This window comes from Esox lucius, chromosome 2 (genome assembly GCF_011004845.1).
Source record: "Esox lucius isolate fEsoLuc1 chromosome 2, fEsoLuc1.pri, whole genome shotgun sequence".
Taxonomy (NCBI): Eukaryota; Metazoa; Chordata; class Actinopteri; order Esociformes; family Esocidae; genus Esox; species Esox lucius.
Window position 1 is genome coordinate 39,732,555 of NC_047570.1, and position 72,089 is coordinate 39,804,643.

General features: G+C 40.5%; 2 protein-coding genes across 6 annotated transcripts in view; both read right to left on the bottom strand.

Moving 5' to 3' along the window:
• Positions 1-4,975: 4,975 nt before the first annotated feature.
• Positions 4,976-56,837, bottom strand: pparg (peroxisome proliferator-activated receptor gamma). Of its 4 annotated transcripts, none has more exons than XM_034297489.1 (9): positions 55,936-56,837; positions 25,691-26,371; positions 25,441-25,607; positions 22,903-23,041; positions 14,860-15,059; positions 11,360-11,480; positions 7,636-8,034; positions 5,407-5,522; positions 4,976-5,118 (listed from the first exon to the last, which is right to left on the bottom strand). In XM_034297489.1, exons 1-9 carry the CDS (start codon positions 56,030-56,032, stop codon positions 4,987-4,989), a joined length of 2,052 nt encoding a protein of 683 aa, XP_034153380.1. In that variant the 5' UTR covers positions 56,033-56,837; the 3' UTR covers positions 4,976-4,986. The 4 variants fall into 4 exon arrangements, with proteins under 4 accessions (XP_034153380.1, XP_034153381.1, XP_034153385.1 ...); XM_034297490.1 differs by lacking the exon at positions 55,936-56,837 and adding an exon at positions 55,741-55,860; XM_034297494.1 differs by lacking the exon at positions 55,936-56,837 and adding an exon at positions 39,268-39,545.
• A 9,585-nt stretch (positions 56,838-66,422) lies between these two features.
• Positions 66,423-72,089, bottom strand: part of LOC105013033 (synapsin-2) — a 164,929-nt gene continuing 159,262 nt past the window's right edge. For both annotated transcript variants that reach the window (XM_020056412.3, XM_010874275.4), the window contains exons 12-13: positions 68,714-69,755; positions 66,423-68,284 (exon numbers count right to left, since the gene is read on the bottom strand). In XM_020056412.3, the coding sequence (XP_019911971.2) occupies positions 68,128-68,284; positions 68,714-69,755 (1,199 nt within the window). In that variant the 3' untranslated portion in view covers positions 66,423-68,127. The remainder of the gene's footprint in view (positions 68,285-68,713; positions 69,756-72,089) is intronic.

The following is a 72,089-nucleotide window of genomic DNA, read 5'->3' on the forward strand; positions in this document are numbered from 1 at the left end:
GCTCCATTTAAAATCATAATTTAAATCTAAATCTAAATTTATAAATCAACAGAAATCACCCAAATGGCCCTGATCAAAAGTTTACATACCCTTGAATGCCACAAAAAAGTCTGGTCAACACCTTGACACAGGGGAGATCTCATGCAAGATGACCCAAGACTTTGCATGACCTGGAGGCATTCTGCCAAGACGAATGGGCAGCTATACCACGGCAAGAATTTGGGCCCTCTTAGACAACTATTATAAAAAACTGCACGCTGTCATTGATGCTAAAGAGAGCAATACATAGTATTCTGTTATGACCTATAGTTGAATTTGAATCCCATAAGAAATAAAAATGTGTTTTGCCTGCTCACTCATGTTTTCTTTACAAATGGTACATATATTACCAATTCTCCAAGGGTGTGCCAACATCTGAGCACAAATGTAGCTCTAGCACTGTCTAGCAGTGTATGTGTTTTGTAACTGCTGTTCTTTCATCTAGTTTTCTCTGTACATACTCATATACTGATTATATACTACATCCAGAGATTTGAGGACAGAAGCTGAGGCATATAGTATATGCATGTATAGTAAATGACTATAATCTAGTTAGCAACATAAAAGTTGCTTACACAATACATTTTCAGTTCCTAAGTGACAGACATGATTTATTCCTATAAAATAAAAAGGTTAATCTAAAGCTAGGTTACGGTTAGGGTAGGGTCATATATAATTGGCTGAAATGTCACATAGCATTGGCATAATTATCAAAATAATTTAATCCCAGTATCACAGTATATAGTATCACATACTACACCAATCAGCCATAACATTATGACCACCTGCCTAATATTGTGTAGGTCTCCCTTTTGCCGCCAAAACAGTCCTGACCAATCGAGGCATGGACTCCACTAGACCTCTGAAGGTGTGCTGTGGTATCTGGCACCAAGACGTTAGCAGCAGAACCTTTAAGTCCTGTAAGTTGCGAGGTGGGGCCTCCATGGATCGGACCTGTTTGTCCAGCACATCCCACAGATACTCGATTGGATTGAAATCTGATGAATTTGGAGGCCAAGTCAATACCTTGAACTTCCTCAAACCATTCCTGAACCATTTCTTCTTGGTGGCATGGTGCATTATCCTGCTGAAAGAGGCCAATGCCATCAGGGAATACCATGCCATGAAAGGGTGCACATGGTCTGCAACAATGCCTAAGTAGGTGGTACGTGTCAAAGTAACATCCACATGAATGGCAGGACCCAAGGTTTCCCAGCAGAACATTGCCCAAAACATCACACTGCTTCTGCCAGGTTGCCTCCTTCCCATAGTGCATCCTGGTGCCATGTGTTCTCCAGATACAGTGGGGAGAAGCATTTGATACACTGCCAATTTTGCAGATTTTCCCACTTACAAAGCATATAGAAGTCTGCAATTTTTATCATAGGTACTCTTCAACTGTGAGTGACGGAATCTAAAACAAAAATCCAGAAAATCACATTGTATTATTTTTAAGTAATTCAGTTGCATTTTATTGCATCCTGTCCCCTTTTGACCACTTTTGATAGCTGCTGACCACTGCAGACCAGGAACACCCCACAAAGGCTGCAGTTTTGGAGATGCTCTGACCCAGTCGTCTAGCCATCACAATTTGTCCCTTGTCAAAGTCGCTCAGATCCTTACGCTTGCCCATTTTTCCTGCTTTTAATACATCAACTTTGAGGACAGAATGTTGACTTGCTGCCTAATATATCCCAGGTGCCATGATAGCTTCACCTGTCAGTGGTCATAATGTTATGGCTGATGGGTGTATCAGTGTTATTCACTTCACCTGTCAGTGGTCATAATGTTATGGCTGATGGGTGTATCAGTGTTATTCACTTCACCTGTCAGTGGTCATAATGTTATGGCTGATCGGTGTATCAGTGTTATTCACTTCACCTGTCAGTGGTCATAATGTTATGGCTGATGGGTGTATCAGTGTTATTCACTTCACCTGTCAGTGGTCATAATGTTATGGCTGATCGGTGTATCAGTGTTATTCACTTCACCTGTCAGTGGTCATAATGTTATGGCTGATGGGTGTATCAGTGTTATTCACTTCACCTGTCAGTGGTCATAATGTTTTGGCTGATCAATGTATATACTGTACATTTTGGCTACATTCTGCTAAGTATGTGTTTATCTTCATGAGACTAACCTAAATAAATAGTAAATAAAAAGTATTTAATTAATCACTTTAAATATGGGTACTAAATTTAGAAATTATTGTGGAAAACCTGAATGGTTGGTGTTCAGTTGGATATCCTTGTGAAAGTTATCAGATGTTTATCTTGTGAGTAGTTCAGCAGAGTTCAGTAATGTTGCAACACAACAGGGTGTGTTCTGGAAAGACAGCTGATTACATCATGGGCGTGAAATAGCTTTGTGTCTAGGCTGCACAAACATAGGCCTAAAATCTGTTAGGAAGTTCTAATGCTGATTTTTTAATGTCCAAAAAGCTGCCAACTACAAATAAAAATACAGATATTATGTGTTATATATATACACAAAAGTGTTTAAAAAAAAAATTAGCAGGTGGCTTTCCATGTGTTATTTATTCTATTTTAAATGCTGTTCGAAAGGAACTTAAAAATGTCCTTTGTATGTGACATAAGAGTTACCCAGGTATAACCGTCAAATCCCACCTTTTAATTTTTACTTGTATAAAATTATTTGTAAAAAATATTCACCAAATACAAAATATTTATTTACATATATTGATAGGGTTCAAGAGTGTAATTTTTTCAAACGTCAAAACTAGTCCATTTAAACTCTCACAACAATAATAAGTAGTAGCAAATACATGAAAATAAAATCTGAAAAAAACTCTTATTTGAGATAAGCACAGCATTTTAAAATAAGCTGTTATACTCTGAAATTTGATGTTCATCTAGCTACATATGTACAAAAATATTAATTTCTCACATTGATCATAAAAATAGAAAAATACAGCTGACAAATTACTCAAAATATCAGGAAACACACTATATTATCCAACCCCAAAACCTCCCCAAAAAGTTGGGACGCTGCGTAAAATGCAAATAAAAACAGAATGCAATGATGTGCAAATCATTAAACCCTGTATTTAATTGAAAAAAGTACAAAGACAAAATATGAAATGATGAGACAGAGAAATATTATTGTTTTTGGAAAAATACATGGCCATTTTGTTTATCAGTGTTGCATCACCTCTTTTTAACAATGTTCTGTAAGCTTTTGAGAAATTTGGAGACCAACTGCAGTAGTTTTGCTCTCTTCTGACAGACACATCCTCTCTGGAATGATCTTTTAATACCTAATCATTTTACTGACCTGTTGCCAATTGACCTGATTACTTGTGTGATATTCCACCAGGTTTAGTTTTTTAGTATTACACAACTTTTCTAGTCTTTTGTTGCCTCTGTCCCAACTTTTTTGAACATGTTACTGAATCAAATTCAAAGTAGGCATATCTTTTTCAAGAAACAATAAAATGTCTCAGTTTCAACATTTGATATGATGTCTGTACTATTTCTATTGAAAATAGGGTTTAAATGATTTGCACATCATTGCATTCTGTTTTTCTTAACATTTTACACAGTGTCCCACAACTTCTTTGGAAACAGGGTTGAATATGCTGCACTCTCATACTATAGAAACCCAGGTGAGTAAAGAGTTAACCTCCTGTATGACTGGGAGATTGGGATCAAAACAAAACCTCTTTTGCAAAGAGAATGTGCGCATGCGTAGAAAAATGTAAGTGTGCAAAATATATCTAGGTGCACTATGAAACATACAGCACTATGCAACACAGATCACTATGAAACATACAGCACTATGAAACATACAGCACTATGCAACATAAAGCACTATGAAACATACAGCACTATGAAACATACAGCACTATGAAACATACAGCACTATGCAACATAAAGCACTATGAAACATACAGCACTATGCAACATAAAGCACTATGAAACATACAGCACTATGCAACACAGATCACTATGAAACATACAGCACTATGAAACATACAGCACTATGCAACATAAAGCACTATGAAACATACAGCACTATGAAACATACAGCACTATGCAACATAAAGCACAATGCAACATACAGCACTATGCAACATAAAGCACTATGAAACATACAGCACTATGCAACATAAAGCACTATGAAACATACAGCACTATGCAACATAAAGCACTATGAAACATACAGCACTATGCAACATACAGCACTATGCATCATAAAGCACTATGAAACACAGAGCACTATGAAACATAAAGCACTATGAAACATACAGCACTATGAAACATACAGCACTATGAAACATACAGCACTATGAAATATACAGCACTATGCAACATAAAGCACTATGCAACATAAAGCACTATGCAACATAAAGCACTATGAAACATACAGGTTCTCTGATCTGGAAACTGGTTCTCTGATCTAGAAACTGATTCTCTGATCTGGAATCTGGTATGTATGACAGTGGTTGTATATGAACACTGTAATAAACACAATCAATCACATATGACATACATATAATGATACTGTGTGTGATGATGCAGAGAAAATAAATGGCTCATTGTCTCGCATCAGATGGCGTAAGGCTCAGAATATTCACAGTGGAGTTCATTCCCCTTTCCTTTCCAACAGCACCCAGTGGAACAATAACCACAAGGTAAACATCTTAACAATATCCTAATACTACTACTATGACTACTAATACTACTTTTAAAACAACTACTACTTTTAGTACTACTGCAACTATTATTATCACTACTAATACCATTACTGCCACTACCACTACTATTACAAGGCTCCACGGTGGCACCAATAATACAGCAGTCTCTGTAATGTGGGTGGGCTCAGACTGGAGATAGATTTAGCTATCCCTAACCCTAGAGTTTTCATAAAAGGTCTCCTATACAGGGAAAGTTGTTCTCTGTGTAGGGAATACATTCAGGGGGCCAACTAATACAGGTCCTTCATGATTTCCTGCATCAGGGGATGAAGACACAGATCCACCTCAGTCTTCTTCAGCAGCTGGATCAAGTGAACATGGTCTGTTACAATCTGTCTCAGATCCGTCATCTTCTGGAGAAGCTGCACAAAACAAAGTGCAATGTTTCCTTTGTAAGGAGAATTTACATACAGCCAATGAATCCTTAGGAAAACATGATGAAGATTTGAAGACAACACATCAAGACAACAAGACAACACATCACAAAGATTCATAGGACCAAACACAGGAAGTTGACTTGAGAGAACAGGGGAATACCCAGGCAACTATAATCAGAAATCATGCCAGAACTGGAACTTAAGTTACAGAAGTGATCAGAGTTTTTGGAACTAGAATAAGAAAGCCAGTAAATTATTACTTCAGAGCAATACCTTGGCGAAGAGCTGCAAGGATTCTGGGTGGTTGAGTTTTAGCTGTAGCTCAAGAGAGTGAAGTACTGTTTCCTGTAGCTCCTCAATAGGCTTCACATTCAGCAGGCCTGGACGATCTACACACACACACACACACACACACACACACACACACACACACACACACACGCACACACACCCACAGACAGGCACACAAACAGACAGGCACACAAACAGACAGACAGGATATGGCTATGAGGCAGTGTTTGAAACATGGGTGAAACTGGAGGACAGAAATGAAAGGAAAGAAAGTCACAACTTCTAAATTCATATTCTACCTACCAATGACTGTTCATCATCATGTAGAAAATATATATAGGTCATGTAGTATTGAGTGTTGAGTATGAAGCAGAGGCAGCTAATGCAGGTACAGTATGTCTTAATATGGACCAGACAAATAGGTTCCTGATTTAAACCCAATAGTCAGCATGAATAACATATAGAATCATAGGAACATGACCCCGGTTTAAACCCGAGAATCAGCATGAATAACATATAGAATCATAGGAACATGACCCCAGTTTAAACCCGAGAATCAGCATGAATAACATATAGAATCATAGGAACATGACCCCAGTTTAAACCCGAGAATCAGCATGAATAACATATTTCAAAGGAACATGACCCCAATTTAAACCCGAGAATCAGCAAGAATAACATATTTCATAGGAACATGGCACAAATAATCTGATCTGCAATTAACATACAACACATATCTATATTTTAGAGTGATATTTACACACTTTAGCTTTATCTAGACTTGTTTCTGTGAAAAGTCTAATTGAAATAATAGAGGAAGAAACAAAAGACAGAAAAGGGGAATGGAGAAGTTAGAAAGAGAAATAGAGAGAAATGCAGTACAGAAAGCCATAAAGAAACAGAGAGAGAAATAGAGAGAAATGCAGTACAGAAAGCCATAAAGAAACAGAGAGAGAAATAGAGAGAAATGCAGTACATAAAGCCATAAAGAAACAGAGAGAGAAATAGAGACAAAGTAAAAAAGAGAGAAAGAAAAAGAGAGTGAGAGGAAGAGGTAAGGAGAGAGAAACACTGAGAGGGAAACAGAGAGAACGGAGAGAGAGAAAGAGTTCAAGGTTGAAGTGTTGTCAAACAGCAAAGCCACAGCTCACCACACAATCTAAAAGAGAATCCCCTGGGTTTAGCTTGTTGTAGTTGTAAAGTGTGTTGGTGACCGAGACAAAAAAAGGGGTGATGATTCTGATTCAGGATGATGTTACATCTAACAGTATAACCCTGACTCCATGACCTGCAACCATCATCTGCCTGTCTATCTGCCTGTCTGTCTGCCTATCTGCCTGTCTGTCTGCCTGTCTATCTGTAGCATTCAACTCCAGCAGCAAGGATGATTATAAGAAATCCCGGTATGATCTCAGGAAGACAATAAAAATAGCAAAAAGTCAATACAGACTCAATGTAGAATCTCTCTACCAGGGCTCCAATACCAGGAACATGTCCAGTTGTCTGAGAACCATCACTGACTATAAAGGCAATACAGGCAGTGTGGGGGAAGTGTTGGCTGAACTTTTTCTATGCACGCTTTGAGAACATCATCCCTGGCATGGACACTCAAATGGACCAGGACGGCTGCCCTTTCCAAATGACCAGGGCAGACGTCTGTAAAGCCCTAAAAAGATTAACACTTATTTGTCCCTGTGCCAAAAAAGCAAAAAGTCCTCTGCATGAATGACTACCGCCCTGTAGCACTCAAGCCAATCATCATGAAGTGCTTTGAGCAGCTAGTTAAAACACACATCACAGACTCCATGCCTGCAACACTTGACCAGCTACAGTTTGCCTACAGACAAAACAGATCCACAGAGGACACTCTGGCCCTACACTATGAACTCTCTCATCCTGGTTGGAGTTATTATTTATAATTTTTCCCCTTCAAAGATTTCAGTTTGTTTATCAATTGAATTGTTCATGTTATAGGTCACATTAAAGGAGGAAAACGTTCTGACATGATTTATCTTTGTCTCATTCTTTTACATCACAAGAACCTGGCATTTTAACAGGGGTGTGTAGACTTTTTATATCCATTGTATTTAGCAGTGGAAAAATGGTGCTACTGTGTCATTACCGCAATAACTAAGCCCCACCCACCTCCACAGAGAATGATAATTAAGCCCCACCCATCTCCACAGAGAATGATAATTAAGCCCCACCCACCTCCACTGAGAATGATGACAGCGAGGAACAGTGCCATGTCACTGTCGTCCAACTCCAGACTGTTGAACTTGACAGAGAATTCAAATTTGGGTTCCATCATGTCACAGAATGGTTTCCTGAGGCTCTTCAGGAATTCTCTCGTCATGAAGACTTGTCCATAGGAGATCAGAGTCCCATCTTTGTTCATGAGTGGGGCCCACATGATGATGAGCACCTCAATGACACCATATTTCAGCAGGGTCACCTGATCGTTTAGATCCAATCCCACAAAGCCAGGGATGCTCTTAGCAAACTCTGTGACCTCCCGGACAGCCTCAGCAGAGCGCGACTGGCAACTGTAGAAGAACCTGAGCTGAACCTCGTCAGTGGGCAGACCAACTCCTCCTGCCAGACCTCCACCTGAAGCAATTCAAGTGCAAATTAGATTTTTATATTAGATAGAAAGGAACAAACTAACCAAAAAGGAACATTTTGGAAAAAATCTGCGAGGGAAAACATTCACAGGAAAAATAAAAAACACATAAACAATAACAAAGAGTATAACAACAAATTAAATAAATAAAAAATACTAACCCTAACAAAACTAACAAACATTATGATAATAATAATATAAATATCTTTATTATCCTCCAAGATCCTTGGGAACCTTTACAGCTGCACAATCAAGAGCACTCTGACTAACTACGGCATAGTGTGGTTTAGCAGTTGCTCTGTAGCTGACCGGAAGGCCCTGCAACGGGTGGGGAAAACCGCCCAGCTTCCAGCCATCGTAGACCTCCAGGGCAAGCAGTGTCTGCGCAGGGTGCGTGGGATCATCAGGGACCCTTCAAATCCATCCCAAAAACCTTTTGCCCTCCTAACATCAGGCAGGCGGTATAGGTCTCTCTTTTCTTTGCACCAGCAGGCTCAGGAACAGTTTATTTCCATCTGTAACCCTGCTGAACCCAACACTAAACATACCCCCCCGCCTCTAAGGTACCTTGTTGCACTACTCCCCTTGTACTACTCTGACACTGCATTGCAAAGTCTGATAATAAAAATTTTCAGTTGATCCAGATACGTGTCTACCTCAGGAACCTCACTGCTGCCATCTCTGCATCCCGGTTGCACAAGCCACCTTGCACCTTTAATTTTCCCCCGATTGCACATCTAGAATGCCATTTAGAAATTGCTATTTGTTCCCGCACAAATGAGAACCCAGATAGAACCCAAATCTTGACCGAAAGAACAAGATCACGAGTACAAGCGGCTGAAATGGGTTTTCTCAGAAGGGTGGCTGGCTTCTCCCTTAGGGATAGGATAGTGTGAGAAGCTCAGCCATCCGTGAGGAACTCGGAGTAGAGCCGCTGCTCCTTTGCGTCGAAAGGAGCCAGTTGAGGTGGTTCGGGCATCTGGTAAGGATGCCCCCAGGACGTCTCCCTAGGGAGGTGTTCCAGGCACGTCCAGCTGGGAGGAGACCTCGGGGTAGGCCCAGGACTAGGTGGAGAGATTATATTTTGACACTGGCCTGGGAACGCCTCGGGATCCCCCAGTCAGAGCTGGCAAATGTGGCTCGGGAAAGGGAATTATAATGATAATAACAGCCTAACAACATCATAATACCATCTCTATGTCTAAACAACAATATAATACCATCCTCAGGTCTAATTAATATTATCATACAATCCTCTGGTCGAAATAACAGTATAATTACATCCTCTGGTCTAAATAACATTATAATTACATCCTCTGGTCGAAAAAACATTATAATTACATCCTCTGGTCGAAAAAACATTATAATTACATCCTCTGGTCAAAATAACATTATAATTACATCCTCTGGTCTAAATAACATTATAATTACAACCTCTGGTCTAAATTACATTATAATTACATCCTCTGGTCTAAATAACATTATAATTTCATCCTCTGGTCTAAATAACATTATAATTACATCCTTTGGTCTAAATGACATCATACCATCCCCACACCTAATTAATTTTATAATACCATCCTCAGGTCAAATTAATATTAAAATACACTCCCCAGGACCTAACAACATTATAATATCATCCCCAGTTTCAAACAACTTCATAATACCATTCCTTGGTCAAAACTGGGCTGTACTCTGCTGGCAATACTCATCCCTCTTTCAGGGTGGTTGTGGTTGGTGGGGGTCCCTTTGGTTGATGCTTGGCAATGTGGGTGGATTGAATTCCTGCCTGTTGGGCCCGGTCCGGGGCCTCCCCAGGATAGAGCCACAGTGTCACCGGACCCCCCCATCTCAGCCCCAAGGTCTTATGCTGCTATATTATTGTGCTGGGGGAGTAGGGTCAGTTCTCCTTCTCCACTATAAATCCCTGCAGATCTAAGGAATGCATTTTCTACATTTTCCCTGTCTCCTGCCATTTTAACCTAGGAGGACATGAGGTCTTGGCCCACACCTGAGGAGTACCAGGCTTGAAAGACTCGTTGCTTTCCCTGTCCAGTCCTCCTGGTCGTGTTGCAGATCAAGACGATACCTGACGATTTCAGCTGCCACTGTGCTGACACCTCCCCCTCCCCTGTGTTGTCCCTGTCCTTGTCCATCTGGTCATGCTTCAACCTGGACTAGGTTTTAATAGACTCTGGACTCAGCCCACATGCATTTATAAATTATTATAATTTGTACTCTTAATATGTTCACCTGGTACAGCCAGAAGAGGACTGGTCACCCCTCTGAGCCTGGGTCCTCACTAGGTTTCTTCATAAATTTCAGCCTTCATAGAGAGTTTTTCCTAGCCACTGAAATTCAAAACTACTGTTGTTTGCTCCTTGGGATTTCAGGCCGGGTGTTTTGTAAAAGCACTTTGTGACATCCGCCGATGTAAAAAGGGCTTTATAAATAAATGTGATTGATTGATTGATATAATACACTTCCCAGTTTTAAACAACTTCTTAATACCATCCTCAGGTCTAAACAACATTACTGTTACAGAGTGGGCTTCCGCTCCACCTCCTCTTCGCCACTGTAGGACACTTTCACCAGAATATTAACTCATCATCCCATCATGCCGCTCACCTGGGACTGATTGCACAAACACCTGAAACTCACCCACACTCATCTATATAAACCCTGTTCCCTCTCAAGTCCATAGCGAAGTACTGTTACCGACCTTGGACTGTTTATACCGACCTCTGATTGTTCTGCTGCCTGTCTCGACCCGGATTGTTCATTGGACTGTGATTCCTGCCGCCTGTCTCCACCCTTGCCTGTGATCTACTCCTGCTCTGTGATTTTCTCCGTTGTTCTGTCTGCCCCTGATTTACCCTGCCTGTTGACTATTCTAAATAAAAGCTGCAAATGGATTCTGCTGCGTCCTCCACATCACCACAATTATAATACCATCCCCAGGTTTAATTAATATTATAACACACTCCCCAGTTTTAAACAACTTCCTAAGACCATCCTCAGGTCTGAACAACATTATAATACACTCCCCAGTTTTAAACAACTTCCTAAGACCATCCTCAGGTCTGAACAACATTATAATACACTCCCCAGTTTTAAACAACTTCCTAAGACCATCCTCAGGTCTGAACAACATTATAATACACTCCCCAGTTTTAAACAACTTCCTAAGACCATCCTCAGGTCTGAACAACATTATAATACACTCCCCAGTTTTAAACAACTTCCTAAGACCATCCTCAGGTCTGAACAACATTATAATACACTCCCCAGTTTTAAACAACTTCTTAATACCTAGTCCACAGAGAGCCCCATCCTCATATCTGGGTTCCTGGAGAACATGGATGGGCATGTGCCGTGAGTTGATGAACTGCTCTCCCTCCTGCAGAGACTTCATGTCGTGGATCACAAATGGCTGAAAAGAGATATTAAGACATTAGACATTAAACACATTTGTTATTGTGTGAATTATTAGAGTTTGAAAACAATGCAAGTACCTGTTACAACATTAGATAAATTAAAGACAGCTAAACAACCAGTTATAACAAGATATAGAGCCAAGACAAAGAAATAACCTGTTATAACAACACAGTAAAGATATTGAAACACCCTGTTATAATTTGACATACAGTAAGTCAATAAAAGATCATTTTATAACATGACAGAGCGATGACAATGGCTTACAACTTTTTATAAATATTTTTTATACTAAGAACGACCAACAAAAGTATTTCTCCAAGACGTCATTAATTAGGATAAATAATTTAAATAAAATAATCTAGAAAATGTCTGTTTTCACCAGTGAAAATCGGTTACGATACAAGAAACAATGTAAATAAAGATGAAAATGTATTGAATAGCCCTTTAATTACCCATGTGTCACAGACAGCCATATTGTTTTGTATCATTTCTGACTTGAAAGGTTATTTAACTTGGAAAAATCTAAGCATAACTAAAAGTGTCTTTTTGTTAGATTTCAGTGAGGCTTACTATGTGGAAATACATTGGCAGGAACAGGCTCTGGCCTAACACCAGACATTATATATTGTTCATATCTATAGCCATATGGTGCTACATTTTATTTTTCTTTGACGGTTATGAATAAATTATTCTTTACACAGATGTTTGTTATCATGTTTGGTTGATTAGAAGGACTAGTCAGTCATAACATGCAGGACACTAGGATGTTTAGCAGCCTTGGTCTAAGCCTATCTGCTTCAGCAGACAACACAGTGTTATGCCTTAGTTCCTTCTAGACAGCGGTCTGTGTTTCTGCAGAATAAAACATGAATACTAAAATGTGGAGTTTCATGCCCTAGTTCAGATTAGTAGGCTGTTGTACCTCAATGTTATATCTCTGTGCTGCTAATCCTTGTTAGTAGGGAACAAAGAGGAGTACGAACAGTAAGGACAACCTGCTGGAACTAAAACAGATAGCAGACATCAAACTGAAGGTTTACTCAGTTTAAATAACTGGAAGATGCATTTGACCAACTTAAACAAACTACTATTGACATGTATTAACCTCTCATTATATTCTGTGCTATTCCATTAAGCAGGTTGTAATGGTATTCTACAGGACCCATCTCTTATTATTGTACTTTACTGATTTTACATTCACATTTCACTGTTCTCCAGTGTGGAGAATTATTTCTCATAACTAGCCTTTCTACTAATATCACCAACTAGGCCAGGCCAGTTTCTCAGTGTGTTTAATGTTGTCTATGGTCCAGACTGGTATTGGGCTGCTGAGGCTGTGTGAGGATACTGCAGACATTATATTTTTCAGAAATTTCTATCTGCCTCATTAAGAAGATTTTAAAATCAGAAGAATTCTAAGGACTCTTTTTTAACAAACCTAACAACGTTAGGTCTCAAACAACGGTAGGTCTTAACAGTGGTTAGTACTACTGTAAGTCTTAGGGTTAGTACTAATAAAGGGCTTAGGGTTAGTATTACTACAGGTCTTAGGGTTAGTACTACTACAGGTCTTAGGGTTAGTAATACTATAGGTCTTAGGGTTAGTAATACTATAGGTCTTAGGGTTAGTACTACTATAGGTCTTAGGGTTAGTACTACTATAGATCTTAGGGTTAGTAATTCTACAGGTCTTTAGGGTTAGTACTACTAAAGGGCTTAGGGTTAGTATTACTACAGGTCTTAGGGTTAGTACTACTACAGGTCTTAGGGTAAGTAATACTATAGATCTTAGGGTTAGTAATACTATAGATCTTAGGGTTAGTAATACTACAGGTCTTTAGGGTTAGTACTAATAAAGGGCTTAGGGTTAGTACTACTATAGTTCTTAGGGTTGGTACTACTGCAGGTCTTAGGGTTAGAAATATTATAGATCTTAGGGTTAGTACTACTATAGGTCTTAGGGTTAGTACTACTAAAGGGCTTAGGGTTAGTATTACTACAGGTCTTAGGGTTAGTAATACTATAAGTCTTGAGTTTAGTACTGTAATAAATTGCTCATCCTTTTGAGAAACACCAAGAAATACATTTTCACATGATGCTGCTCTCCAGTGACCACTTAATACATATTTATTTTAACAGTAGAACCACCAAAAGTCTAGGTCCATTGGTGTTAGAGTTTGTAATTAAACTAAAACTGCCATTATGAAACCTAACCTGCTCCTTTCAATGACTTTTCCTAAACAGGCGTAAATTACATTGTTCCGTTGTCAGAATTCTAAACGCACAAATGAAAAACTATTTAGAGACTATTTACCTGTTATTTTTACCCAGTTTTCCTACTTAATCCGCCAAAATCACACGCCACTTAGGGTTGGTACCCAGGCAGTTGCTAATGGTACCCAGGCGCTAATTCATTCAACAAATTAATTAGGCTATTATTGAAACATAATACAAACGATGTAGGCTATTCAACAATTCACAATCAACTTGATAGCCCCACTAGAAGCCCCAGGAAAGTCCTGCAAAGACGCCCTGTTTTTGTAGCCTATTCATTTGGAGAATTGGCCCTTGTCTTTTTCTAAAAACTCCTCTTGGAGTCATCTATAGACAATTCATGTCACCAATAGATTGGCTGTGTAATTTTCATTCTGTAAATGTGTAGGGCCTAATAAACAAATGAAAATACCATAGCCTGTGTTCTTAGCATAAATTGTATTGTTTTCTTAATACTTTTTTCCATATGATAAGAGCTTCAATACACATTCTTGTATTTTTCAAATTCATTAACCATTTAAATCCATTTAAAATAGTTTGATGACGACCCAGTAGGTGAACTGATGCTGTGACTGGATAGTGATGCTGTGGAGGAGAATGTGTATGCTAATAGGGACGATTCGTATGCTAATTACTTCAAACGGCGTTCGGCTGTGGCGCATACTGGGAGTCTGAAAAGGCCAGGCAGTTTTAGTGATAATCAGGTGTTGTTCTTTATCTACTACTGTAATAACAATATAACAATATTGCATTTCTTGAGTTTTTCAAAGAATGTCAAAGCATCAGACCAACTTAGTGCCGATATTAGATGTTGAAACATAGGTTATATGGAAAATCGATGGATCAAAAGCACTGTCAAAGGGATTGGATTGCAAACCCAGCATCCAGTCACCTTAAGAATCAGTCATGGTGTTTGTGTTAGGGAATAGGTATCTTGCTGCTGGGACACATGACAATGGGTACATAGTAGCTAACAGCTAATGCTAGGTGTGGTCCACAGTCTTCCCAGTGAGGATGTGGCCATGGCTTTGGTTTGGATTAGGTTTCTTTTAACATGCTAGTATGAAGGTGATAATATTAGGAGATATCAAGATATGTACCGCATTGTCCCCATTCTTCCCAGAAAGGATTGCCCTGGCCTTGGCTTTTGTAAGTGGGAAGTACTTGAGATATGACTCCAGCAGCAACTTGGCCAGGTTCCTCAGGTCTGCAGCATCTGGGTGCATGGTATCCATGTCAGTAGAGAACTCAGCCAGGAGCTTCTCCTTCTCAGCTTGCGGCATCCGGCCAAAACGAATGGCTGAATGGGAAACAACAATAACTCATTACAACATAGCACCAACTCAATTTCATAACTCTCTCCATAGACTACAGGGTAACTCACTCCAGACTCTAGGGTAACTCCCTTTAGACAACCAGGTAACTCCCTTCTGACTACACCGCAACTCCCTGCCCAGTCTATGGGGTAACTCCCTACATACTACTGGGTTACACCCTCCAGACTACACCATAACTCCCTACTTAGACTCAGTGTAACTCCCCTCCAGACAACAGCGTCACTCCCTCCAGACTACTGGATAACTCCCTCCAGACTACTGGATAACTCCCTCCAGACTACAGCATAACTCCCTCCAGACTGTGGTGTAACTCCCTCCAAACTACAGCTTAACTCCCTCCAGACTACTGGGTGATTCCTTTCAGACTACAGCTTAACTCCCTCAAGACTAAACCGTAACTCCTTGCTTAGACTACAGTATTACTCCCTCCAGACTACAGCATTACTCCCTCCAGACTGCAAGATAACTCCTTCCGGACAATAGTATAATTCCCTCCAGACTGCAAGGTAACTCCCCCAAGACTATAGGATAACTCCCTCCAGACTAAAGAGTAACTGACCCCAGACTACAGGGTAACTGCCTCCAGACTACAACATAACTCCCTCCTGACTACAAGCAAGCAAGTTCATTTATATAGCACAATTAATTCAATTCATAGAAGCAAGGCAATGCACTTTACAAATAAAAATACAAAAATATAAATGCAAAAGAATAAAAACAGTCAGATTGTTACAATTCTCTAAGCACCCTCCAGGAGGACTCTCCACGCCAGTATCTCAATCCTTGCACTCCAGCGCTTGGATGAACCAGTCAGTCCCTTTGTGAGATAATCTCTGAATTGATGTCTAAATTACAGCAGCAGCACAAGAACTTGCATTACCCGTCATCACCAGATTGTTACATTTACACAGACGTTATTCCTCTGATAGCACCAGAACTCACATTACAGAAAACTAATTTGTAAATCTGGTAAACGATTGGTAAGACATTGAAAAAGAAAATAGAAATAGAATAAAAACAAAATAAACATACCTGGTAGATTCCGTAGTAGATTCCACCAGAAAGCTATAAAAGCTATAAGACTAACATTGTGGTGACGTTTAAGCACTCAGTCATAGGCACAAGAGAAGAAAAGTGTTTTTAACCTGGATTTAAAAATTGATAAGTTTGGGGCACGTCTAAGATCTTCTGGTAGTTTATTTTAGTTTTGTACAGCATAAGTGCTAAACGCAGCATCTCCAAGTTTAGTTTGGACTCTGGATCTAAGAGCCCTGCTTGGTTTATAATCTTCAAACATATCAGAAATGCATTCAGGGCCTAAACCATTCAGTGATTTATAGACTATAAGCACCACTTTAAAATGTATGCTGTAACTGACTTGAAGCCAGTGCAAAGATTTAAGAACCGGAGTGATGTGCTCTGTTCTCTTGGTCCTGGTTAACATTCTAGCAGCAGCATTCTGAATGAGCTGCAGTTGTTCTACAGTCTTTTTGGTTTGTAGAGTTAAGAGACCATTACAGTAGTCAACCCTACTATAGATGAAAGCATGGAAGAGCTTCTCTTGGTCTTTTGGGACACCAAGCCCTTGATTTAGGCTGTATTTTAAGATGATAGAAGGCTGTTTTGATATGATATGTTTTGATATGACTGGTGATCTGAGTCTATCAGAACACCAAGATTACGCACTTGGAAACACAATAATCTCTGTTTTATCTTGGTTTAATTGTAGACAATTTTGGTTCAGTGACAAAGTGAGTCTATTGAGCTGTAGTCATACAGAGAGCAATATACAGCTCTATAAAAAATGTAAAGACCACTGAAAAATGATCAGTTACTCTGGTTTTACTATTCATAGGTATGTGTTTGAGTAAAATGAACAACATTACTCTAAAATTACAGATAAAAATATTGTCATTTAGTGTGTTTGTAGAAAATAACAACTGGTCAAAATAACCAAAAAAATATGCATTGTTTTCGGACCTCAAATAAGGCAAAGAAAACAAATTCATATTAATTTTTCATCAACAACTTGGGAAGAGTTCAGAAATCCCTGAATAACCCTGATTGTTTATTAAAGCTTTCATGCTCTCCAACAGTCTGTCACATTGCTGTTGGGTGACTTTATGCCACTCCTGGCACAATAATTCAAGTAGCTCGGCTTTGTTTGATGGCTTGTGACCATCCATCTTCCTTTTGATCAAATTCCAGAGGTTTTCAATGGGGTTCAGGTCTGGAGATTGGGCTGGCCATGACAGGATCTTGATCAGGTGGTCCTCCAGCCACACCTTGATTGAACTGGCTGTGAGGCATGGAGCATTGTCCTGCTGGAAAAAACTATTCTCAGAGTTAGGGAACATTGTCAGAGCAGTAGGAAGCAAGTGGGTGTGAGACACTGTGGCTTGTAGGCCTCTGCAGGTTTCCATCTAACCATTAGACGACCAGGAGTTTGACTTGTCAGAGAAGATGACCTTACTCCATTCCTCTACGGTCCAATCCTTATGGTCTTTTGCAAACTTCAGCCTGGCTCTTCTTTGCTTCTCATTGATCAAGGGCTTTTTTCTAGCTTTGCACGACTTCAGCCCTGCCCCTAGGAGCCTGTTTCGACCATCCTCGCCGTGCACTTCACCCCAGCTTCTGTTTTCCATTCTTTTTGTAGTTCACTTGATGTTGTCCTATGGTTGTTGAATGACATTCAAATGAGTCGACAGTCATCTTGGTCAGTGGACAGTCGTTTTCGCCCTCGGCCAGTCTGTAGCTTTGTTGTCCCCAATGTCTGTTGCTTGACTTTGTTCTTATGAACCACCGTCTTTGATATTTTCAGGATGGAAGAAACCTGACGCTCACTGTATCCCTTTTGCCAGTAAAGCCAGAATTGAAACCTTCTATTCCTCACAATTTTTTTTTTTGAGGTACTACTTTTTTTGGTATTACTGTTTTTGCCTTCCAGCTGGTCCTATTACAAGAGGATAGTGATGACCACAGCAGTGGTTTTTATATTTTTTATTTCTTAATTTTTTCCAGAGCTGTATATTTCAGTATCATCTGCATAGCTATGGTAGTTAGTGTTGTTGTTCTGAAGAATTTGTCCCAGAGGTAGTATACAGAATTCCACATGTCATAGCCAGATTCATCAGATTCATGATTGCCAATGGTGACAAAGTAATTCCGGCCATGTAAATAAGACCTGAACCAAGTAAAGACTGTCTCATTGGACACATTAAAAGTGGAAAAAGTTCTGACAATATTTTCTTTGTCTCATTCTTTTACATCACAAAAACCTGACATGGGGTGTGTAGACTTTTATATACACTGTATATGATTCTTTTTGTGTTATTTCATAGTTTTGATGTCTTCACTATTATTCTACAGTGTGGACAATTTTCAAAATAAAGAAATACGTTTGAATGAGAGGTTGTGTCCAAACCATTGACGGTATTCTATATGTGTATATCTATACTTACATAATCAGTAGGGCTGTTGTATGATAGTGACATGAAGAGTAATAAATAATCAGGTCTTTCAGCTATCACACCTTTTGTAAATGTCACTCCTACGTCTGGGCATCCAGCCAGACACCATGACACAGCAGACTGCAGCCAGCCAGCCCCACTAGTGTTTGTGTGTTTGTGCGTATGTGTGTTTGTGCGTATGTGTGTTTGTGTGTGCACTTATGTGTTTAAACTGCGTATGCCTCTGTGAATCATTGATAAAAACACTTAAAACTCCCCTGGCAAATTGGTAGACACCTACATTTGTAGATGTTTGCAGACTACATTACAACTACATAAAGTTGCATGCCGATGTTTGTTTGATTGGATGGTCAAGTAGTTGGAATTATAAAACATAAAAAACAATACTTGTACACAGCTGACTTGTTTTACAACACAATAATTTAATTGCATGATTACATGGATATCCACTGAGAAGGGTCTTATTTTATTTGTGGTAGTATTTTTTTATGATTGAACAAACACATTTTATATGATATTTCTGTCAATATCCATCTTTTGTGGTTATTTTTTAATACACTGATCAGCCAAACATTATGACCACTGACAGATAAAGTGAATAACAATGATAACCTCAGTAACTGGTAAATCATTGATAAGTGCCACGCCAAGATAGACTGTTGATCTGTCATCATGTAAATCAATCAGAGTCATTGAATAGGATCTCTGATAGCAGGACAGCAGCTGAATTTAGGATTGTACTGTATGTGCTTACTTCATTCAGGAGAGAGGCAGTCTTAAAAATAGCATGGATCAAAAAGGTAGGCTGAGCGAGGGAGAGAGAGACCACAAACCATAAGGATAAGGATTAGTAAAACTGAGGATGAATAACACAGATTTTGAGTTTGCCATGTTGGGCGTATTTTTTGAAATACCAGAATATTCTAGCTTGCCTTGCCGCCCACGTCAGGATTTTTCATGTGGTGATCGGGGGGCCAGTTAGGAAACTGCAGTAAAATTAGAATGTAACGGAGCAACATCTAAGTTATTTTAAACGTTCTTTTGTGACATTTAGATTTTCAGATGCAGTGCTTCAGATTTTTTGTTTAGTAAATTATTTTATAATATCAATTTTTTTGTTTTGAATTTTACTCAGCCATGTTGTTTTTTAAAGCACAATGGCTAAAGGAGGTGAAGAAATTGATTTACCGGCAAAGCCTTTTTTGAGAAGGACCTTTCTAGAAAAGCTGGAAATTGTGAGGAAGTGTTGACCAACCTCACAGCTAGCAGCCCTGGCCCAGTCAGGGAAAGCATTTGTGCAGCACTTTCAATCAAGCAACAATGAAAAATACACCTGGCATACAGTGTTGAAGGAACATTGTTGTTGTGAGTTTGTTCTTGTTTCTGTGGTAATGACACTGATTTGAGCTATGAAGCAACATTTTGTCATACTGCGTAATAGTGATACATCCTTGATGTTTCTGTCACCATGCATTCATGGTTCTCTTTGACCTCTCTATTGGTACCTATTAACACTAGAACCGCCATATGTCTACACCAATTGGCGTTTTGTGTTTGTAATTAAAATAAAACTGCCATTTGTAAAAAGTTACACCTCATCCTTCCATGAATTTTCCTAAATAGGCGTATATTACATTGTTCAGTTGTCAGAATTCTAAACTGATGAGCAGAAAACTATTTAAAGACTGTTTACCAGTTTTTTTACCCTGTTTTCCGACTTCCACCAACAGCCCACGTCATTTAGTATTGGTACCCAAATGGTACCCAGGCGCTAATCACCCCTCACTGAATGCATGACGTCAATGGATGAATGTGCGAAACTCCCAGATGAATGAAAACTGATTTAGGCTATTATTGAAATATAATACAAATGATATAGGCTACTTATAACACAGGTTACTGTTTTTCAATAGGAGATTATTGTGTCGGCTAATTCTTTAAATGTAAATCGAAAATGTAAATCTACATTATTTTAGGAAGGAAAGAGAAACTAAATCATGCACACATCCTATCGTCTCTTTTAAAATTTTGTCTGCTTATTTTACTGAAGATTAATATTGTACAAATGTATTAGGCTAAATCCTGTCCCAGTTCACACCCCACCTGACTGTCCCAGTCCTGTCCCAGTCCCCATCCCACCTGACTGTCCCAGTCCTGTCCCAGTCCCCATCCCACCTGACTGTCCCAGTCCTGTCCCAGTCCACACCCCACCTGACTGTCCCAGTCCACACCCCACCTGACTGTCCCAGTCCACACCCCACCTGACTGTCCCAGTCCTGTCCCAGTCCCCATCCCACCTGACTGTCCCAGTCCTGTCCCAGTCCCCATCCCACCTGACTGTCCCAGTCCTGTCCCAGTCCACACCCCACCTGACTGTCCCAGTCCACACCCCACCTGACTGTCCCAGTCCACACCCCACCTGACTGTCCCAGTCCTGTCCCAGTCCCCATCCCACCTGACTGTCCCAGTCCTGTCCCAGTCCTGTCCTAGTCCACACCCCATCTGATGAGGAGTGGTAACAGTGTGGTTAAAGAGGGGGAACGGTGTGGTTGAAGTGGGGTAACAGTGTGCCTGAGGAGAGGTAACAGAGTGGTTCATGAGGGGTAATAGTGTGGTTGAGGAGGAGTAACAGTGTGGTTGAGGAGGAGTAACAGTGTGCCTGATGAGAGGTAACAGAGTGGTTCATGAGGGGTAATAGTGTGGATGAGGAGGAGTAACAGTGTGGTTGAGGAGGAGTAACAGAGTGGTTCATGAGGGGTAATAGTGTGGATGAGGAGGAGTAACAGTGTGGTTGAGGAGGAGTAACAGTGTGGTTCATGAGGGGTAATAGTGTGGATGAGGAGGAGTAACAGTGTGGTTGAGGAGGAGTAACAGTGTGGTTCATGAGGGGTAATAGTGTGGTTGAGGAGGAGTAACAGTGTGGTTGAGGAGGAATAACAGTGTGGTTCATGAGGGGTAATAGTGTGGATGAGGAGGAGTAACAGTGTGGTTGAGGAGGAGTAACAGTGTGGTTCATGAGGGGTAACAGTGTGGTTGAGGAGGAGTAACAGTGTGGTTCATGAGGGGTAATAGTGTGGTTGAGGAGGAGTAACAGTGTGGTTCATGAGGGGTAATAGTCTGGTTGAGGAGGAGTAACAGTGTGGTTCATGATGGGTAATAGTGTGGTTGAGTAGGAGTAACAGTGTGGTTGAGGAGGAGTAACAGTGTGGTTCATGAGGGGTAACAGTGTGGTTGAGGAGGAGTAACAGTGTGGTTCACAAGGGGTAACAGTGTGGTTGAGGAGGAGTAACAGTGTGGCTCATGATGGGTAATAGTGTGGTTGAGTAGGAGTAACAGTGTGGTTGAGGAGGAGTAACAGTGTGGTTCATGAGGGGTAACAGTGTGGTTGAGGAGGAGTAACAGTGTGGTTCACAAGGGGTAACAGTGTGGTTGAGTAGGAGTAACAGTGTTGGAATGATTTATGAAAAAGTCTTAATATATACAATTAATAAATAAATAATAATCCAAATAGGTCAAAAATGCATTTGGTTCCCCGGTTCCCTTAGGAGCCATATGTTTTAAGTCATGTAATGTGCTGTATGGGTGCTTGTGCTGAAAAGTGAGCAAAACCACTTCCAACCTTGAGTTTCATTGCTAACTAAGGTATGATAGTGATTCTAACTATAGATTATGCACATATGAACATCATATTACTCATCCAGCTTACAGTGGCAGGTTCCAAAAATAGGTTGTAATTGGCAAATGTCCCATCATTTAGCCTGTACTATACGGACAAGTACAATTGTGGTTGAGGATGAGTACCACAGTAAAACTTAGGATGATTAACCCTGAGGATAAGGATTAATAAAACTGAGGATGAATAACAAAGAGGATAAGCATTAGTAAAACTGAGGACAAGTATTAGTAAAACTGAGAATGAATAACACTGAGGATAAGCATTAGTAAAACTGAGGACAAGGATTAGTAAAACTGAGGATGAATATTACAGAGGATAAGAGATCGTAAAACTGAGGACAAGGATTAGTAAAACTGAGGATGAATAACACAGAGGATAAGCATTGTGAGACATGAGAAGGATAATGTAGTGGCCAGTGTTTAGTAGCATTTCTTACCATTGTGAAACATGAGAAGGATAATGTAGTGGCCAGTGTTTAGTAGCATTTCTTACCGTTGTGAAACATGAGAAGGATAATGTAGTGGCCAGTGTTTAGTAGCATTTCTTACCGTTGTGAGACATGAGAAGGATAATGTAGTGGCCAGTGTTTAGTAGCATTTCTTACCGTTGTGAGACATGAGAAGGATAATGTAGTGGCCAGTGTTTAGTAGCATTTCTTACCGTTGTGAGACATGCCCACCATCAGACATTTCTGGAAGCGACAGTATTGACACTTGTTACGGCTCTTCTTGTGGATGCGACATTGCAGGTCACAGTGATCATAAACCAGCTTCAATCGGATAGTACGCCGGAAGAAACCCTGCAGACACAAGACATCAGTGAATAGAAGGAGAAATATTAGAAGAATCACTACATGTAAATGCCAAAAATGTAATAACTTTTAACCACTTTTCTGGTGTTTTTTCTCCTGATCTATTCATGCTTTATTGAAAGTCAGACTGTAGGGAGACCTACCGCTTGCCCTCACAGGCTGATTACTATAGACTAACATCTACCACCTGCCCTCACAGGCTGACTATTATAGACTGAAAGACCTATCACCTGCCCTCACAGGCTGACTATTATAGACTCTTAGATCTACCACATGCCCTCACAGGCTGACTATTATAGACTAAGACCTACCACCAGAATCACAAGCTGACTACTATAGACTAAGACTTACCACCACAATCACAGGCTGACTATTATAGACTCTTAGATCTACCACATGCCCTCACAGGCTGACTATTATAGACTCTTAGATCTACCACATGCCCTCACAGGCTGACTACTATAGACCTAGACCTACCACTTCCCTCATAGGCTGACTACTATAAACTCAGACCTACCACTGCACTCACAGGCTGACCACTGTAGACTAAGATCTACTACCTGCACTCACAGGCTGACTACTGGAGACACCAAGGGTTTGACCTTGGCCAGAGTGCTTCTTTTTAAATGTGTCTTGTCACAAGACTAGTAATGACATCTATAAACTATCAGCCAATTTCTATAAATAGACAAGTAATGACTTTAGCACTGACCGGTATAACCTATCCTATCAGCCAATTTCTATAGACAGCAAATATATGCATTCGATCAGAGCTCTAAATCCATTGATCAACTTTACCTCCATATACCAGGCTGTAATTATTATTAGAATATCAGTAATACATTATTAGTAGTAATAATAACTACAAAAGTTATAGCACTACTACTAATGTTAATAATAATGGAGTGTATTTATATAAACTTTTAAAGATCCCAACATAGTAAGAGGAAGCTGAGGAGAGAATGAGGCTCCACCTGAATAAATAATGTTTTGTGTTTTAAAACAATAAACATTTTAACCCCGTTGGCTGACCCCAACAGCCCTTGGCTTCAGTCCTGTTTCTCGCACTAATTCACCACAAGACAACAAAACAATGACTACTGACACACTGCTAACATTCTGCCTCTGTATGCACACACACACACACACACACACACACACACACACACGCGTAGCTAACCACATTCACTTACTGGCACAGTATATTGAGAAAATGAAAGGAAATATGCCTCACACCTCTGGTGATTATTTTTATTTTGCGAGTCTGTCTGTATGTCTGCATGTATGTCTGTCTGTATGTCTGTCTTTCTATCTATTTTTCATTCTCTACCATCACTGCAGGCTCATTTGCAGACACATTCTCTACTATCTTGTGTGTGTCTGTGTGTGTGTGTGTGTGTGAGGGGGATGGACAAACTCTGGGCTTGTGGTTAAGGTGACAGACACATGTGATCTGTGATAAATGTTTAACTTGCTGGCAACATTTGACCTCCCTGGTCTTGTCTACATCTTGACACTTTAACCTGTACTGTGAGGATCTACTGACTTTAACCTGTGCTGTGAGGATATATTGATCTACTGACTTTAACCTGTACTGTGAGGATCTAGTGATCTACTGACTTTAACCTGTACTGTGAGGATCTAGTGATCTAATGACTTTAACCTGTACTGTGAGGATCTACTGATCTACTGACTTTAACCTGTACTGTGAGCAGGCTTGGTATTTTGTAATAATAGGGGCAAGGCCATTTGGCTTCGGTGACTCAAAACTGTTTAGGGCACAAAGGCCACATGCCAGAGCACAAAGCCATTGAGTGAAATAAGAGGATTTGTAGCTTACAAATAAACAACTTGACTTGCTGATAAGAAAAAAAAACATGCATGGCATAAAAACATACATTATTCACTTTTTTAATAACATATTTTGATTAATAACTTATTATAACTGATATTTTTTTTCCACATAAAATGTTTAATTGTCATGTTTTAATCCTTTCCTACCTCAACATTTTTATAGATTCTGGAATCTGTTTCATTTCAGAAGTTTTAGTTGGGAGTGTTCACAAGACAACAACCAGGCAACAGTATAGACAGTTAAGTAACGTTAAGGCTAGCTAGCCAGAGGCATAACTTTACCTCAATTACCCAAAAGTGAAGGTTCTACTGTAATATAACTAACCTGTATAGTGTGGTTAAAGTGACTATAAACACTGTCTGGTGTGGTTGTTGTGACTTTAACCTTGTCTAGTTTGGTTCTAATGGCTTTTACCCTCTGTGGTGTGGTTTTTGTGACTTTTACTCAGTTTTCAGTGTGATTCTAATGACTTCAATGTCCTCAATATACTGTAGTGAGGAATATGATTAAATGTCAACACACACATACACACCTTACAACCCTCACAGGCATGGACTCCATAGTGAAAACCAGAAGCTTTATCTCCACAGACACGACACTCAATGTTGAGTATGGAGGCTGTGGTGTCATCCTGAAGCTTACTGTACAGAAGATTGTCTGGATGCTGAGGAGGAGATTCTGGTTCCAGCTTTATACAACCTGAAGGACAGACAACACATAGATGACATATGTTTGTCATATTTTCAAATGTTATCAAATATATGAGCACACACTGGGCATACCTTGTCCAGGCTGAGGCTGCCGGGTAGGGTTGTATATAAACTCCATGTGCGTGAGGTGGTGGTCCATTGGAGGGCTAGAGCAGGCCTGGTAACCCCGGCCCGGGCTGGAGCTTAGGTGGCTGGGACTGAGCTCATAACGCAGGGGCTGGGTGGGGCTAGGGCTGGGTTGGTGGTGCTGGGCAAGGGAGGAGCTGGGTTGGTGGTGATGGGGAAGGGAGGAGCTGGGTTGGTGGTGATGGGGAAGGGAGGTGCTGGGTTGGTGGTGATGGGCAAGGGAGGAACTGGGTTGGTGGTGCTGGGTAAGGGAAGAGCTGGGTTGGTGGTGCTGGGTAAGGGAAGAGCTGGGTTGGTGGTGCTGGGGAAGGGAGGTGCTGGGTTGGTGGTGATGGGGAAGGGAGGAGCTGGGTTGGTGGTGCTGGGGAAGGGAGGAGCTGGGTTGGTGGTGCTGAGGAAGGGAAGAGCTGGGTTGGTGGTCCTGGGGAAGGGAGGAGCTGGGTTGGTGATGTTGTGGCTTGATGTGGACATGCTCGTAGTCCAGAGTGGTGTAGTCGAGGGTGGTGTAGTCCAGGGTGGTGTATGGTTTCATGTCCAGAGAGTGAGAATTGTCATCCAACCCCTCCAAATATTCATGAGTCAGACTGAAGCCCATCGGCCATGCCAGGATCTGAGTATCCACCATGTCTGTTTAGGAGAGAGATGAGGAGAGAGACGAGGAGAGACAAGGAGAGAAATTAGGAGAGACAAGGAGAGAGAGACGAGTAGAGAGATGAGGAGAGACAAGGACAGAGACGAGGAGAGAGACGAGTAGAGAGATGAGGAGAGACGAGGAAAGAGACAAGGAGAGAGACGAGTAGAGGGATGAGGAGAGACAAGGAGAGAAATAAGGAGAGACAAGGAGAGAGACGAGTAGAGAGATGAGGAGAGACAAGGATAGAAATTAGGCGATACAAGGAGAGAGACGAGGAGAGAGATGAGTAGAGAGATAAGGAGAGACAAGGAGAGAAATTAGGAGAGACAAGGAGAAAGATGAGGAGAGAGACACGAGTAGAGAGATGAGGAGAGAAAAGGAAAGAAATTAGGAGAGACAAGGAGAGAGACGAGTAGAGAGATGAGGAGAGACCAGGAGATGAATTAGGAGAGACAAGGACAGAAATTAGGAGAGACAAGGAGAGAGACGAGGAGAGAGAAAGAGAAACAGCGAAATTTGAGAAAAAGAAGTAGAAGGGAGATTCAGGATTAGTATCCAAATGTATTTGTTGTATGTGTGTGTGTGTGTGTGTGTGAATGTGTGTGTGTGTGTATGTGTGTGTGCGCGTGTGTGAATGGGTGTGTGCGTGTGTGAGTGAATGTGTGTGTATGTGTGTGTGAGTGAATGTGTGTGTGAATCCAGAGCTCGAGAAAACTGTGTTATCTAGGAAACAGAATGATTGTGACACTGGTACAATACTTCCTATGTTTCCCTTAGGATGGAGACCTTGAGGCCAATGATTCACGCAGCTGTAAATAGAACTGTAATGCACCATCGGCATTCTGGCCATCAACACTAGTTGACATACTTCTATTAGGGTAGATCACTGTTTTGAGATTAGGGCCTCACCATCTAGTTTAGTATATTATACTGTGTTGATAGTAGAGACATTGTTACTAGTTAAGTATACATAACTGTGTTCACTGGCAAAATGATCGGGGGTGCAGGAGGTGGTGGGTGGGGGCCCCGTGGTGGGTGGGGGCCTCGTGATGGGTGGGGGCCCCGTGGTGGGTGGGGGCCTTGTGATGGGTGGGGGCCCTGTGGTGAGTGGGAGGCCATGGTGGGGGCCCCATGGTTGGTGGGGACCTTGTGGGGGGTGGGGGCCCCGTGTTGAGTGGCCAGATTTCAGAAAATTATTTTTAATTTCTGTTACCTACGACAGGATCGGATTCACATGCATATATACACTCACCAAAAGGATTATTAGGAACACCTGTTAAATTTCTCATTAATGCAATTATCTAATCAACCAATCACATGGCAGTTGCTTCAATGCATTTAGAGCTGTGGTTCTGGTCAAGACAATCTCCTGAACTCCAAACTGAATGTCAGAATGGGAAAGAAAGGTGATTTAAGCAATTTTGAGCGTGGCATGGTTGTTGGTGCCAGACGGGCCGGTCTGAGTATTTCACAATCTGCTCAGTTACTGGGATTTTCACGCACAAAGAATGGTGTGAAAAGGGAAAAACATCCAGTATGCGGCAGTCCTGTGGGCGAAAATGCCTTGTTGATGCTAGAGGTCAGAGGGGAATGGGCCGACTGATTCAAGCTGATAGAAGAGCAACTTTGACTGAAATAACCACTCGTTACAACCAAGGTATGCAGCAAAGCATTTGTGAAGCCACAACACGCACAACCTTGAGGCAGATGGGCTACAACAGCAGAAGACCCCACCGGGTACCACTCATCTCCACTACAAATAGGAAAAAGAGGCTACAATTTGCACAAGCTCACCAAAATTGGACAGTTGAAGACTGGAAGAATGTTGCCTGGCCTGTGTCTCGATTTCTGTTGAGATTCAGATGGTAGAGTCAGAATTTGGTGTAAACAGAATGAGAACATGGATCCATCATGCCTTGTTACCACAGTGCAGGCTGGTGGTGGTGGTGTAATGGTGTGGGGGATGTTTTCTTGGCATACTTTAGGCCCCTTAGTGCCAATTGGGCATCGTCTAAATGCCACGGCCTACCTGAGCATTGTTTCTGACCATGTCCATCCCTTTATGACCACCATGTACCCATCCTCTGTTGGCTACTTCCAGCAGGATAATGCACCATGTCACAAAGCTTGAATCATTTGAAATTGGTTTCTTGAACATGACAATGAGTTCACTGTACTGAAATGGCCCCCACAGTCACCAGATCTCAACCCAATAGAGCATCTTTGGGGTGTGGTGGAATGGGAGCTTCATGCCCTGGATGTGCATCCCACAAATCTACATCAACTGCAAGATGCTATCCTATCAATATGGGCCAACATTTCTAAAGAATGCTTTCAGCACCTTGTTGAATCAATGCCACGTAGAATTAAGGCAGTTCTGAAGGCGAAAGTGGGTCAAACACAGTATTAGTATGGTGTTCCTAATAATCCTTTAGGTGAGTGTATATATCACTCTGTAAGGGGGGGTTATGGGGGGGGCTCTGTGAGGACATTTTGCACTTGGGTCCGCCATCACCACGCAACGCCAGTGACTATGTTGATAATTGGGACCCACCTAACTGATAATATCTTTTCAGATTGCTAAGTGACATCTTATGCTGCATTTCCACTGGTGCTTTATCCCGGTACCAGGGCTACCAGGGCGTTTGAACTCCTGTGACTGGCTCCTTCTCCTACAGTCGTGACACTGCAACTGTAAGCCAGTGTATTAATTACTTAGTAAGTATTTTGTCAAAACAATGTACCTTTAATGGAATGATTTGGGTGAATTTTGAGGTAGTTTTGTGTTGTTATAGGTTCTGTAGGCTACGTCTCAGCTCTCCGTTTTTCTATTGAGTCAAGGGTCAGACTGGCATGTTTAACTGGTTAAGGAAATTTGACATTAGCCCAACGTGCTGCTAGACTGGCATGTTTATGAACTCTGGTCTAAAATCTTCACCATGCAATTCTTAAAAATAGTCAATTTCACTAGCCAGCTGGATAAATGTTAAGCCAGTAAAAAGAAACTACTAGCCATGAAGTAAAGTTAGCAACCTAGCTTATTTCCATCCTTGATCACTATATATTAATAGGACAGCATTATAAATCAGCAACTGCCAAACTAAAATGGGTTGAAAGAACTGTCAATGAGTACCAGAATAAATCCATGGACAAAACATCCTCCTTTAAATTACTTATTGTTTCCCTCTAACTGAATGGATGGAATGTGGACAACAGAAGGTAACAGGAAGTTACCGTAGTCCCCTCCAGCTTACGGTGGCTGGCACATTGTTTCAAACAGGGTGAAGAGGAGAGAAGCTCAATTATCTATAGAAATGTTCTGTTCTAGAGGTAGTGGGCAGGTGACTATTAATAGATTAACAGGTTTCCGTCCAGCAATACACTGGCCATCTATTCTATTCTATTTTGTGAAGTAAACAGGGTTTTGATGCGGATGGACTTTTGCTCTGATTGGCAAAGCATTTACATAGTGGAATCAGAGGTTGTGTGAGAGTGGGGCAGAGATACAGAGACAGAGTGAGAGAGAGAGACAAAGGCGAGACAGAATGTATATTTTACTAAACTCACAAGCTGTGTGGGACCCATCAAAGGAGCCTTCGGCATTTGAAAACAAAACATGTTTTCTTTTTAGTCTTAAATATCCCTGGCAATTTAATCAACATCCCTTTACCATCCTTATGCATTTCAATCACTACAAACCTTAGGCTTATATCATTCAGAGCAACATTTTATTAACCTCATTTTACACATTGTTATGTTTTTTAGGTGTGTTCATAAACAAGTGTAGTATAAAGTAAAAATAAATGTTTTCATCACATAATTGTCCTAAAATAAAGAATGACATTTGTTGACAATAATATGACAATGTAAACACAACTGAATTATTTTGGTTAGTGGATATCATAGAACCTCTTTAAAAAAAAACAGGGATGGTAATGTCTTCAATGCAAGTGCCCCCTAGAAAAATAAGATACTGCATTGACTGTCTCTGACTCAAAAGAGAATGAGAATGGCTACCCTATAGGCCTGTGAGAGAACATTGGAACTCTGAAGGGCAAGAAAGCCTACTGATGGAAAACTGGAGGCCTAGTGAAAGAGTACTGGAGACCTTGTGATAGAACACTGGAGGCCTACTGATGGAACACTGGAGGCCTAGTAAGGGAACACTGGAGGACTACCGATGGAACACTGGATGCCTAGTGATTGAACACTGGAAGCCTAGTAAGGGAACACTGGAGGCCTACCGATGGAACACTGGATGCCTAGTGTAGGAACACTGTAGGCCTACTGATGGAACACTGGAGGCCTACTGATGAAACACTGGAGGCACAGTGATGGAACACTGGAGGCCTAGTAAGGGAACACTGGAGGCCTACCGATGGAACACTGGATGCCTAGTGTAGGAACACTGTAGGCCTACTGATGGAACACTGGAGGCCTACTGATGAAACACTGGAGGCACAGTGATGGAACACTGGAGGCATAGTGATAGAAAATTGGAACACTGATGGCCTAGAGAAGGAACAGGCCTAGTGATGGTACACTGGAACACTGGAAGCATAGTGACAGAACACTGTAGGCCTAGTGATGGAACACTGAAAGCCTAGTGATGGAACACATAAGGCCTAATGATGGAACACTGGAGACCTAGTAATGGAACATTGAAGGCCTGGTGACAGAACACTGGAGGCCTAGTGATGGAACACTGAAAGCCTAGTGATGGAACACTGGAGGCCTAGTGATGGAACACTGGAGGATTAATGATGGAACACTGAAGGCCTAGTGACGGAACACTGGAGGATTAATGATGGAACACTGAAGGCCTAGTGATGGAAAACTGGAGGACTAATGATGGAACAATGGAGGACTAATGATGGAACACTGGAACATTGAAGGCCTAGTGATGGAACAAAGAGTGTGGAAGTATTCTGTACAGTACAGTAGCTACAGTATCGAACAGCAGGTGTTGAGGGTTAACAGAATGTTTAGTCTGTGGGGTTGACGATCGGACAGTGGTGTTGAGGGGTGCTGTACAGTACCGTAGCAACAGGATCGGACAGTGGTGTTGAGGGCTTCTGTACAGTACCGTAGCTACAGGATCGGACAGTGGTGTTGAGGGGTGCTGTACAGTACTGTAGCTACAGGATCGGACAGTGGTGTTGAGGGGTGCTGTACAGTACAGTAGATACAGGATCGGACAGTGGGTGTTGAGGGCTGCTGTACTGTACCGTAGCTACAGGATCGGACAGTGGTGTTGAGGGGTGCTGTACAGTACCGTAGCTACAGGATCGGACAGTGGTGTTGAGGGGTGCTGTACAGTACAGTAGATACAGGATCGGACAGTGGGTGTTAAGGGCTGCTGTACTGTACCGTAGCTACAGGATCTGACAGTGGGTGTTGAGGGCTGCTGTACAGTACAGTAGATACAGGATCGGACAGTGGGTGTTGAGGGCTGCTGTACAGTACAGTAGATACAGGATCGGACAGTGGGTGTTGAGGGCTGCTGTACAGTACGGTAGATACAGGATCGGACAGTGGGTGTTGAGGGCTGCTGTACAGTACAGTAGCTACAGGATCGGACAGTGGGTGTTGAGGGCTGCTGTACAGTACAGTAGATACAGGATCGGACAGTGGGTGTTAAGGGCTGCTGTACAGTACAGTAGCTACAGGATCGGATAGTGGATAGTTTTCACCATTGTATGGTGGATCAGGATACAAACATTCATACCAATATATAATTTGGAAACAAATTTAGAGTTGGAAGCATTGGAGCCATGTATTCCCCATCTGCTATCTGTCTGAAAGTAGGAGTGAGTGTCGACAGACTAAGTCTACTGCCAAAGGCTTTCTTCGGGGAAGGTGTTGTAACAGCAATGTGATGTTTGAAATTCATATTTCTCCACAAGAGAACAAACCCCACCCAGCCAGAACACTGACACGGTCAAAACCACAGACTAAATCTTCTAATGACCATCAACAACACAAATAAAACCCTTCTGTTAAGCCTCACCACCACAGACCAAACATTTTAGTTAACCCTCAACACCACAAACTAAAACTTCTATAATGTCTCAAAATCACATTAAATCTGTTAAACCTCAACACCACAAACTAAATATTCTATAATGCCTCAACATCACTTAATAAATCTGTTAATCCTCAACACCACAGACTAAATATACTAACCCTCAACACCACAGACTAAATATACAAACCCTCAAAACCACAGACTAAATATACTAACCCTCAACACCACAGACTAAATATACTAACCCTCAACACCACAGACTAAATATACTAACCCTCAACACCACATACCTAATATACTAACCCTCAAAACCACAGACTACACCTCAACACCACAGAGTAAATCTATTAACGCTCAACACCACAGACTAAATATACTAACCCCCAACAGCACAGACCTAATATACTAACCCTCAAAACCACAGACTAAACCTCAACACCACAGAGTAAATCTATTAACGCTCAACACCACAGAGTAAATCTATTTAGGTTCAACACCACAGATTAAATCTATTAACTCTCAACACCAGACTAAATCAATAAACCCTCAACACCAGAGTAAATATATTACCCCTCAATAACACAGACTAAATCTATTAACCCTCAACACCACAGATTAAACTGTGGTTTTGAAACTCTTCAAAGATCAAAGTTGTGGAATTGTAGAAGTTGGCTGAAACTTGCGGTCACCAAGTCTCCTCAACTTCTGTTAGACGTCTCCTCCATCCCAACAATATCACCAGACGAAAGACTCTACTCTCATCAAGAAGAGACATACAGTGGATATAAAAAGTCTACACACCCCTGTTAAAATGCCAGGTTCTTGTGATGTAAAAGAATGAGACAAAGATAAATCATGTCGGAACTTTTTCCACTTAATGTGACCTATAATTCAATTGAAAAACAAACTGAAATTTTTGAGGGGGAAAAATGAACAATAAAAACCTTACAATAACCTGGCTGCATAAGTGTGCACACCCTCTTATAACTGGGGATGTGGCTGTGTTCAGAATTAACCAATCACATTCAAACCCATGTTAAATAGAAGTCATTACACACCTGCCATCAAAGTGACTGATTCATCAATAATAAAGTTCAGCTTTTCCTGACATTTTCTTAGTTGCATCTCAGAACAAAACCCATGGTCCACAGAGAGCTTCCAAAGCATCAGAGAGCTCTCATTGTTGAAAGATATCAGTCAGAAGAAGGGTACAAAATAATTTCCAAAGCATTAGATACAGTGGGGCAAAAAAGTATTTAGCCAGCCACCAATTGTGCAAGGCCTGTAATTTTCATCATAGGTACACTTCAACTATGAGAGACAAAATGAGGGGGAAAAAATCCAGAAAATCACATTGTAGGATTTTTTATGAATTCATTGGTTAATTCCTCAGTAAAATAAGTATTTGGTCACCTACAAACAAGCAGGATTTCTGGCTCTCACAGACCTGTAACTTCTTCTTTATCAGGCTCCTCTGTCCTCCACTTGTTTCCTGTATTAATGGCACCTGTTTGAACTTGTTATCAGTATAAAAGACACCTGTCCACAACCTCAAACAGTCACACTCCAAACTCCACTATGGCCAAGACCAAAGAGCTATCAAAGGACACCAGAAACAAAATTGTAGACCTGCACCAGGCTGGGAAGACTGAATCTGCAATAGGTAAGCAGCTTGGGGTGAAGAAATCAACTGTGGGAGCAATTATAAGAAAATGGAAGACATACAAGACCACTGATAATCTCCCTCAATCCGGGTCTCCACGCAAAATCTCCCCCCGTGGGGTCAAAATTATCACAAGAACGGTGAGCAAAAATCCCAGAACCACACGGGGGGACCTAGTGAATGACCTGCAGAGAGCTGGGACCAAAGTAACAAAGGCTACCATCAGTAACACACTACGCTGCCAGGGACTCAAATCCTGCAGTGCCAGACGTGTCCCCCTGCTTAAGCCAGTACATGTCCAGGCCCGTCTGAGGTTTGCTAGAGAGCATTTGGATGATCCGGAAGAGGATTGGGAGAATGTCATATGGTCAGATGAAACCAAAATATAACTTTTTGGTAAAAACTCAACTTGTTGTGTTTGGAGGAGAAAGAATGCTGAGTTGCATCCAAAGAACACCATACCTACTGTGAAGCATTGGGGTGGAAACATCATGCTTTGGGGCTGTTTTTCTGCAAAGGGACCAGGACGACTGATCTGTGAAAAGGAAAGAATGAATGGGGCCATGTATCATGAGATATTGAGTGAAAACCTCCTTCCATCAGCAAGGGCATTGAAGATGAAACATGGCTGGGTCTTTCAGCATGACAATGATCCCAAACACACCTCCCATCTTTTTAAGTGGGAGAACTTGCACAATTGGTGGCTGACTAAATACCTTTTTACCTCACTGTATACCATGGAACACAGTGAATACAGTCATCATCAAGTGGAGAAAATATGGCGCAACAGACACATTACCAAGAACTGGACGTCCCTCAAAGATTAATGAAAAGACAAGAATAAAACTGGTCGAGGAGGCTTCAAAGATGCCTACAGCAAGGTTAAAGTAATTGCAGGGGTTTCTGGCAAGTACTGGCTGTGTGCTAAATGTGACCTATTCTTCATATGAATGGGCTATGGGGTAGGGTGGCAAGACGGAAGTCTTTTCTTACAAATAAAAACATCCAAGCCCAGGTGAAGTTTCCAAAAACAAACATCAAGTCCCCCAAAAGTATGTGGGAAAATGTGTTATGGTCTGATGAAACCAAGGTTGAACTTTCCAAAAGGTATGTTTGGCGCAAAAACAACACTGCATATCACCTAAAGAACACCATACCCACAGTGACGCATGGTGGTGGCAGCATCATGCTTTGGGGCTGGTTTTTTTCAGCTGAAACCGAGGCCTTAGTCAGGGGGGAGGGAATTATGAACAGTTCCAAATACCAGGCAATTTTGGCACAAAACCTTCAGGTGTCCGTTAGAAAGCTGAAGATGAAGAGGAAGTTCACCTTTCAGCATGACAATGACCCAAAACACACATCCAAATCCACAAAAGCATGACTTCACCAGAAGAAGATTAACATTTTGGAATGTCCCAGCCCGAGCCCAGAGCTGAATCCAATTGAACAACTGTGGGGTGATCTGAAGAGGGCTTTGCACAGGAGATGTCCTCGCAATCTGACAGATTTGGAGAGGTTTTGCAAAGTAGAGTGGGCAAATATTGCCATGTCAAGATGTGCCATGCTAATAGACTCCTACCCAGTGCTGTAATAAAATCAAAAGGTGCTTCAACAAAGTCTTAGTTTAAGGATGTGCACACTTATGCAACCAGGTTATTGTGAGTTTTTTTCCCCCTCAAAGATTTCAGTTTGTTGTTCAATTGAATTGTTCACGTTATAGGTCACATTAAAGGTGGAAAAATTTCTGACATGATTTATCTTTGTCTCATTCTTTTGCATCAAAAGAACCTGGCATTTTAACAGGGGTGTGTAGACATTTTACATCCACTTTGTGGTCTTACTGTCAAATGGGATGATGGTGAAGTGGATGTTCTTGGAATACCCATACCAAAAAAGTTACAGATCTCGCCTCTAGAAAATCTGATAGGAAAATTGAAGAGCAGTTCAATTATTAAATATTAGGGCTTTAAATCAATCTCTGAAAGCCTTTATGGTTTTCAGGCTAATAAGAGAGGCCCACCCAATCTTTAAAAGGGGCCTCTTCATCCTGGTGCCTATTAAACATGTTATTTTAAATGGATAGATGATGGAACATATCTACCTCTTTATATTAATCCATACAGAGTAGGTTATAATTCTCCAGATGACCCAGATCAGATATAGCAGCAATAACATGGCTAAATGTTAATATATTAATAAAAGATAAACACATTTTGATAGTAATATAAGAAATCATGTTTGTTTTAGACATAACTAGTACAGATGGTTAAATGCTTTCTTACTACTAGTTGACGAACATGGAGTCATGTTTGGTTCAAAAGTACAATTAGATCATGGCAGCCCTGCCATAATAATGGAAGCAGAAATTAAAACAGGTCTACCACCTATTAAAAACATGCATGGCTAAAAATGACCAGTACAAACTGCATCTTTTCCATTTAAAGAAAAAGGTTTGACTGTTACACCTTCTGGAATTCAGGATACTTGGAAACGTTTTAGAGAGACATGATTTATGTTTCCCTACAAAGCACAAAAATGCACAGAATATGGCCTGTAAATGTGTGCATTTTCCCACAAACCACGTGTCCCTGAATGACTTTGTCTTTTAAGCTAAAAAGCACAAATACACAGGAAATCCTCAAACCCATTATTTTTGGAGCGTTTTTGTGTGAGTTCTATGTAAGACCATGTTGATAATTGCTATTTGATGACACCTTATTTAGACCTGACACACCAGGTGGGTGCATGATGAGGTAGAGCAGAAAACCTACAGGCTCCAGACCTTGAATATTTGGCCATGAATAACTGATCCACAACATTTGTAGAGTACATAATTCCCTAAAACAGGAAGTAGCACAGGTACTGATCCAAGCAGCTGCTATCTCATGTCATGACTGCAACTCACAACATATTATTATTGGTTTGTGATTTTGAAGGTGCTATCCCCTCTGAATTAAGAATTTTTCAGAGGCAGAGGAAACATTGCTACTTGTTATCTCATATAAACCATCAAATCAGGACAGATTTATGGTTCCATTAATGTACAAGTAAATCTAGATAACAGTGCTATAGGAGTAAATGTTATCCTCAACACCACAGCCTGAATATTCTATTAACCCTCAAAACCTCAACCTAACCACACACTAATCCTTTCAGAGTTAGCCAACAACACCACAGCCTGAACTTTCTGGCATTAACTCATCATCATAATATCATAGTATTCTACAGTTACCATTGAACATTCTATATTGTGAAATAAAAACAGTTTGAAGGTGATTCCTGCTCGGCCTACTATTTTCTTTCAGCTCTGTCTGCTCGGACCAGATTTGGTGTCAATAACAGAGAAAGTAGCGCAATGCTAGAGGTAGTCCATTCAGTTTATCACACTTGTGGTAGCCATGGCAACACCAGAAGAACCAGCCTGACAACATTCAACAACAACTCCATGCTTATCTCCACAGATTCACAACTTAAACAGAAGCCTTGCTCCCAAATTCCCTGTTCTTCACTGATATACAGTGGGGAGAACAAGTATTTGATACACTGCCGATTTTGCAGGTTTTTCCACTTACAAAGCATGTAGAAGTCTGACATTTTTATCATAGATACTCTTCAACTGTGAGTGACGGAATCTAAAACAAAAATCCAGAAAGTCACATTGTATGATCTTTAAGTAATTAATTTGCATTTAATTGCATGACATAAGTATTTGATACATCAGAAAAGCAGAACTTAATATTTGGTAAAGAAACCTTTGTTTGCAATTATAGAGATCATATGTTTCCTGTAGTTCTTGACCAGGATTTTGGCCCACTCCTCCATACAGACCTTCTCCAGATCCTTCATGTTTCGGGGCTGTCGCTGGGCAATACAGACTTTCAGCTCCCTCCAAAGATTTTCTATTGGGTTCAGGTCTGGAGACTGGCTAGGCCACTCCAGGACCTTGAGATGCTTCTTACAGAGCCACTCCTTAGTTGCCCTGGCTGTGTGTTTCGGGTCGTTGTCATGCTGGAAGACCCAGCCAACACCCATCTTCAATTCTCTTACTGAGGGAAGGAGGTTGTTGGCCAAGATCTCGCGATACATGGCTCCATCCATCCTCCCCTCAATACGGTGCAGTCGTCCTGTCCCCTTTGCAGAAAAGCATCCCCTACGAATGATGTTTCCACCTCCATGCTTCACGGTTGGGATGGTGTTCTTGGGGTTGTACTCATCCTTCTTCTTCCTCCATACACGGCGAGTGGAGTTTAGAACAAAAAGCTCTATTTTTGTCTCATCAGACCACATGACCTTCTCCCATTCCTCCTCTGTATCATCCAGATGGTCATTGGCAAACTTCAGTTCTGGGCTGATCCCTCACCTTCCTTACGATCATTGATGCCCCATGAGGTGAGATCTTGCATGGAGCCCCAGACCGAGGGAGATTGAGCGTCATCTTGAACTTCTTCCATTTTCTAATAATTGCGCCAACAGTTGTTGCCTGCTCACCAAGCTGCTTGCCTATTATCCTGTAGCCCATCCCAGCCTTGTGCAGGTCTACAATTTTATCCCTGATGTCCTTACACAGCTCTTACACAGAGGTTGGAGTCTGTTTGATTGGGTGTGTGGACAGGTGTCTTTTATACAGGTAACTAGCTCAAACAGTTGCAGTTAATACAGGTAATGAGTGGAGAACCGGAGGGCTTTTTAAAGAAAAACTAACAGGTCTGTGAGAGACGGAATTCTTACTGGTTGGTAGGTGATCAAATACTTATGTCATGCAATAAAATGCAAATTAATTATTTAAAAATCATACTATGTGATTTTCTGGATTTTTTTATTCTGTCACTCACAGTTGAAGAACCTATGATAAAAATGACAGACCTCTAGATGCTTTTTAAGTAGGAAAACCTGCAAAATCGGCAGTGTATCAAATACTTGTTCTCCCCACTGTATGTGACAGATGGCTGGCTAAAACAATCCGTCAAAAACATCAACATTTTGACATTCAGAATGTTACAACATTAAATCATGTTTTTTCCTTCACAAGGAGACCTCTCAGACCAGAGATTTATTTGTTGATGTTTATTATCAAAAAGATTTTAAAAGGGTTAGGTAGATTCCAGAGTAACAGAGCAGACAACCTATTCACATCTGTATGTCAGGAACAATATCAAGAGGGCCTCTCTATGGAGTCTTTCTGAGTGCAACCTACTCACCCTGTGGTTGGTACACAGCTCAGTCATCATCCCAGCCAGACAGGGGCAGACAAGGGTCAGACGCTGCCAGACTGGGGTCAGACGGTGGCAGACAGGTAAGCGGGGGCAGACAGGGGCAGACACCAAAGTATCAAACAAAAGGAGCTGCTGATCACAACCTCAGCTGGTAGGCATCATTATGACTCAAACCAGAATAAGAATCACTTTGGATCATCAATGTTTTACTTACTGGAAAGGAGAACACTGTTTTAGAAGTGATGAGTGTTTAAATGTCAAGAATGACACTACAAGGGGTCAGGCACATATAGGCGCTTAGTTTGCGCTCAGATGCTAGAGCAATTAGCAGTTCAGATCAGAGATTGTCACGTTCACACTTGGTACTTCTCAGCAGGGAACACTGAGTACACAGTAGGGATGAACTGGTTTGGATGACCAGTGTGTGGTTTAGCATGGCTCAAATAACCCTGGTCAGGATTGCTCAAATAAACATAAAACCTTTAGGTTAAGAGGTTGACTCATTTCATTAGGAGAAACTGTTGAAATTAATGATTCAAAAGAACTAGTGGAGCCAATTTGACAGCAGAACAAGGAACAGACAGACAGACACATCAGGGTCATGTGGTGGTGTTGTCTGATGTTGGTAGTGTGTGTGTGTGTGTGTGTGTGTGTGTGTGTGTGTGTGTGTGTGTGTGTGTGTGTGTGTGTGTGTTTGCGCATGTGTGTAACAGCAGCCTTATGACTTCCTGTTGCTTCACTCTGACGCTACTTCTCTAGTCCCACTTCTCTCAGCTGAAATGGAACATGCTGAGCTCACGGCTTCTAATAATATACAAGGCTTGGCTTGGAATTAGACTGTTTCACTATCTGTACAAACATAGAGTTGAGATTATCTGGTGGAATACTAACTAATTCTACATTTATATTTCAAGGGTGTTTTTGTATCACATTGAGAAGACCATGGAAATCACTGCTCTTCTAAGATACAGACTTTCACTGATTCCGGGACAGTTCTGCTTTTCCTTATGCATGCAGAGGTCAGCAGTCTGATTCATGAATTTGTCTGTCTCATGTGTCTTTCTGTTGTAATCTGTTGTGTCTTTCTGTTGTAATTTTGTACAATCACAAATAAACATGTCTAGTACATATGGCCTGAATAAATAAAATGCACTAATTTATTAAAATATGACAGTGCATTTTCATTACTAATGTTCGGTAATCACATTAGACCTCCCCTTCCCAAAGGTTTGGACTGATGACTATTGTTTAATCACACTGGTCTTGTCCTTGCTAAAGGCTGAGGTCAAACTAATAACTTAGCTTCCTCAAGCAACTCTCTTTAAGCATGCAGGCATGTGTGTCCAACATTACCTAACAGGAAACACCTGTACCTATTCAGGACACAGTTTTTAGTTTAAGCCAACACAATGAGCCTCGACTTTATTAGAATAATGTACAACTAGGCTTGGGTATCGAGTATTGATTGGAACCGGGACTAGCTTTGCAATTTTCCCGGTATCGCTGAAAAGTTTAAATTTCGATTCCTAGTTTCGATTCACAGTCCGCCCACCGGAAGAAGAAACCGCTGAACACGAAAGTGTGGTTTCGCTTTTCTCAACAGAACTTCGTAACCTCTGACTGTTTCATCTTAACGTCGTTGGTTCCAACGTGAATAACAATCTCTCCTCACTCTCTATACTTGCCAGTTTTAGACTTCGCTAGCCCCAGCCCCAGATTTGTGGCTACGTCGGTGGCTCTGCCCCCCGGTAAACAGTGTACGATCGCCGGCTGATTCTTTAGTCTAATACTGCGGGTAATGGAATCGCCGATGACTAAAGTTTTTAGTTTTTCTAGGCCACCGGTAGAACATGCCTGCCGATCATTCCCCTCCGAACAATAATTCTCCTCCGTGTTGTAGCTACAATAATTACAACGATAAGGCATTTTAATGATACTTAGCGTCGGGTGTTCAGGGGTGAGCAGTTCTGTTAATTATGTCCATAAAGAGTCCCGGTGGAGTAAAGTTGGGTAAGAGGTCAACAGATAAAAACTATGGTGTTGGTAAACTCTTAAAGTATCATTCAAATCTCGCTTTCTCCTATTTATGCGTTCAAGCTTCTTCTACACCCAGCGAACGTGTTTTCTCCACAGCAGGAGATACTATCTGTCCAGAACGCTCACGCATCCTGCCTGAGAAGGCAGATATGATCATTTTCCTAAACAAGAACTGTTTCTGATTTTATACTGTACCTGCTGCTAATCTGGACAGGGTTTTACAAGTTGTTTCTTATTGTTTATTTGCTATTCTGCACCAGGTTAGTGCACACTCATGTGTATAGGTGTTTTCATGAGGTTTTCAAAAATAAAGCTCACTTGAGGAAAGTGTACCCCTGTGAAAATATATTCATAATATATAATATTTATATTCAAGTTCATAGATTTTATATTTATATTGTAGTTGAAAACAGCCCTGTGAGAAATTCATAGTAAAGTTCATAAAAAGTAAAAAGTTCATAGAATTAAAATGTATGGAGACGGTCAGACTATTTCCTTCAGAAAGACCGTTGGTTAGCTAGCTCATTTAAAATATCTTAAACTTTTTTGACCCTGCCTCTTAAAAGAATCGGAATCGAAACAAGGAATCATAATCGTTCAAATTCAAACGATACCCAACCCTATGTACAACATGTAGAAGGTTCCATAACCCTAGAATGTACAACTCCGGAAAAAATTAAGAGACCACTACACCTTTTTCTTTCCTTTCCACAAAAGTTGAAAAGGAAAATTTGAAGTGAGGAAAGGAAAGAAAAGGGTGCAGCGGTCTCAATTTTTTCCAGAGCTGTATAATGGATGTAGCGTTTGTACATAAACAGAATTATCTCAGGAGATAACTAGGTGGATTGTATGTTTTCTTTGCACAGACAGTTTGATGTTTTTCCCCAGTTGGGATGTGAGTCTTGTTAATGAGGTGTTTCTCAAGAGAGGTCTTGTCTGTTGGATGGCAAAAGGACTCAAATAAGACCATCTGGGGACAGACAGGAACATAATTAACAAACTAGAACAAATACAACATCCTCTTAGCCCCAAAGCTCTTAGCCCCTCAGCCCCCTATCCTCTTAGCCCCCTGATGGTCTTAGCCTCTCAGCCCCCTATCCTCTTAGCCCACTGATGGTCTTAGCCTCTCAGCCCCCTATCCTCTTAGCCCCCTGATGGTCTTAGCCCCTCAGCCCCCTATCCTCTTAGCCCCCTGATGGTCTTAGCCCCTCAGCCCCCTATCCTCTTAGCCCCCTGATGGTCTTGGCCCCTCAGCCCCCTATCCTCTTAGCCTCCTGATGGTCTTAGCCCCTCAGCCCCCATCTTGGAGCCTCCCAGCATGCCCTCAGCCCTAGATAACCATTGTACAGCTCCCTGGGAATAAAAGTTTGCACAATATCTAAGGATTTGAACTTTTCCCCAATTTCTTGTAATGGTTGATTGCTCCCATGGGCTTTATGCAGAGCAGGAAGAAGCTACAGCCTACACACACAGTCAAGGTCTCCTCTACGTGAGGAGGGATCTACTCTACAGGGGGAGGGGTCTACTCAACAGTGAGGGTCTACCCTATGTGGGGAGGGGTCTACTCTACAATGAGGGTCTACTCTATGTGGGGAGGGGTCTACTCTACAGAGGGAGGGGTCTTTCTTGATGCTAAATGGATAGAACGTTGTACACTAATACTACCTAATACTATATAACACTACACCCAAGCGCAACACCTGAAACAATGTGTTGGATGCAAAACAGACCCTTTTCCTACCTCAGAAATACACCTGTATTCAGAAAAGATTAAATTGACAGATGTGCCATTTGCTATGTTTGCCCTCGAAAAGGCAAACCCTTCTCCATCACGGTTTTCATTTTCTTGGGTAAAATAGTCATTAGCAATCAAATTTTCAGGTCTGCCACCGGTGTTCTCTGGCGAATGCCAATCGAGCTGCATGGGCTGTGAGCACAGGTCCCACTAGAGGATGTCGGGCCCTCATTCCATCCTCATGGAGTCTGTTTCTGACAGTTTGGTAGCACACCAACAGCCTGCTGGAGGTCATTTTGTAGGGCTCCGGCAGTGCTCCTCCTTTTTCTCCTTGAACAAAGGACCAGAAACCGATCCTGCTGCTGGATTGATGCACTTCAACGGCCCTGTCCTGCGCTCCTTGTGTAATGGCCCATCTCCTGGTATCTCCTCCATGCTCTTAAGACTGTACTGGGAGACACAGCAAACCTTCTTGTGACGGCACGTATGGATGTGCTATGCTGCAGGAGCTGCCTGTGCAACCTGAATGGGCTGCAGGTACCGCCTCATGCTACCAGTAGTGACAAGGACACTAGCAAAATGCAAAACTAGAGAAGAATCAATCAGGAAGGACAAGGAGAGAGCAATTGTCTGTGGCCACCACCTGCAAAACCATTCCTTTTTGGGGGGTTGTCTTGCTGTTGCGTCTCCAGCGCACCGGTTATCACTTTCATTTGCACCAAAACAGGTGATACTGATTCACAATCGCTTAATTTTAATTGACTTGGTGTTATACTGTGATGATTACGTGTTCTCTTAATTTTTTGAGCAGTCTATTTTACAAAGTTCATTCCCATCAGTCTAACCTCATTTCATTGCTATTCTCTCCAGCTTATTATTTCATTGTGTTCCAAATCCTGTATGCATCCCATCATAGCCAGGATAGACTATTCCAGTTGGGCAAGCCATAGCTTATGGACTACATTGTAGATTTGAGACAAATGTTCGGCTGTTGCTGTGTAATTCGATTAGATTCAACTTGTCACTGAACGGTATGAGTACAGTTCAACAAAATGCAGTTAGCATCCAACCAGAAGTGCAAATAAAAGAGGGCCGGAAATGTACTAGGATTAAGTAAAGTGTATGTTACAAGTGGAATGTATAAATGTGCAATCAAAGCAAATACAGTGCAAAATGGCAATTCTAAATGAGCAATGAAGACAAATGGGGGGGGGGCAGAATATTTACAAATGTACAGTTATTAAGTATATGTATGTGCAAGTGTGAATGAATAGTTGTGTGATGAGACAAATGCAAGTACAAACGGCAATTCTGACTGTGCATTCGAGCAGGTGGGATGTGTAAGGTAGTCTGTTGGATGTGTAAGGTAGTCTGTTGGATGTGTAAGGTAGTCTGTTGGATGTGTAAGGTAGTCTGTTGGATGTGTAAGGTAGTCTGTACTACTGAAATGCAGGGACAGCAGCAATCAGGTTCCCGAGGTAGACGTGTGCATGTAATATCCAAATAAAAGAAAAGCAAGTACAATGGTAATTCTAAATGTGCAGTGCAGGCAAACTGAAGGTGCAAGGTGGCATGTGCAACTGAAATGCAGAGACAGCAGAATGAGGCCTAGGGTTCAATATCATTTCAATATCAGGAGCCTTTCACTTTCTAAACTGGAACATTTCCAGATTTGAGCCACTCAGGCTAACCCTCACATCACAGAAACTTGGATGAATGGGAACACAACTGACAGGATTTGAATTCAAAATAAGTCGAAAATACTTGTGGTGTTGAAAACCATCTCCATTACAAAGCAATTTGTATAACTGTCAATAATACTTATAGGAGTACAGATATGAGTCTGGTGTCCACCTTCTGCAAACCTGTGAGTTAGAGGATTCAATTAAGCCAGGACCTGCCAGTGCTGCTCTGTCCTGATCGTTTTACATTTATCAGACTTTCTTATCCAAGGAAATATAAAGTAAGTGCATACATTTTAAAAGAGCTAGGTGAAACAACCACAACTTAGTAGTTAGTGCTTTCTAATCAATGAATAAGTTAACTGTAAAAATCTATCCTGGAAAGATAAACATAAAAAGTTAACAATCAATCCAGGAAAAATAAACATAAAACATAAAAATTTAACAGACATGGTAGCATTGGAACAGTTTTAGGTACTCTTTGCCAGCTGTTGGTTGGAGGGGACTCCCCCCAAGTAATGGATCTCATACTGAGAGGCTCGGAGACAGTTTTTATCTGCAAGACATCAAACTATACAAAACTATGACTTGCATTCAAGCTAGGGGGGACAACCACAAAATGTACCAAATTATGTTTGGTCAAAGAAGTGCAGTGGCCTGCAATGTTACTGGACCCCGTACGACATCATGAACTCTTTCAAGAAACCAGAGACTTTTTCTCTGCCAGGACACTTAAACTGAGTCGAGAGGTGAGGATCTGTAGCAATTCTCCATGGATGAATGGTCTCAGATCCTTTGGTATGTGTTCTCCCAGCTCATTTATTAAACATTATGGGCTCAATGCTGTTATCTTCTTTATTTCAAAAGGTTTTTTATTTAACTGTTAGGTAAGTCACTTGTGAACAACCTGGTAAAACGCATTTAAATACCAGACAAGACAATACACAAAGAAACATACATAACATGTTAATACGACAGAAATTTGTATAAAAAGAAATACAATGCAGATAGAGAAAGGAGAGTCAAAAGGTGTCAGATATCTGCTTTTAAATTATATTTATTTATAATTGTTTTAGGTGTAAAGTGAAACAAAGCTAATTTCAATCATTTTCTGCAGCAAACTAAAATGTGAATCAACCAAAGGAAGAATAGGCTTTAGGAGTAACCAGTGATATATCTTCCTGAGTGCATGTTACTATTATTGTAGCATAAGTTAAAAAGTATGCTAAGGCAGTGAGGGCATTTACCTACAAGGTACCAGTGAGTTGGCATTGAGTGTGAAGGGGCCAGTTAACCAGGGTGTAAAGATCACAGTGATGAGTGTAGAAGGGCCCAGTTAACCAGGGTGTAAAGGTCACAGTGATGAGTGTAGAAGGGGCCAGTTAACCAGGGTGTAAAGGTCACAGTGATGAGTGTAGAAGGGGCCAGTTAACCAGGGTGTAAAGGTCACAGTGATGAGTGTAGAAGGGGCCAGTTAACCAGGGTGTAAAGGTCACAGTGATGAGTGTAGAAGGGGGCAGAGGAATTTAAATCGAACTTATGTGTTTAAAACCAAACCTAAAGATTATGTTGCCATAGTTAAGGATTTTTGCTGAATATTCATTTTGACAAGTACATACGTAGCAGCATGTGTTCAGGTGGGAAATGTGGCTATTGAATAAGAATGAGAAATTAAGCCAAATGCCAAAATATTTGTAGATGTGGGACAAGGATATTTGGGCAGACAATCAAAGCAGATTGTGGAAGGCTTTGATTATTAAGAAGGCTTTTAGTATTACGGAGTAAAAGGAGGTCAGAGAAGGCATGTTGGATGTTGTATATTAATGATTTTGGAAGGGTGGACAGCACAGTGTTCAGTCAGGGGCCAGTTGTGTACAAGATACTGGTGTCAGCATAGGGATGGATGATGGAGATACTGGTGTCAGCATAGGGATGGATGATGGAGATACTGGTGTCAACATAGGGATGAATGATGGAGATACTGGCAGCATAGGGATGGATGATGGAGATACTGGCAGCATAGGGATGGATGATGGAGATACTGGCAGCATAGGGATGGATGATGGAGATACTGGCAGCATAGGGATGAATGATGGAGATACTGGCAGCATAGGGATGGATGATGGAGATAGTGGTGTCAGCATAGGTATGGAGGATGGAGATAGTGGTGTCAGCATAGGGATGGTGGATGGAGATACTGGCAGCATAAGGATGAATGATGGAGATACTGGCAGCATAGGGATTGATGATGGAGATAGTGGTGTCAGCATAGGGATGGAGGATGGAGATACTGGCAGCAAGGCCGAAATCCTTAAACAGACAATAGATCTGGCCCAAGAATCTAACTTTGAGGGACACCTATTAAAACTGCCAGAGTGCACAGCAGGTCCAAATATTTGACACATTGTACACGGTCAAAGCAATCATTTTCAAATTAGGCTAGACAGTCCTCTGATAACCCTAGCTTGTGGTGTCTGTTAGAATGTTATGGTTGACACAGTGAAAGGTTTTAGACAGATACAAAAATGGCACCAGAGTACTACATTTTGTCTTAAGCAGAAACAATCTAATTTAGGGCCTTTAAAGATGCTGAGATGCATGCATGCCCAGCTATAACACGTGACTGAACTGCAAAGAGAACACTGTGGGTTTCCAGATGACAGATTAGCTGTTTATTGACCAGGAATTTAAACACTAGAATGCATGGCAGAATATAACTATAACAATGAGAGTTAAGCTTGTCACCCCGTTAAACAGAGGAATAAAGTCGGCAGCTTTGCCACCTTGAGGTTTACAAGGCAGGTGATTTGGGCTGAGATAATCTTTGCAAGGGTATGTGTGAACAAAGTGCTAAATGCAGGGGTTCTAAGAATTGTGATACAATCAAGCTGATCAACAACAATTACATTTTTTACAGCCTTTTTGGCAGATTTTTACTAAGGGGTCCAATAATTATCTAGGACAGTGCAGCTATCCGCAGTAACAATAATACCAAGAAATATTCCAAATCGAAATACTGGTGAAAAATGTGACAGAAATAAAACAAAACACAAGCTAAATGCTGCATAAATGCTGATAAATGCTGCATTTACAAATACCCAATGTAACATTGAATTAAAATAAGACCCTCCTCAGAATCAGATATTTGGGAGATTTGATAATACAGAAGTTTTGCTTTGCTGGTACTGATGGCCTTCAATGTTTGGCACTATGAAATCAACATATTATCATGTGTTGTAGAGTCCAATGTTCAACCCAGTGTCCAAACATTGTCTCCATTGAAGGCTGTGGGTCTTCCAGCAGGACATCGACCCCAAACACATATCTGAAAGCACTCAGGAAGTGTAAAGAAGACATGCTGGACTGTTCTTTCAAACACATATCTGAAAGCACTCAGGAAGGGTAAAGAAGAGATGCTGGACTGTTCTTTCAAACACACATCAGAAATCACCCGGGAAGGGTAAAGAAGAGATGCTGGACTGTTCTTTCAAACACACATCAGAAATCACTCAGGAAGGGTAAAGAAGAGATGCTGGACTGTTCTTTCAAACACACATCAGAAATCACTCAGGAATGGTAAGGAAGAGATGCTGGACTGTTCTTGTTTGGAGAACATATTCAGTCCAACCATTAGCAATCAGCCAGAATTGCTGAAAGATGTAGTACACTTTCTAAATGGTTTCTAAATGGTTCACCTGTTACTTTTTTTAATGACCTCAAATCCAAAGTGCTGGAATACAAAGCCGTCAAATGTCACTGTCCAAATACATTTTAAAACCCCTGATTCACAATGAGAGGGATAGAAAATAGAACTGTGTGTGGTCAAAGACCAGAATATTTGGTTCAGGCACACATTGGCAGTAATTTAAGCATCTGAGTAATCAACCGCAAGACTAGGGTTAACCCTAACCTTACACCATACAGTTAAATTAAAAAAAAACTGCAGTGAATGCTAGAATGTATATTTTTATATATGATTAATAAACATAGTAATTGATAGATTAACTGATTATCAAAATAGTTCACCTGTTACCCACCCACCACCCCTGCAGTCACATGTTCTGTTCTGTGTTCCTTGTGGAGGGGATCGGTACTGCATACTTTGCTCACTGCCATGGGAATTACATGAATAATATCAAGGTTATGTTATTATTGTTGGTAGTATCATATACACAATCAGGTGATCTCAATACCCTAGAGAGAGCAGAATATAATGCCAAGACTTGCATGTACAGGCTTGTGCCTCAGTTCTCCAATAAATGGTTAAACTCATACGTGGTGTTTTCTGTCTGAACATGTATCCTATCCAAATAGAACTTGAAACTAACTAAGCCTGTTAACTCTGCTACCTGATGCAAACTTGAACCCTGCTAGCAGAATTTAACTGAAATCCTGCTCTCTTTTCATTGATGCTGAATTATATAATTTTACTTTCTGTGGGGGGTAGGTAATTGCTAGAAAATCACTACAGATCATTAGAAGTCATAAAAAATCCCAATAAATTGCTACGCATCAATAGAAACCACTGTGTATTCAAGGTATTATACATGTAAAGTTGGGTACATTACTGTGTAGGTGTATTCAGGGTATTGTACATCTAAGGTTACTGTGGAGTTTTTTTTGGGGTATTGTACATGTAAAGTTAGGTACATTACTGTGGGCATGTATTCAGAGAAGTACAGTATCTCACAAATGTGAGTACACCCCTCACATTTTTGTAAATATTTGAGTATATCTTTTCATATGACAACACTGAAGAAATGACACTGCTACAATGTAAAGTTTTGAGTGTGCAGCTTGTGTAACAGTGTAAATTTGTTGTCCCCTCAAAATATCACAACACACAGCCATTAATTACAAGGTCTCAGGTGTGAATAGGGAGTAGGTGTGTTAAATTTGGTGTCATCGTTCTCACACTCCCTCATACTGGAAGTTCAACATGGCACCTGAGGATCTGATAAAAAGAATTGTTGCTCTACATAAAGATGGCCTAGGCTATAAGAAGATTGTCAAGACCCTGAAACTGGTGGCCAAGACCATACAGTGGTTTAACAGGACAGGTTCCACTCAGAACAGGCCTCGCCATGGTTGATCAAAGAAGTTGAGTGCACGTGCTCAGCGTCATATCCAGAGGTTGTCTTTGGGAAATAGATGTATGAGTGCTGCCAGCATTGCTGCAGAGGTTGATGCCTGTCAGTGCTCAGACCATACGCCGCACACTGCATCAAATTGGTCTGCATGGCTGTCGTCCCAAAGAAGGAAGCCTCTTTTAAAGATGATGCACAAGAAAGCCCGCAAACCGTTTGCTGAAGACAAGCAGACTAAGGGCATTACTGGAACCATGTCCTGTGGTCTGATGAGACCAAGATAAACTTATTTGGTTCAGATGGTGTCAAGCGTGTGGCGGCAACCAGGTTAGAAGTACAAAGACAAGTGTGTCTTGCCTACAGACAAGCATGGTGGTGGGAGTGTCATAGCCTGGGGCTCCATGAGTGCTGCCAGCACTGGGGAGCTACAGTTCATTGAGGGAACCATGAATGCCAACATGTACTGTGACCAAGGTTATAATCGTTAACGAAAACGAACAAAAAAACGAAAACTAGGTGGGAAAAAACATTGTCGTTAACTGAAATAAAAATAAAAACGAGGCATTACAAAAAAACGATAACTAACTAAAGTTATCGTAATTGACAAAACTAACTAAAATAAAATAAAATTCTAGAGTAAATGTTCTTAGTTTTTGTCTTTGTCAATGCTCACAAGCCTTTGTGGAGCGCATCTTCTCTTTGTGTGGACTACTGTCATCTGGCCTGAGAAACAGAACAACTACATCTCTGGAGCAACGCGTTTTTCTCAAGATCAATAAAAAATTATTGCTTGACTGAAGTAAAACCATCTCTCTCTATCTCACCCATGCATATTCGTTCACAAACACACCCACACACCCACACACACACACACACACACACACACACACACGAGACACAAGTTTTTAAAAAAAATGTATTTGACATTCTGAAAGAAATGTCTTGTGTGACTCAAAATGTGTTGAATACATGCGGTTCATCATGTATGTCTTCTTTAGTCTGTTGGCTATTTAGTTTTTTTTCTTGGCACACGTCACTTCCACATTTTGCATTTATTGCGGAGTGTAGACTGTTTACATATTTGTGCCCATACGTACATTTTATGTACTGGTTTTATTGTTGAATAAATATTTTCTAAAATTGTATGATGTTTTTGTTGAGTTATTATTACACAATACTTTTTCTGACCTTTTTGAATCTTGCCCCTGACAAATAGCCCATGTTACAAAAAAAAGACTAAAACTAACACTAAAACTAATAAAAACTCAATTAAAACTAAGCATTTTCAAAATATAAAAACTAAACTAGCAAACCCACTTTAAAAACTAATTAAAACTAAACTGAATTTGAAAACAAAAAGTCAAAACGAAATAAAAATAAAAACTAATAAAAAATGCAAAACTATAATAACCTTGACTGTGACATATTGAAGCAGAGCATGATCCCCTCCCTTCGGAGACTGGGCCAGAGGGCAGTATTCCAACATGATAACGACCCCAAACACACCTCACTTTTGTGAGATACTGTATATTCCCTATACTGTGGAGTGTATTTGAGGGTTAGTATGGTCAGAAATCCATGTATGTGTTGAGGTCTGGGATGGCCCAATGTAAATACAGCTTTGACTTAATAGACACTACTTACATTTATGATAACAGAACAAAATCCAACATATAAGTATACACCCAAACACACACAGATACACACAGAGACACATAACCCTTTAGGAATTACATAACCCATAATAACCCATGAACGTGTGAATCCTGTCCACACTGTTCAGGTCTTTACACATTACATCATGGTTACATATCAGGTTTTATAGTCCAACTATATTATTAGACCTTAACTCTAATGCTTTCAACCAGACTGCCCTTACAGATACACCTATCAGCCATAACATTATGACCACTCACAGGTGAAGTGAATAACACTGATAATCTCATTATCATGGCACCTGTCAGTGGGTGGGATATATTAAGGCAGCAAGGGAACATTCTGTCCTCAAAATTGATGTTAGAAACAGGAAAAATGGGCAAAATTTGAGTGACTTTGACAAGGGCCAAATTGTGATGGCCAGACGACTGGGTCAGAGCATTTCCAAAACTGCAGCCTTTGTGGGGTGTTCCCGGTCTGCAATGGTCAGTACCTACCAAGTGGTCCAAAAAAGGAAAAGAAGTGAACCAGCGACAGGGTCATGGGCGGCCAAGGCTCATTGATGCAGGTGTGGAGCGAAGGTTGGCCCGTGTGGTCCGATCCAACAGACGAGCTACTGTAGCTCAAATTGCTGGTACTGATAGAAAGGTGTCAGAACACACAGTGCATCGCAGTTTGTTGCGTATGGGGCTGCGTAGCCGCAGATCAGTCAAGGTGCCCAAGCTGACCCCTGTCCACTGCCAAAAGTGCCTAAAATGGGCATGTGAGCATCAGAACTGGACCCCGGAGCAAGAGAAAAAGGTGGCCTGGTCTGAAGAATCACATTTCCTTCTACATCACTTGGATGGCCAGGTGCATGTGCATCGCTTACCTGGAGAACACATGGCACCAGGATGCACTATGGGAAGGAGGCAAGACGGATCCATGGAGGCCCTACCTCAAACATTAAAGGACTTAAAGAATCTGCTGCCAACGTCTTGGTGCCAGATACCACAGCACACCTTCAGAGGTCTAGTGGAGTCCATGCCTTGATGGATCAGGGCTGTTTTGGAGTCAAAATGGGGACCTACACAATATTAGGCAGGTGGTCATAATGTTATGGCTGATCGGTGTATTCCAACTATAATATTATATCCTAAATCTATACTTTCTGCTAGAAATGAACACCAAACACTATATCAGTTTTTTTCTGCAAGGAGATAGGAAAATTGAAAAATTATCAAATTGTTCTGATTGGGCTTAGAAACGTATGGATTATGTTTGATTGGTTTGGGGTTAACCCTAAACCAAACTGTTTGATTGGTTCAGGAAAGCAATGGTTTGGGCCAGAGCCAACACATAGATAACACTGATTAGTTCAGGAAAGCAATGGGTTGGGCCAGAGCCAGCACACAGATACTCTGATTGGTTCAGGAAAGCAATGGCATGGGCCACAGCCAGCACACAGACACTCTTACTGGTTCAGGAAAGCAATGGGTTGGGCCAGAGCCAGTACACAGATACTCTGACTGGTTACAGATAATCCCTCAAAAACTAGTTTTGTACATCAACCTTCATTTTTACTTTTGCTAAAGAACTGCAATAGAAGGAGTCTTGGACAGAAATGTCTAGTGAATGCAAAACAATATTCCAATTTAAGACATCAGGCAATATATTGTAGTCCATGGGGATATATTTCTGACTCATTTGTAGTCATTTAGCAGATTTTGATATCCAGAGTAAATTAGTTGTGAGTGCATTCATTTCCGTACATTAACGGCCATTGTTTTATATGAGACTGTCCATATTGAGGAGTAATGTTAGTGTAGGTCTACTATGCTATGTTCTGTTTTGGGGAAAATTAAAAATGTTGTGATAACATCCTGAAACATCCTGAATTATACCATTAATATAATGTTGTGAAACTGAACTGAAAGTATTGCAGCAATGTAAGGTTATGAGAACTAAAGTTATCCAATCACTTTCAATGAACACAGACTTTTCCACACTTCTCCAAAAATATTGTGTCACCACTGTTTTCAGAAAATAACTTTACAAATGCTTTATCATAAGTTTAGTCACGTCCTTGAAAGAAAATTGTTTATTTTAAGTGATGACATCAAGCTGACCCTTGTGATGACTAAAAAGGATGCTGATCTTGTAGTATATAAAATGAATACACATTTATATAACCAATCTGCATTAACAATACAAATGTATACAAGAGCAGAGCCTAATAAAATTAGTAGTAAATGAAATCTCAATAGATTTACTCAAATAGTAATGAGTCAATTTATATTTTTTATTAAAAGCTTCTCAAATTAATGACAAAATAATAGTAATAAGACTATCATACTAAATTAGTATAACCATGAAAATAATCTTGAGCTTAGAAACCTCTTCTGTTAGGGTGAACTAGAAATATACAATAATCACAATAATACATACATATAAAATGTGTCTTTCTCTACCAGCACTGAATTTGCTGACAAGTTCTTGAAAATAAATGTACTGACTACAACTGTTCTTCAGTCACTAGTGAAAACCTCACCCCTTACGGTCTCCATTTTCCTCATTTATAATTAAATCTAAAAGGTATTGCCTATTTTAATTTACATGCAGACCCACACAACCCAGTCCACAAACAACCCATTGAAAAAAACATTACAGAAATGTTTTCAAATTACAAAAGAATATCAAAATTAGGATTTATGAATTATGTATCTTTGTAGGCAACAGTTATGACTGGTTGAAAGCACCTTTAACAGACATTCTAGCAGGAATTCTTTAAGATAATATTCTATCCATTTTGGAAAGCCATTCAGGTGTGGTAGGCATAAATTTTCTTTCTTTTTTTTAACAAATCATCTGACATATGTATTTGATTGCCAGGGTTTAGGCAGACTGTTCTTGGTTTGTCAACCTGTTTGTTGTTCTGGACCTTTTCATTTTTATCAAAACAATACATAGTGATCAACAACACTGTATTCAGTTGACACTCCTGGTATGCAGGTCAAATGGTGTATCTTAATCCACTCTAAATCAACCAATTTGCCTGCAACGAAGCCGTTCAAAGAATAATACATGACAACAAGAAAAAGCATTCGGTTCTTGGCCTAAATAAACATCTGCAGGTTGGGTCTAACCAAGATAACAAGAGTGAACCCTCTATATATTGACATATAGTGGTGGAACCATATTGTCATTGGTATGCTGCTGGTTATCGGCAGGGGTGTTTGTCAGGATCAAAAGAAATATTAAAGGAGCAAAGGCCAAGTAAAAGGTTAATGGAAAACCAACCTCAGTTTTATGAACCTAATCATGGAATAAAGTTATAACTGTCAGCGAGACAATCACGCTCATGTTAGACAAACCTAATTGTTTTCTAAGTGGTGCTGAATGTTCCTGAGTTGTCCAGTCTCAATCCTGACTTAAAGTTGAATTGAAAACAGAGGCAAGGATTACATTTTGCTGTCCATCAATTATTTGTAATAGAAATGTACTAAGCTTGATGAATTTACATTGGCCAAAAGAGTTCTGTAAATGCATTAGAATATTATTCAAAAACATTCAATTTAAATGGCGACCAAAATGTGTTTCTTCCCGGAAATAACCATATAGTGTAAAAACATATGCAATCACTAAATATTAAAACCAAATGCAACCCTTTTAGATCAAATCTGACATGCAAGGGGGTGTAGACTTTTACTATGCACTGTATGTGGTCCTGGCTATATTAAGACAATGGCAGTGACTTTAAGTCACTGATACATTAGTAAAAAGTACATGTAAAATTACAATAACTAATATTAATAATAAGCCGTACATATCTTAGGTAGCCTAGAAAGAACTTCACCGAAATGGACCTGACTTCTAAAAATTTGCATCCAACTACATAGGAGTAGTTCATAAAATGATGAACACAGAAAATAATTTTTAATGTTATTCATCTGGAAATACAATTACATAAATCTATTCACTTTAAGATCATTTTAATAATAATCTGTCCAACTTTAGCCACGGCTGACAGATGCTCTGTCTAAACCTTTTGAGCTGACTTCATACCTGCTGCGGAGCAGGACAGCGATTACTTAACAGCAAAACTACCACTCAATAATTAAAATATATAAGTTAAGAGTTTGTCAAACTATTTTAGTAGGCTATGTTAATTTAATATAGCCTACTGAAAAAAAATATGTTAGAATCACAAATCTGCCAAAGCTAGCACGACAGAATTTATTAGGTCATGGTGAATTATTTTTTGGGAAAGAGAATATCTTACCTCTGTCATGTTGCTTGATAAAATTACTATGCATCATATGCATGTCATACACACTTTTATTCATTTCCAGAGTAGTCTAATGTTATAATTGGCGGTGCCCCTTGCGCGCCTGATGACAGTGTAATTGACTCCTACGCCTCCGCGTGGTTTTAAATACATCGCTGCTCAGCCCAGGAAGAAATATAAAGTACTGACCTGAATAAGAGATCAAATAAGGTGTGATAGCGTTTCCTTCTGTTGGCGCTGCGGCAGAAACGTGTGTCTTCTCTCTCTCCGGCAGGGGTACCCGCATTGACGCTTTGAAGGGTCTTGACTTTTACTTCAGACAGAGCGTCCAGATTGAGCTGCGTTCAAATTGATTTTACGTTCTGGTGCGTTCAAGTGACCTGAAACAATATAATACTGAACTGATAGCCACGATTTAAAAGACCAGTTGGGTAACACTGTCAGCATTGCCTATATCCTTTAAAAAGTCACTCATTGCTTCAAGCCACACCTCGCCACACCCACTAAACGGGAGTAAATGTCCCTGAAAGTTGAAGAATGTTGCTAGAACGGATCGTTCAGCACAAATAGTTCCGGGACGTAGCAAACATTCAAGGGAACTAAACGCCGTCTTCTCCGATTCACAACAACTGCCCAGTACGTGAGGACCATGCGATGTAGTATTGACTGACTGCAAGGGATAATGTCAGTAGCCATGCGCTGCCAACTCGTGCCGTAACTCTTGTGTTAATTTCACATCCCTTTCTGGAAAATCTACTGGGACCACATGGAACAACGCGGAAGGAAGCAACAATCTGTTGTCATACTGTTGATAGCGTAATTATTATTGAATTATTAGAATACAGTTTAAAGGTGCTTTTGTAACCAAATTGAAGTAGGAATTTACCAGATATTCACTCGTTCACCTTAATGGGATAGTTATTCTTAGATTCATATTTGGGTGAAATAATACTTAGGGTAACATGGGGCAAGACGCCCCCTGGGGTAAGACACCCCCATGTAACTCTAACAAAAAACACCATGTGTATTTTTTTCAACACATCTTCTTGCTGCCACTAGTCTTAATCAACTACAAATGTCCTCTGTATCATCAAACATTCTCAGCCAACTATTAAAAACATTATTTTGTGTATCTCATTTTAAGGACAGCTGGGATTTAAAACATTGCCTTATTTAAATGATAATACGTTTCGTTTAACTGTATGAAATGGCGTGTAAGGAAAATGTAAGTGGTGTAAAAAACACAGCCAATTCTTAAAAACCCTTAGGCATTATCTTCTATTGGGAGAAGATTCCCCGGGGGGCAACTAACTCCATGGGGTGTGAACTTACCCCAATATCTGGAAAAAATGGCCCTTTCCTAAAAAATACATTTGATTAAAAACAAAATCTGTCAACTGTAGCCATTAACTTTAATTTATAATCCATTAACCTAAGCATAGCCACCTTCAACATACAAAAAAATCACTAAACTTTCCTTTTTAGTTTCAGTAAATTGACATTGATCTTAGGGGGGTTGTCTTGCCCCAAGTTTCCATACCTTGAGATGTTCTTGAAGGCCCATGGTGTCATTTTTCATGACAAGCCATTATTTCCAAAGCAGAGTTTCAATTCATGAATTGCTAATAATGCAAATGCCTATGGAGGAATTTTAGGGATTTTATTAAATAATTATATGCACAATGAAAAAATGTAAAGGATTTATTTCACAATTTCATATTCCATGCTATATTTATTTAATGTTTGCCGTCATTGTGAAATCTGTCATTAAATCTGTCACGGATCAACCGATAAAGTTGGAAGGGCGTGCTCTACCGAATACTGTTTTTTGATTGGTGAATTCACTTTGTTGCCAGGGTTGCCATGTCCACTTGTTATAAGGATTTTGGTCTTCTTTATCAGAAAGTAGCATGGGAATATTGTTTTGACCATGAGGCACACTAAAACTGAGAACAAGTTTAAATAAAAGCTGTGACGTCCCCGATCAATTGTCTAGCCTGGTTCTCGACTGCACATCTATTGGGTTACTACCGGCTACTAGCTATGATTGTTTCCCCTCCCCAAATTATTTCAGTGGTAGAGGTGCGTTCAATCAATTCATTTTTGTTTAGCTTTCATATTCGCCATCAATGTGTTCACAATCATTATGAAAATATAGTACCTATGTAGTAAGCTGGTGAAAGTAAGGTTGGTTTGAAATATAATTCCACTTTTAAGAAAACAATGTTTTTGTATGTTTGCTGAATTTGAATATTTTGAACCTAACTTCATTAACAGGTACTCGCCACCATAGCCGGCTCTCTCTCACACTTAAATAGTACACCTACTTAAGTCTGTCCAAAAAAGCCTTTTTGGGGCATCTTCTGCAGCACCCTATTGCTTGTTTTGGGCATCTTTTGACAGTCCAGGTTGCTTGTTTCTCCTGCAACATCTGGCAACACTTTGGCACGTAGGCATCAGCATGGCTGCACCAGATGACTTGGTGAGGGAAGTGCATTCTACTGCAGATGATATTGAATCTGCCGAAGATATAAAAAAATTGTGAAATATGAAACTGTGAAATAAGTCATTAAATGTAGAAAAACATCATTAAATATGTAACGTTTTGTGTTAATTATTTTATTCATGATTTAAATTATATATTTCCCTTTTTATTTAATTATTTTACAGTTTATATATTTATTTAATGAAGTCCTTTAAATGCCTCCATAAATTCCCGGCTGGGACAGAGGTGAATAATGGGTTGATTCCATGGGCCTTCAAGGACAACTCAAGGTAAGTGATATTTCACCCAAAAAAATGAATCTAGGACGAAATATCTCTTAAACTTTCAACTAAAAATACACTCTGCTCAGTGGGCGAAAAATCTCACTCACACACTCGTCCACACAGACATACAGCCATGCATGTTGTTTGTAAATAATGATCTATTTATGAAGTTTGCCAATATTTTGTCCAGCTTTTATCATTATGATTGAACTGTTATTATGACTTTTCAAACACAGCTTGTCCTACTTTAACTGTTCCTAACAGGCTAGTAGATCATGTTTTAGATTTAGAAGTGGAAAAAACAATATTAACCCTACCTTGATTACCCCTTGATCATCATACATCTATCAATTTACTGTCCTGTTTCCAAAACAGTTTGGACGCTGCCAATGTAAATAAAAATCATTTAAACCCTATTTTAAATAGAAAATAGTACAAAGACAACATATCAAAGGTTGAAACTGAGATTTTATTGTTTCTTGAAAAATATATGCCCATTTTAAATTTGATGCCAGCAACATGTTTCAAAAAAGTTGGGACAGAAGCAGCAAAGGACTGGAAAAGTTGTGTAATGCTAAAAACTAGACCTGGTGGAATATCACACAACTAATTAGGTCAATTGACAACAGATCAGTAACATGATTTGGTATTAAAAGATCATTCCAGAGAGGATGGGTCTGTCAGAAGTGAAGATAGGGAGGGGTTCACCACTCTGTGAAAGACCATGCGGGCAAATAGTGCAACAATGAATAACTTAAAATTGGAAAGGGTTTGGGGATCTCATCATCTATGGTAAACAATATTTTTGTAAAGATTCAGAGAATCAGAAGAAATCTCTGTAAGGAAGGGACAAGTCCAAAAACCAATTTTGGATGACTGTGATCTTCAAGCCCTCAAGTTGCACTGCATTAAAAACACACATGATTCTGTAGTGGGCTTTCACATCTGTGAAGGCACCATTAATGCTGAACAATATACACCTTTTGGAGCAACATGCTGCCATCCAGACAACATATTTTTCTGGGATGTCCTTGCTTATTTCAGCTAGACACTCACCCCCACGATCATAAAGTGCTTCAAAAGACCCACCTTGAGTCCTGCCTCCCCCAACACTGGAACCCTTAGTTTGCCTACCGGTCAAACAGGTCTACAGAGGACGCCATCTCCACGGTTCTACACTGCCCTGAACCACCTGGACCAAACCAACACCTATGTGAGAATGCTGTTCATAGACTTCAGCTCAGGATTAAATTCTGTCATCCCCTTTAGGCTGGTCAGCAAACTCCATGACCTGGGGATCATCCCCTCTCCATGCAACTGGATTCTGGACTTCCTAACCAGCAGTCAGTAAGGTTGGACAACTCCACCTCCTCCACCCTGATCCTGAACACTGGTGTTCCATAAGGCTACGTGCTGAGACACGTTCCTGAACACAGTTCCAACACCATCATCAAGTTCTCAGATGACACCACGGTGGTAGGCCTGTATGGCGATAATGACAATTAAGCCTACAGAGAGGAGGTCAAGTGCCTGGCGGCATGGTGTGCTGACAACAACCTGGCCCTCAACACAAAGAAAACCAAGGAGCTCATTGTGGATTACAGGAAATCTAAAGGTGGCCCCAGTCATCATCGATGGTAGTGAAGTGGAACTTGTGTCCAGCTTCAAATTCCTGGGTGTCCACATCTCTGAGGACATCTCCTACTCCCTCAACACCTCAGCCCTGGTCAAAAAAGTGCAGCAGTGCCTGACTCTAAGATCCTTGAAACCTTTACCGGTGCACAATCGAGAGCATTCTGACAGCTGCTCAATAGCCAACCAGAAGGCCCTACAATGAGTGGTGAAAACCGGCCAGCACATCAATGGTGCTCAGCTTCCTGCCATCGTAAACCTCCCATGGAAGCAGTGTCTGAACAGGGCGCAGCATCATCAGAGACACTTCAAACCCATGCTACAATCTGTTTGCCCTCCTACCATCAGGCAGGCGGTACAGGTCTCTTGGGTCTCGCACCAGCAGGCTCGGGAACAACTTCTTCACTGTAACCCTGAACTCTGTGACCCATCACTAAACATACCCCCCCGCCTCACAGATCTTTGTTGCACTACTCCCTTGTACTACTCTGACACTGCCTTGCAAAGCCTGATGTTGGACATTTTTAGTTGTTACAGGTACGTGTCTACCTCAGGAACCTCACCACTGCTATCCGTGCATTTCAGTGGCACATGCACCTTGTACATTCAATTTGCCTCTTTGCACATTTAGAATTGACATTTTGCTTGCCATTTTGCAGTTGTTGCACATTTCTACCTCAAGGACTTTAGTGCTGCTATCTCTGAATCCCGGTTGCTCATGCTACCCTACTACAGTACTGCTTTATTTGCCTCATTGCACATCTAGAATGCCATTTAGAAATTGCCATTTGTACCCGAACAACTATTATCCCATTTGCAACATACACTGTACCTGTTACTTGTAAACTCTCTGCCCTCCTCTATTTGCCTTAATGCACATTTAGAATTGCCATTTCCACTGCATTTGCCTTCATTGCACATCTGCACATTCCACTTGTAATATACATACACTTAATACTTATAAATACTTGTACATTTCTGCCCTCTTCTATTTGCACTTCTGGTTAGATGCTAACTGCATTTTGTTGAATCTAATCATCTAATCTAATAACCGTTTTACTGAATTCTTTATTGGCAGTTAGTGTATGATTTGACCATGGATTTAGAAAAGAATAGGTAAACTATCTTCATTCTTGTAGCCTTTTATAGTCTCCTCGGTTAGTCTTCTCTGTAGTGTAGCATTTTATTATCTACTGGTTGGAACTGTAGCAAGTTATGATATCCTTTATAGAACTATAATTTCTTATTATCGTCTTAATCAAACAGTAGCCTGTTATTATCTCTTGGATAGAATTGTAGCCTGTAAAATATTTTGGTTGGAACTGTAGCCTGTGGAAGCAATGGAGACCCCAGAGATATAAAATCCAGAACAGAGTCTGCTGTTGTCAGCAGAATAACTGATCATAAACAAATTCTAAATCATGTTGGAATGTTTACAGAACAGCATTCTCCAAGGTACTGGTTTAATACAGTGGGAAGACAGAAATATGGTCTGGAGGATGGTGGGTGTGTGTGTGTGTGTGTGTGTGTGGGATGAATACCAAGACAAACAGGGCTGACTATCCACTTCTGTCTAGAGTTGTTCTCACAGTCAATACACACATTCATACTCACATACACAAAACACCTTGTACTATTATTAAGTGTAGCTTGAGTATTCTAATAACAGTGCAACAGATTTCCCCCCAAATAGAACACTGTGGTCGAAGAGTAGAACAAATAGAACTAATCAGTGAAAAAATAGAACAAATAGAACACAGTGACAGGAAATGGACCTATGGATGTCTACTTGCCATCCAATGTGTTTAGATGTTACTTATTTTTCTTCTCCCATAGTGACACCTACTGTCCAGAAGTTACAGCTACCATTGTTTAGACTGGGTGGGAGTCCCTGTTCCTGAAGTGGACTCTATGTGCCGGTTTTGTGGACACCGATTTCCATTGAGCTTGATTTTCAATCAATTAAATGTATTTATAAAGCCCTTTCTACATCAGCTGGTGTCACAAGTGCTTTTACAAAACAACTAGCCTGAAATCCCAAGGAGCAAACAATGCCAGTCTGTGTTGAATTTCAGTGGCTAGGAAAACTCCCTAAAAAATGCGAAATTTAGGAGGAAACCTATAGATAATTCATGTGGGATCCAGAGTCTATTAAACCTATGATGATGGACAAGGACAGGGATGGACAAGATGGACAAGGACAGGGATAACCCGGTGGGAGGAATGGTCAGTAGAGTGGAAGAGACTTTTTTTAGCCGAGATCTAAGTTGTAAGGAATAGGATTAGAGAAAGTCTGCCACTACATGCCTTATCGTATTTAGTAGAACGAGTTCTTCTTCTCCATTGTACAGCCCTGTTTCCGAAAATCTCATTTTACGTTCAATTATGCACCAAATGTTTTCAATGGGTGACAGGTCTGGACTGCAGGCAGGCCAGTTTAGCACCCAAGCACTTTTATTGCGGAGCCATGCTGTTGTAATACGTACAGAATGTGGTTTGGCATTGTCTTGCTGAAATAAGCAAGGCCTTCCCTGAAAAAGATGTTGCCTGAATGGTAGCATATGTTGCTCCAAAACCTGTATATATTGGATATCTGGATCTTGTTTATGTATTTTTTATTCTTTGCATGGTAGAGTTTTAACTTGCATTGGTGGATGCAGCGACGTACTGTGTTCACGGACAATCGTTTTTGGAAGTGTTCCTGAGCCCATGCAGTTATTTCCACTACAGGATCATGTCTCTTTTTAATGCAGTGCCGCCTGAGGTCCTAAAGATCATGGCCATCCAATATTGGTTTTCAGCCTTGTCCCTAGAGAAATACAGAGATTTCTCTAGAAACATTATTCTTAAGTTGTTGCACTATTTGCATGTGCAGTCCTTCACAGAGTGGTGAACCACTCCCATCTTCAGAAATAATATTTTTTTAATACCCAATCATGTTACTGACCTGTAACCTGTGAACATAATTAAATGTGTGGTGTTCCACCAAGTTGTGATTTTAACATTACACAAATTTTGTTTCTGTCTTCCCTTTTTTCAAAATGTGTTGCTGGCATACATTTTCAAATGGGCATATATTTTTCAAGCACTAATAACATTTCTCAATTTCAAGTCCTTCTGGATGTTTTGCAGATCAAGACGATACTTGACCATTCCAGCTGCCACTCTGCTGACCATTCCTCCCCGCTGGTTTTCCATGTCCTTGTCCATCTGGTCATGCTTATTCTTATTCTTTTATTTTGTATAGCCCCTTGAGATGTACCATCTCATTTTCAAGGGGGTCCTTTCAATCACTCATTGAAAATAACAACCAGCTCAAAACATGACATTACACAATAACACATATAAAAAGAAAAACATAAAGGAAAACCAAACTCAACAGGACATCATTCGCAGCATGTTCCCCCAAGACCACCACCTCCCCAAATTATACAATAAATTACATGGTTACATTGACAGTAATAAGTCCCCATAGGCTGTTCAAATAATAATGAAGCATTATAATACAACATTAAGATGAGTCCAACATTTACTACAATATAAACTGAGAAAAAGAATCCTCAATTAATACATGAACATGGTATCTTTAAATATAAAAATAGTGCCACTTTAAATGAATGTAAAGATGTAATAGATTTCAATGACAATGGGAGGTTATTCCAGTCCATAGGAGCTTTATGACAAAATGCTCTTCTCCCAATTTCCCAATGGGTTCTTGGTATAGCAAAAAATGAATGAAGCAAGTGTCGTATGGGATAGACTGAGATATGTCTATCAAAATATTTTTGAAGGTACAGGGGACATTTATTGGCATAATTAATGCAACTAAAAATAAACATATACCAGTGATACCTTCTTCTTTCTTTAGGTTGGAGCCAGTCCAATTTTTCATAGAGCGTACAGTGATGTGTCATAAATGGATACCTTAACACAAATCTACATATGGAATTAAATAAAAGATCTAAAGCTTTGAGAGAAGTAACACTTGATGTGTGATAAACAATATCTGCATAATTAATTAGCGGTAATAGAAGTTGCTGTGCAATACGCTTTCTTGTATCAAATGTAAAGCAATCAATTGAACGGTACAACTGACACAAACATTGTTTTACTTTCTTGACTGTGGCTTCAATATGAGCATTGAATGATAGCTCAGTATCTAACCACAGACCCAGGTACTTAAATGCATTTACATTTACAAGAAATCTTCCATCAATCATACAGATTTGTAATTCATTCGTGGTAACTTTAGATGGTCTCAGTTTAAACAACATAAGAACAAGGTTGTGCTCTCTGAGCCACTTCTGTACAATAACAAAATCCGATTGCAATGCATTTTGTACCTGGTCCTTCTGGTTATACGTTAAACTGTATCATCAGCATAAAGATGAACATTACAGGATAAACAAATACTGGGCATATCATTAATATAAACAGAAAAGAGAAGTGGCCCCAGTACAGAGCCTTGGGGCACACCTTTACCTATAATTAAACTAGTGGAGCATGTATTTTGTAATGCATTATTACATTTATTTACATGTAATATTATATTAACAAAAACACATTCAAAATCAATTGGGCCAATTTTAGGGGTAAAATGCTGAGAACACAAATTGGAACACACATAAGTGACCACTCCACCACCTCTTGACCCTCTATCAACCCTGTATAACAGCTAACCATCCATTTCAACATCATTATTAGATATGCCACAATGTAGCCATGTTTCAGAGACTGTAATAATATCAGGTTTGTGACTTGCCCAGGCTCTTAGAAGATCTATTTTAGGCATAAGGCTTCTAATATTTAAATGAAATATTTTAAGACCTTTATAGGAATTAAAAGCCATCATTATTATAGAAACTTGCTGTCAACAACAATAGGGTTAAGTGGTGGAAATAGTGGGGATCCCACTGTACATTTAGAGACATGCATGACACAAAACAAAGACACTGTAAGATTTCAATTTTGTGATGGTATAGATCCAGACTACTTTCACAAATATATTGATGCAGTAATGAACTAATCCATATTTAATTGTGATGAATAGTCAAACAACAAACAAATCGAGTTTACGTCACTCATTTACAGCAGCAAGAACTGTGTGCTGCAAACAAAACAAGTGTATGATCATAAACATACACGCCCACATTCTTATCGAGGGGAAAATCAGAACAGGAGTCGCATACTCCTTGATAACTCAGAGACAATCAGGTGATCAATCAGATATTCAAATGCCATCGAAGTATTTCTCCGCATCCTCGGCACTATGAAAGACTTTTGATTTACCGTCCACATCGACCTTCAAAGTGCATGGATACACGAGGGAGTACTTGAAGCCCATTCCACGTAATTTATTTTTTATAGTATCAAACTGCCTGCGTCGTTTAACCAGGTCAGCGCTGAAGCGCTTCTGACCAGGATTTTATTTCATAGACTTTAATTACCACAACTTGTACTCTTAAAATGGTGACCCGTCACAGCTAGAAGAGGACTGGTCACCCCTCCAAGTCTGGTTCCTCTCTAGGTTTCTTCCAAGTTTTCGCCCTTTTTTAGGGAGTTTTTCCTTGCCCCTGTGCATCAACCCTGTTGTTGCTTGAGCCTTGGGGTTTCAGGCTGGGTGTTTTGTAAAAGCACTGTGACAACTACTGATGTAAAAAGGTCTTTATAAATAAATGTGATTGATTGATTATTGTAAATGGCTGTCAAATGTACAAATGTATTGGTTAGTCAAATGCACAAATGGATTGGTCAGTCAAATGTACAAATGTTGGAGCCATAATAAGTATATTGGTGTTTATTCATTTAATTGTAAAAACAAACAAGATTATTTGTATTATTTGTCTATTTCATTTCTAAATTGTTAAATAAAAATTTTGGACTTTGTATCTAGAGAAATAACTAATCAATTCCTGGATTACGGCAACCTCCGCTCCTCCTCCTAATTAGGTCACCTTAACAGGTATAATCAGCAGCTGGATGACAGCTTGGGGAGTTCTTTTGTTAGAGTAAGAGAGGTGGACAGAGAAAATGTACGATCATCCATATTTAGTACACGTTTAAGTTTTTATCTTTTGACGTAATTAAAGCTTGCATTATTTGAATGATACATAAGGATATCCGCGAGTGCTTATTTCCCCTACGAGTCACAAACTACCTCAAAAAAGGCGACTAAGGATTTAAGATGAGTGAAGCAGTCGCCACAACAGAGTGGTCAGTCAAATGTACAAATGGAGTGGTCAGTCAAATGTACAAATGGATCCATGATGCCATAATACAGATAGATTAGTGGAAGGATTCACCACATTTTTATTTATCGACATTTATGTACATTACATGGTAACATGGCATGGTAACATGGCATGATAACATGAGTCATTGGGTCTGACTGATCATGCAAGGAAATACTACATAAAGACAAATAAAACCCACCAGGAGCCAATTTAAACATTATGAATGATTCATTATTTAGAAATAAACTCCTGAGACTCACAGTATCAATACAATACAACATGTTATACATATTCCATGGATTTAAATTAATATTACAACACAACTTTTCATGAATTTGAATGGATATAATATAACATGACATTGCTTTAAATGGATATAACAATATAACATTATGTTACTTTAAATGGATATTACACAATAACATTACAAGGCTTTAAATGGATTTAACAATAGATCATTACAAGGCTTTAAGTGGATATTAAACAACAAAACAACATTTGGTGGCTTTAAAGTTGGACTCAGCGAAATGACGTAGTTTAGATGCAGAAGGTAAAGAGCATAGTGGGTAAATAAGGGTTTGGAAGCACCATGCTCCACTACTCTGCTGTTTTGATCCATAGCTAACACACTGTAACAGCACGGATCTGACCTGTTTTGATCCATAGTTTACACACTGTAACAGCACGGATCTGACCTGTTTGGATCCATAGCTTACACACTGTAACAGCACGGATCTGACCTGTTTTGATCCATAGCTAACACACTTTAACAGCATGGATCTAACCTGTTTTGATCCATAGTTTACACACTGTAACAGCACAGATCTAACATGGGTGTGACTGTATGAAAGTAAAGTCTTGCTTCTTGCTTCTATTACTGATACCTAACCATGACAAAGTCATTAAGCTGAGACAAACTTAATGTAGATTTAAGTTATATCAATATAACTTTACATGTTTTAGGTTGATATACAGTATGTTCCTAATTAAAGGAGAGATCTGTATATTAAGATTTATGAATGAGAGCAGTCAACAGCATTCAAGTGGTTATTAAACTATTAACGATGAAATACGTGCTAACCACACCTCGGCAGATATTTCTTACTGCACAGGAAGTACATAGGCTGCAAGTTCAAGGCTCACCACTCAGACACTAATCAGTCATAAAACACATTGTTACAGTAAGACTACAACATCAAGGGACAATGGGTAACATCAATTCTACACAAACATCCCTTCTGCTCCACATCATTTCAGCTTCACCTCAATACAAACATCCCTTCTGCTCCACAACATTTCAGCTTCACCTCAACACAAAGATCCCTTCTGCTCCACAACATTTCAGCTTCACCTCAACACAAACATCCCTTCTGCTCACAAATATTCCCTCTAGTATGAAAAATCTCAGCTGCTACTCCACACAATCCTTTATGAGCCATAACACCTTCAAACATTAGAATGTAAGTTAACTTTTGCACCTCCCGTGACAAAGGGCTGAATGCTACACAGATAGCTAGCAACAGGCTAGCAAAACACAAGTTGAGTGCTACACAGGTAGCTAGCTACAGGCTAACAACACTCTATGCTCCCAGGCAACTGCTAGGGAGCCATTTGGGTCTTCAGAGACACAAACAGGCAGAGGAAGGAGGCAGGACTTGGGAGGTATACAGTTACACAGTAAATCTTAAATTGGGTCACATTTATGTCCATAAAGTCACCTGCATATGCCAGAGCATGTGACATGGAACTAATCAGAGAAGAGGCTGGCGAAGGACTTGCGAATGTTCCGGATGGTCTCGGCTTTGGCCTCATCTTCTCCACCTGCTGAGGAGCTGGTTGAGCTGGAGCGGAAGAACGATGCATCTCCCAAGGCGCTGAAGGCATTGGTCAAGGACTGGGACTTACTGCATGGAGAGAGACACGCAGAGTTAAACTATCAACAATGTCTACCCTTTAGGGTGCTCTGGATAAATGACTAGAGTACTGTACTATAAAGAAATATGACTAGAGTACTGTACTATAAAGAAATATGACTAGAGTTCTGTACTATAAAGAAATATGACTAGAGTACTGTATTATAAAGATAAATGACTAAGCTGAGCAAAGGTGTAACCCATTGGTTATTGCCACCCTCAATTCCACGTAGATATTTTAATGCCGAACAATGTGTTTGGCATAGCTCAGCATCAAATTAAGCCGCAAAAACCTCATGTAATATATGGCCTGTACATTGTCAATTACTGAATACATATTTTGTGTATTTTAAATATTGTAAAATTGGACAATCAATACGTTTTATAATATTTTTTGTTAAATCTAGCTAAGGCTCTTACTTCAAAAGAGGATGGCCCTTAGGTGCTGGTTGTTCTTCAACTGGAGGGTGGGTTTCAGCTTGCAGAGAGGGGGAATCTGGAGCAGGGGCTGAGGCTGGTTCTGGGACAGTGCTCGACTCCGGAGCATTCACAGGGGCTGGGATGGTGCCAGCAGCAGACATGGGCATTAGGATAGGGGTGGGGTCTGGGTGGAAGTCTGGGGAAAGGACTACCTGTGGCTGAACTTTAGCTGGAGACTGGGGCAGGAAAGGGGAATGTACTCTCCCAGGGGACCTCTTTGGGGATGGGGACTGGCCTGGTACTCTGGATGGGGAAATTGCATCAGGATTGGGCTTTGGGGCAAGGGGTGGAGGAGGGGTTTGGGGTTTTGGCTGGATCAGTGGCTTGGAGTTGCGACGAACAGGAGGCACAGGTTTGGGTGGCAGGGGCTTGGGAGGCAGTGGTTTAGGCGGCATCTCAGCAGGTTTTCCTGGGGCTGGGGCTGCTGATGGAGACACCTGAGGCTGGGGCTGCTGTGTGGTGGGAGCTGGAGCCGCAGGTGAGGCAGGGGGTGAGTCAGATTCAGGGGATGAGACAGGGTAAGGGGGTGAGTCAGGGGCTGGAGGCAGCTTCTGCACCTGAACTGAGGCTGGGGGAGAGGTGGTGCTTGGGGGAGATGCAGAGAGGATTGCTGGGGCTGGAGTTGGCTTAGAGACTATTTCTGGGGCTGGAGTTGGCTTAGAGACTATTTCTGGGGCTGAAGTTGGCTTAGAGACTATTTCTGGGGCTGGAGTTGGCTTAGAGACTATTTCTGGGGCAGTCTTTACCACTGTAGGAGGGGGTGGCTTTGGTGGAGGTACAGTGGCTTGCTTTTTCACTTGAGCAGGGACAGGCCTGGTGACTGGAGCCGAGTATGGTTTTGCCACTGGAGTAGATGCTTGCTTTTGTATGGGAATGGTGGCTGGCCGTGGAACTGCAGGCGGTGTGGTCTTTAGTGTAGGGGTCTGCTCTGTTGACAGCTCCACACTCTGTGGTTGAATCACCTGGGCCTGTCCTGCACCTCCTGGAAGTAGGAACCACAACACTCTCATGTAAAAATGCAAACAGGAAATTAACCTGATCACCAGGTTCTTTAAAATATGGGAAACTGAACTGAATGAAATGCACCTCATAATATACAGTTGTACTCAAAAGCTTGCATACCCTTGGGGAATTGGTAATATACAGCTCTGGAAAAAATTAAGAGACCACTGCAACTTTTTCTTTCCTTTCCAAAAAAATTGAAAAGCAAGGTTTTGAGTGAGGAACAGAAGCGTTCAATTTGCAGTGGTCTCTTAATTTTAACCCTTCTGTTCCTCACTCAAAACCTTCTTTTCAACTTTTTTGGAAAGGAAAGAAAAAGGTGCAGTGGTCTCTAAATTTGTTCTGGAGCTTAATGTACAAACCCGATTCCAAAAAAGTTGGGACACTACAATTGTGAATAAAAACAGAATGCAATGATGTGGAAGTTTCAAATTTCAATATTTTATTCAGAATACAACATTGATGACATATCAAATGTTTAAACTGAGAAAATGTATCACTTTAAGGGAAAAATAAGTTTTAGATTTTAAAGATTTTAAATTTCATGGCATCAACACCTCTCAAAAAAGTTGGGACAAGGCCATGTTTACCACTGTGTGGCATCCCCTCTTCTTTTTATAACAGACTGCAAACGTCTGGGGTCTGAGGACACAAGTTGCTCAAGTTTATGAATAGGAATGTTGTCCTATTCTTGTCTAATACAGGCTTCTAGTTGCTCAACTGTCTTAGGTCTTCTTTGTCGCACCTTCCTCTTTATGATGTTTTCTATGGGTGAAAGATCTGGACTGCAGGCTGGCCATTTCAGTACCCGGATCCTTCTTCTATGCAGCCATGACATTGTAATTGATGCAGTATGTGGTCTGGCATTGTCATGTTGGAAAATGCAAGGTCTTCCCTGAAAGAGACGACGTCTGGATGGGAGCATATGTTGTTCTAGAACTTGGATATAACTGTCAGCATTGCCACACGCACTCATGCAACCCCATACCATCAGAGATGCAGGCTTCTGAACTGAGCGCTGATAACAACTTGGGTTGTCCTTGTCCTCTTTAGTCCAGATGACATGGCGTCCCAGTTTTCCAAAATTAACTTCATATTTTGATTTGTCTAACCACAGAACACTTTTCCACTTTGCCACAATCCATTTTAAATGATCCTTGGCCCAGAGAAAACGCCTGCGCTTCTGGATCCTGTTTAGATACGGTGTTCACAGGGTTTTCTGGAAGTATTCCTGAGCCCATGATGTGATTTCCATTATAGTATCATTCCTCTATGTGATGCAGTGCCGTCTGAGGGCCCGAAGATCATGGGCATCCAGTATGGTTTTCCGGCCTTGACCCTTACGCACAGAGATTGTTCCAGATTCTCTGAATCTTTGGATGATATTATGCACTGTAGATGATGATAACTTCAAACTCTTTTTAATTTTTCTCTGAGAAACTCCTTTCTGAAATTGCTCCACTATTTTTTGCTGCAGCATTGGGGGAATTGGTGATCCTCTGCCCATCTTGACTTCTGAGAGACACTGCCACTCTGAGAGGCTCTTTTTATACCCAATCATGTGGCCAATTGATATAATAAGGTGCAAATTGGTCTTCCAGCTGTTCCTTATCTGTACATTTAACTTTTCCGGCCACTTAATGCTACCTGTCCCAACTTTTTTGGAATGTGTAGCTCTCATGAAATCCAAAATGGGCCAATATTTGGGATGACATTACAGAATGTCTCACTTTCAACATTTGATATGTTATCTATATGCTATTGTGAATTAAATATAAGTTTATGAGATTTGTAAATTATTCCATTCCTTTTTTACTCACAATTTGTACAGTGTCCCAACTTCGGAATTGGGTTTGTACCATTTTTAAAGAAAATATGAGTGAGAAGGCACATTTCTTATGGGATTCATATTCAACTCTAGATTATATCAGAATGACACAATCATAAAACAAAACATGGCAACAAATAAAAAAATGAAATGACCTTGGTTCAAAAGTCTGCATACCCTTAGTTCTTAATACTGTGTATTGCCCCCCATCAATGACAGCGTACAGTCTTTTGTAATAGTTGTCTATTAGTTCTTGCAGGTGTTATAGCTGCCCATTTGTCTTGGCAAAATGCCTCCAGATCATGCAAAGTCTTTGGTCATCTTGCATGAACCCCACGTTTGAGATTACCCCAGAGTGGCTCAATTATATTAAGGCCAAGAGATTATGATGGCCACTCCAGAAACTTCAAATTTTTCTGCTGTAACTTCTGGAGGGTCAACTTGGCCTTGCGCTTAGGGTCAATGTTGTGCTGGACAGTCCAAGAC

Bases quoted from the DNA above. Each gene is read 5' to 3' on its own strand.
- pparg (XM_034297489.1), bottom strand. From the start codon at position 56,032: ATGCGGGTACCCCTGCCGGAGAGAGAGAAGACACACGTTTCTGCCGCA. The intron at 26,372-55,935 runs GTCAGTACTTTA...TCTCCTAAACAG, and splicing joins TTATTTGATCTCTTATTCAG to ACATGGTGGATACTCAGATC. The intron at 25,608-25,690 runs GTATGCCCAGTG...TCTGTCCTTCAG, and splicing joins GCAGCCTCAGCCTGGACAAG to GTTGTATAAAGCTGGAACCA.